This window comes from Arachis duranensis, chromosome 3 (assembly GCF_000817695.3).
Source record: "Arachis duranensis cultivar V14167 chromosome 3, aradu.V14167.gnm2.J7QH, whole genome shotgun sequence".
Classification (NCBI taxonomy): domain Eukaryota; kingdom Viridiplantae; phylum Streptophyta; class Magnoliopsida; order Fabales; family Fabaceae; genus Arachis; species Arachis duranensis.
The window spans coordinates 26,404,584-26,476,672 of record NC_029774.3 but is presented as its reverse complement, the minus strand read 5'-3'; the positions used below and the strand labels follow the sequence as shown (position 1 = coordinate 26,476,672).

At 37.4% G+C, this 72,089-nt stretch overlaps 1 protein-coding gene across 1 annotated transcript; it reads right to left on the bottom strand.

The window, feature by feature from the left end:
- Nucleotides 1–48,058: 48,058 nt before the first annotated feature.
- Nucleotides 48,059–51,888, bottom strand: LOC107478287 (organic cation/carnitine transporter 4-like). Its single transcript, XM_016098422.3, has 2 exons — nucleotides 51,444–51,888; nucleotides 48,059–49,230 (listed from the first exon to the last, which is right to left on the bottom strand). Exons 1-2 carry the CDS (start codon nucleotides 51,886–51,888, stop codon nucleotides 48,059–48,061), a joined length of 1,617 nt encoding a protein of 538 aa, XP_015953908.1.
- Between the last annotated feature and the right edge of the window lie 20,201 nt (nucleotides 51,889–72,089).

Here is a 72,089-nt window from a genome sequence, read left to right as displayed (position 1 = left end):
AGGGTAACTGTCGGCTCTCTTGCCAGGCCTTGGATGAGAGATCGGTTTCCCGCTCCTGGCTTGGTACTTGCCAGCTTCGACAAAAGGTCTGCTCGCGTGTTCCTCTCTCTCGGGACGTGCTACACTAAGACTTCCTCAAATTGCTCGATTAGATCCTTAACTTTCTCCAGATATTTCTGTAGCAAAGAGTCTCTGGCCTGATATGCTCCATTTATTTACGAAGTCATGACTTGCGAGTCACTACACACTTCGAGTCTTGTGGCTCCGACTTCCTTAGCCAAGACCAACCCGCCTAAGAGGGCTTCGTATTCCGCTTGATTATTTGACACTAGGAACTCAAACTTAATCGATTGCTCGTAAACGACCCCAGTGGGGCTTTCCAAGATTATCCCGGCTCCGCCGAACGTCTGGTTGGAGGCTCCATCTACGTGAAGCTTCCACCGTGTGCTTGGTGTCTCGGTTGGGTCCCCCGTCATTTCCACCAAGAAGTCGGCCATGGCTTGCGCTTTGATCGCGTGCCTGGGCTCGTATTGCAAGTTATACTGGGATAGTTCGACCGCCCAGGTCATCATTCTTCCCGCTAAGTCTGGCTTCTGGAGGACCTGGCAAATTGCCTGGTCCGTCCTAACAACCACTTTATGGCTTTGGAAGTATAGTCGTAATCTACGGGAAGAGGTTAAAAGTGCGAGCGCTAACTTTTCCAGTTTGCTATACCTAAGTTCTGCTGCTTGCAATGCTTTGCTCACAAAGTAAATTGGTTATTGGGCCTTTCCTTCCTCCCGTACCATGACCGCCACCATTGCTTCATCCGTTATGGCCAGATACAAGTATAACGGTTCACCATTTTTGGGCTTACCGAGGACAGGGGGTGAGGCCAGTATTTTCTTAAAGTGTTCAAAAGCCTCTTCACACGCCGGGGTCCACTTGAAAGCTACCCCTTTCTTCATCAAATTGAAGAATGGTAACGCCTTAGCAGCCGACGCCCCGAGGAAACGGGACATCGCTGTGAGCTTTCCTGCCAACCTCTGAACATCCTTGACACACCCTGGGCTCTTCATCTGGAGTATTGCTTCGCACTTTTTCGGGTTAGCCTCTACCCCCCTTTGGGTTATCATAAACCCTAAGAATTTCCCTGCTTCCATGCCGAAAGCACATTTGAGTGGGTTGAGCCTCATTCTGTGTCGTCGAAGCGAGGCAAACACGTTATCTAGGTCGCTGGTGAGGTCGTCGAGCCAGGTGGTCTTTACCAGGATATCGTCTATATATACCTCCACTGTTTTGCCTATGAGGTCGCTAAAGATCTTGTTCATCAACCTTTGGTAGGTGGCCCCCGCGTTTTTCAGCCCGAATGGCATTACCCTGTAACAGTATGTTCCCCCTGGCGTTATGAACACCGTTTTTTCCTCGTCTGGACGGTGCATCGGTATTTGATGGTAGCTAGAGTAAGCGTCCATGAAGCTCAGATACCGATATCCCGCCGCCGCGTCGACGAGCGCATCTATGTTGGGTAGGGGGTAAGAGTCCTTGGGGCATGCTTTGTTAAGGTCGGAGTAATCCGCACACATTCTCCATTTTCCATTGCGTTTTCTAACTAGGACTACGTTCGACAGCCAGGTCGAGTAGTCGAGCTCTCGTATGAACCCTGCTTCAAAGAGGCTGGCTGTCTGCCTGGCCACCTCCTCTACTCTTTCTTGCGACATTTTTCTTCTCCTTTGGGCTACTGGTTTGACCTCTGCCTTGACGGGCAAGCGATGAGACATGATCTGGGAGTATATCCCGAGCATGTCGGCTGGAGTACAGGCAAAGAGATCGCCGTTAGCTCTGATCATTTCCATTAAAGGTTCTTTCAATTGGTGCGGAAGATTTCTGTTGATGAAGGTGAACTTCTCCTTGGAGTCGCCAACCCTGAACTTCTCTAAGTCTCCTTTTAGCTCAGGTCTAGGCTTGTCCTCGACCCTGACGTCCAGGTCGGCGAGGAAGACTCCCGACGCCTCTTTGGATTTCTTTCTCAAGGAGAGACTGGCGTTGTCGCAAGCGACTGCCGTTTCCAAGTCCACCTTATAGCTCCCGCAGATCCGTTATCCGTGATGAACTTTATTACCAACATCTTTGTGCTGATCACTGCCCCAAGTTCATTGATGGTCTTTCTCCCAAGGATGATGTTGTAGGCTATCGAGTCTCGGAGAACCACGAACTTTGCTATTACCGACCTTTTCCCTTGTCCCGACCCTACAGACACAGGTAGGGAGATTATTCCATCAGGCTTGATGAAGTGGTCACCCAAGCCTACTACACCATGGTAGTGAGTCTTTAAATTGGCATCTCGGAGGCCTAGGGCATCGAACACCTTGCGGAACATAATATTCGAGTCAGCGCTAGTGTCCACGAGAATCCTCTTGACCAAGCCAGTTTCCACCCTGGCCGTGATTATTGGAGGGTTTCCTGTTATCTCATCAAACCATTGGTCATCCGGATCGAATGATATGGGTGGGGTCCTCTTAGAATTTGGCGTGGGGCTAGATGACGACACCGCTAGGACTTTGGCGTCGGCTCATGGCATTGCTTTACCGCGCGGCTTTTGTCCTCTCCATCTCGGTCTCGTTTACGTCTCCTTGGCTCCCTGATAAGGTGGGAGAACTCGGCTAGCTTTCCGTCCCGGATTGCCTGCTCTAGCATGTCCTTCAGATCGAAGCAATCCTGCGACTTATGTCCATAGCCCTTATAATAATCACAATAGAGGCTCTTGTTCCCCCCGGTTCGGTCCTTCAGAGGTCGGGGCTTCGACAAGATTCCCTTCTCGGCTATCTGCTGATAAACTTCTACAATGGGAACGGTGAGAGAGGTGTAATTGGTGAACTTTTCGACTCGAGTAAATGGTCTGGATGTCTTGCCTGGACCGCTGTCTCTGGTGCGCTCCTTCTGCCTTTCTCTGACACCGTGCTGCCGAGGTTGATGGTAAGAGGGTTGCCACTTGTTGGCAGCCACGACTTGATTGACTTCTTCATCGTTGATATATTCCTTGGCTACGCTTTGGATCTCCTGCATCGTCCAAACCGGCTTCGTGGTGAGATGCTTCCTGAAATCCTCATTCAAAAGTCCATTCGTCAAACACAAACTGGCCACCAAGTCGGTTAGGCCGTCGATCTCCAAACACTCATCATTGAACCGGTCCAAGTATTTTCTGGTCGGCTCGCCGGGCCTTTGTGTCACCCCGAGTAAGTTGATCGGGTGTTTTGCCTTCGCGATTCGGGTAGTGAATTGGGCCAAGAAGGCGCGGTTGATGTCCAAGAACCTAGCGATAGAACCTTGCGGGAGGCTATTAAACCACCGTATTACGGGTCCTACCAGGGTGACCGGGAAAGCGCGACACTTGACCTCGTCGCCAACCCCCCTCCAAATTCATTCTGGCCTCGAAGGCCGTTAGATGCTCCTGTGGGTCTTGAGTTCCATCGTACCTCATGTCTGTTGGCTTATCAAAGTGCTTTGGTAGCCGAACCTCGAGGATGGAATGGTGGAAAGGGGTTGCTCCCATGATCACAGGTCATCGCGTTCTTCTCGTTCTTTCTCCGTCGTCTTCCCGATCTCGCCCAGCGGCGTGAGTCCCTCTAGGTAAAGGAAAGTCAAGCAAGTTGGAAAGCTATTTCTAGTCACAAGTCCTAGTCCTCTCTCTTGGGAAGAACTAGTGTCAATGATTAGAGGGTGATCCAATAAATAACCCAATTATAATCTCTCTCTTGAGTGGTTCAACTCAAGGGTTCCTTTCAATCATCTCCCAATCAAGTTATGGAACTACTCACTCATCATAATTATAAACTTCACAGAATTAATGGAGAAAATAAAAGAAGACATGATGAATAATAATGAAAGGATTAATTGAAAATAAAAATAGTCTATATTAATAACTCATGCCAATAATCCAATGTCAACTCTAGGGGAATTAGGAATATGGCATAATAAATGAAAAGTAAATAACAGAATATAATGACTAGTACCGGAGGTAGACTCTTCTCAAAAGCTAAAGCCAAAATCTTCAAAATCCTAACTATGAATGTTCAAGTGAGTAAAACCTAGGGGAGGAGCAATTTCAGATCTAGAAATTAAAAATTATCTGGAATGAATGTTGTTCTATTTCTGCATGTTTCCTGGCTATAATCTGTGTTTCTGGGACGAAAACTGGGTTGAAATTTGGCCCAGAAACTCTGCCAGCGACTTCTGAAATTCTACAGATCACGCACGTCACGCGGCCGTGTCATCCACGCGTTCACGTCACTCGGCATTTCTCGTACCACACATACGCGTCGTCCACGCATTCGCGTCATTCATGCAGCTTCCAATCCGCGTGGTTGCGTCAGGCACGCGAGCGCGTCACTGTTATTTCTTCTATCTCGCGCGGTCGCGTCAGCCATGCGACCGCGTGACTTCTCGCTGGTTATCTCCTCAATTCTTTGTGTTCCTTCCATTTTTGCATGCTTCCTTTCAAATCTCCACTTCATTCTTGCCCTATAAAGCCTGAAACACTTAACATACAGATCACGGCATCGAATGGAATAAAGGAGAATTAAAATAGCTAATTAAAAATCTCTAGGAAGTAAGTTTTCAATCATGTAATAATTTTAGGAAGGAAATATAAATGCATGCTAATTATATGAATAAGTGGGTAAAGATCATGATAAAACCACACAATTAAACACATTGTAAACCATAAAATAGTGGTTTATCAACCTCCCCACACTTAAACATTAGCATGTCCTCATGCTTAGTTGGAGGAGATAAAATAAATGAGTAGGAACATGTAAAAACTCATGCAATGCAATGCAACCTATATATGTGAATGCAACTATATGATTCTTGTCCACTTGATCAAGAGTAAATAAGCTCTTCAAAACAATTACAAATCAAGTTTCACTAATTCAATTCTCATACCGTAAGAACAGATAAAAATGCAAGAAGATAGCCCATGAAAGCAGGGAACATAGAATTTTAAGCATTGAACCCTCACTGATGATGTATGTATACTCTAGTCTCTCTAGTGTATAGGGTAATCACTTTATCCTTCTTTAATCATGCTCCCTAATTTTTGTTATTCTCCTAACCAATCAACAACATTTAATATACTAATGCAATATCATGAGGTCTTTTCAAGGTTGTAATGGGGCCAAGGTAAAGGTAAGGATACATATATGGTTAAGTGAGCTTATAAATTGAATCTTTAATTAACCTAAACTTTAATATAACCTATATATATTTTATATAACTTTGGAGTTCGTACCTAGCTACCCAGAATTCTCTTTCACATTCCATACTCATGTATCAACTTTTTATTTTAATTTTATCATACATGCATTGATCTTTGGATTCTTAACTCAGCATTGGGGTAATTTTTTGTCCCTTTATTTATTTATTGAAAAAATATTTTTTTTAACATAAACATAAAAATAAACATAGCTTATCAATGCACATAGATTTTTTATTCTTATAGTTTCACATGAGTAGGTGTCCAAATTCCCATTATATTATCATGACACACTCCCTTGTTATCCTTTGTCCCCACAATTTCCCATACTTAATTAGCACTCACAAATCTATCTTAAGCTAACCAAAGATTCAAATTGGGATATATAATTGTTTTTCCGTTTAAGGCAAGTAATGTGGCAAATTACAGAACAAATGGGATTTAAAGGCTCAAAGTGGCTAACAAAGATAATTGAAAGGGTAGGCTTAATTTGGATAAGTGAGCTAAGCAATTAATGGCCTCAATCATATGCAGCATATAAATATATTAAACATTGGACATATAGGATGGAGCAAAATATAGATTACAATTATAGAGAAGTAAACACACAAGAATAAAACAATTATGGTTAAATAATGTAACCATGTATAAAGGCTCAAATTTCACAGGTTGTGTATTCTTTAGCTCAAAAATCATGTTCCAAATACAACTTCAAGCAAATTTAACATAAAAGTTTTGATTAAAATTAGTGAAATTTTTGTTCCAAAAATAGAGTCTTAGAAGAAACTTATTGTGTTTTTTTTTTCTCAATCAAGTAGAACATGCATACAACTAATCTATTACTATGCAATTTATCCTATTCTACAAAAGAAAAACTAACTAAATATCCTAATTTATTGGTGTTTAGGGAAGAGAAATTACCTCCAGAAGTCAGGTACTGACCGACCTCCCCACACTTTAAGGATTTGCACCGTCCTCGGTGCCATCTATCAGTAACAATGGTGGGCTGGTGACAGTATCTCCACAGTCGGGGCCGTCATGGCTCCCTGTGCTGGTGAAGGAAGTGGAGTCCGGAGTGCCTGTGTCCTCGTCAGGTCTGTGGTTGCCTGTGAGTAGCTCCTTGAGGTATTTGAAATGGCAGTGGTTGCAGCGCTCTCGGAGCTTGGCTTTCTTTTCTTGTTGGTCCAACCGCTTCAGTATTTGATGCAACAGCTGACTAGTAGATGGTGGAGGAACTGCAGCATCCTCTGTGGACTAGCTGGTAGTGGCAGGTGGTGGCCTGAGATATCTCCCGTTAGGGACGTACTGATCATCCCGTGGAAGTATGGCTTTGGTGTCTCCAGCTCTGTAGGGGACTCCGGCTGCTGAGACAAGATCAAAGACCAATGCGGGGAAAGGTAGGTTGCCCGCGATTTGCGCGTGTTCCATAGCATTCCGAATATGTCTCGGTAAATTTAGAGGCCGGTCTGTGAGGATGCACCATAGTAGAACGGCCATGTCTGCGGTGAAGGAGGATTCACGAGTGCTCAGGAAGACGTAATGGGACATAATCTGTGCCCATCGTGAGCCTCTAAGGTAAGTGCAGAAACCGAGATTCCCTTAGGACGGGAACGATGGTATCCGAAGATCCATTTGCTGCCAAGTTGAGCGATAACTCTCAGAACAGCGTCCCAGTCAAAGTTGTACGCCTGGCGCTTAATTGCGGCTTTCAGAAAAGCGTCCAATCCTTCCAGAGCAGGGAGAAGATCTAAGGCTCTCTGAATGGCTTCTTCTGTAATGGGGACTTGCTTCTGACGTATATAAACAGACTGCAGGGTTGGCAGGTGAAAGTTGGAGTAGAACCCAACTACCCAAGAAAGATTGACCTGTCGTGGCTGTCTCTGTAGGAATCCCCAATGTCTTTGTGCAATTTTCGGCTCAACAAAGTCGGCAATACGAGGTGGAAGGATAAGAAGGTGTTCATTGTTGTAATTACGAGCTGCCAGAATAGGGAACATCTGCTCACAGTAGCGATTTGGAAATCATGCAGTGTCCTTTGCTGTGAAGGCTCTTTCCTTTTCATCAATCTTTATAATCCTTTTAATTCTTTTTGTTGAGGGCTTGACTGCAGTTGAAGAAGGCTCTGCCACTAATGTTTTTTTCGTTCCTTTCCTTGCTGTTGATTTGGGAGTAGCTTTCTCTTTGCCTTTCTTGGTGGCCATCCTGAAAGGGAGTGAAGAAAAACATTAGCATTCAAGGGTTATAGCAAGGAAGAGAATAGGAAAGGTGGTAATCAATGCACAGGTATGGATAATGATGTGAACACATGGTCATGACTACATGTGGCAAATCAACAATGGAAATATAGCAAGTGCATAGGAGGAAAATTGAATGCAAGGTGTTTATTGGCATGCCGGCAAAGGGCATGAGTAGCATAGATCAAGCATTCAATGTCCAAATTAGATTACCAAGTTTCTCAAGTTAATAATATGTTTGTAAAAACAATTATATTCAAATAATAAAGTAGAAAAGGGGTTTTGTAAAAGCAGGCAGTTAGAGTAGTGGATTTAAAAGAAATCTAAGAATAGTGCAAAATGACATATGGGCGTTTTCACAAACACATAGCATGCATGTTAAATAAGGTATGGAAAATATTAATTGGAACATGCAAGTATCCCTATAAAAATAATATATAATGGTTTAAACAAATCCCAAACAATCCATAGGCAATATGTAAAAATAATGACCCAAATAAAATTCTAACACCAATAGGAGGAATAGGAAAAGAGAAAGAAAACATAGTTAAAGAAAGTAGAAGAGAAAGAAAAAGAAAACATGAGAAGAAAAAGAAGAAAGAAAAAGTAAGGAGGAAAGAAGAGAGAAGAAAAACCTTGATAATGGTGGTGGGAGATGGGGGGTGAAAGAGAGAAAGAGGGGGGTAAGATGGAAAAGGGGGAATGAGAAATAAGATTAGGGGGAAAGAAAAGATAAACAGTCTGGCAGATTTGAACGAGCTGGGCAGCGCAAACGACGCGGTCGCGTGGAAAGCCCTTAAGTGAGGTGACGCGGACGCGTCGGTCACGCGGACGCGTGACGTGATTTGTGCTAGTGGCGCGAGGGCAGCTTCACGCTCGCACAACTCTCTGTGTAATTTATGTGTTGCCAAAATATAGGGTGGCGCGGTCACGTGGGTGACGCGATCGCGTGGATGACCATCTTGAGAAAATGGTGCGGACGTGTGGGGCATGCGTTCGCGTGAAAGGGCCTGTGCGATTAGCACAAGTGCAGCCCAGCTCCGGCACAACATTCGGCCATTCACCCTTGTTACGTCGAATTGCAGGGCCACGCGTTCACGCGGGTGACGCGGATGCGTGGTGAGGCCAAATTGCAAATGACGCGGTTGCGTCATCCACGCGGTCGCGTGGATCAAATTGTGCCTAAGGCACGCCTCCAGCCACAGTCCGGCGCAATTCTCTATTCAATCTTTTTATTTCCAATGCCCAAACGACGCAGACGCGTCGGTGACGCTGGCGCGTCGCGTTCTTTTTCTCGCTCTTTTTTTTATGCAAATGAAGTATGCAGATGAGGTGCAAGATATAGGCAGTAGTATGAAGAAGAGTTATAGAAGAGGGAAGATGAGGAGAAGAAGGGGAACGATCATACCGTGGTGGGTTGTCTCCCACCTAGCACTTTGCTTTAACGTCCTTAAGTTGGACGCTTCAGGAGCTCAGTTTTCAGTTGCGAGTGGATCCTCCAAGAGGAAGATATCTAACTCCTTGTTTTTCGTCACCTTCTCACCATGGTAGAGCTTCAAACGATGTCCATTAACCTTGATGAGTTCAGAGCTTGAAGGGTGACTTAGGTGAAAAACTCCATAGGGCTCAGCCTTCTCAACTCTATATGGACCTTCCCACCTTGATCGCAGCTTGCCTGGCATGAGCCTCAGTCTGGAGTTGTAAAGGAGGACTAAATCTCCAGGTTGGAACTCTTTCCTCTTGATGTGTTGATCATGTACAGCTTTCATTTTCTCCTTGGACAGCCTTGAGTTCTCATAAGCTTCTAGGCAAAGGCTCTCCAATTCTTGCAGTTGCAACTTCCTTTCAGCTCCGGCCTTCTCAAATCCCATGTTGCATTCCTTTACTGCCCAAAAAGCTTTGTGCTCCACTTCAACTGGAAGATGACAGGCCTTTTCATAGACTAAGCGAAAAGGACTCATCCCAATGGGTGTCTTGTACGCTGTTCTGTATGCCCAGAGTGCATCTTGCAGCCTGGTGCTCCAGTTTCTTCTATGAGGTTTGACTATCTTCTGCAATATGCGCTTTATCTCTCTGTTAGACACCTCAGCTTGCCCATTAGTCTGAGGATGATAGGCAGTTGCTACTTTATGAATGATCCCATGCTTCTTCAGTAATCCTGTTAGTCTCCTGTTACAAAAATGGGTGCCTTGATCGCTCACGATTGCTCGTGGTGATCCAAAGCGACAAATAATGTGGTTTTTAACAAAGGAAACAACAATGTTAACATCATCAGTACGGGTAGAAATTGCTTCCACCCATTTAGAGACATAATCTACAGCTAACAGTATATAAAGGTGGCCATTAGAATTTGGAAATGGACCCATGAAGTCAATGCCCAAACATAAAAAATTTCACAGAAAAGCATAATTTGCTGAGGCATTTCATCCCTCTGGGATATATTACCAAACCTTTAGCATGGGGGACAAGATTTACAAAATTCAGCAGCGTCTTTGAAAAGAGTGGGTCACCAGAATCCACAGTCTAAGATTTTTCTAGTTGTTCTTTGAGGGCCAAAATGTCCTCCACTCTCAGATGAGTGACAGGCTCTAAAATGGACTGGAATTCTGATTGAGGCACACACCTTCTAATTATCTGGTCAGCGCCACATTTCCATAAATATGGGTCATCCCATATATAATATTTAGACTCGCTTTTCAGCTTGTCTCTTTGGTGCTTAGTAAAATGTGGAGGAAAAGTGCGGCTAACTAGATAATTAGCGACAGGTACATACTAAGGGACTACTTCAGATACTGCTTGTAGGTTATCAAATGGAAAATTATCAGCTATAGGAGTGGAGTCATCTTTAATGTGCTCAAGGCAACTCAAGTGGTCTGCCACTAGATTCTGGTTACCACTCCTATCCTTTATTTCTAAATCAAATTCTTGTAGTAGTAGTATCCAACGTATAAGACTTGGTTTGGATTCCTTTTTAGCTAATAAATACTAGAGCTGCGTGGTCAGAATACACTACTACCTTAGCACCAAGTAAATAGGCTCGAAATTTATCCAGAGCAAAAATAATAGCAAGAATAATCTCTTTTTCAGTAGTAATGTAGTTAGACTGAGCAGTGTCTAAAGTCTTAGATGCATAAGCAATGACAAAAGGATCTTTACCTTCACGTTGAGCCAGCGCTGCTCCTACTGCATGGTTGGAAGCATCGCACATGATTTCGAACGGCTGGCTCCAGTCAGGTCCTCTTATAATTGGAGCTTGAGTCAGGGCGGTCTTCAGCTTATCAAACGCTTGTTTGCAATTCTCACTGAACTCGAACTCGATATCTTTCTGCAGTAACCTGGATAGGGGAAGTGCTACCTTACTAAAGTCCTTAATGAATCTCCTGTAAAAACCTGCATGTCCAAGGAACGAGCGGACTTCCCTCACAGAGGAGGGGTAAGGCAAACTAGAAATAACATCCACCTTTGCTGGATCTACAGAAATGTCAGTATTAGACACAACATGTCCTAGTACAATACCTTGTTTAACCAAAAATGATATTTTTCAAAATTTAATACAAGGTTTGTACTAACAAATCTATCTAATACTCTAGATAGACTATCCAAGAAAAGGCTAAAAGAATCACCATAAACGCTAAAATCATCCATAAAAACCTCCATACAGTCCTCAAGAAGGTCAGAGAAAAGACTTATCATGCACCTTTGGAAAGTAGCTGGTGCATTGCACAAGTCAAAGGGCATTCTCTTATAGGCATAAGTCCCAAACAGACATGTAAAGGTAGTCTTTTCTTGATCTTCAGGAGCTATATGAATCTGGAAATAGCCTATGTAACCATCTAAAAAGCAATAATATGATTTACCTGACAGGCGATCCAGTATTTGATCAATGAATGGAAGAGGATAGTGATCCTTACGAGTGGCTTGGTTGAGACGCTTGTAATCAATGCAGACCCTCTAGGCGTTCTGTACTCTGGTTGCTATGAGCTCTCCATGCTCATTCTTCACTGTAGTGACTCCAGACTTCTTGGGCACCACTTGGACTGGGCTCACCCATTCACTGTCTGAGATGGGGTAGATAATATCTGCCTCTACTAGTCTGGTCACTTCCTTCTTGACAACCTCTAAGATAGTGGGGTTCAGTCTTCTTTGGGGTTGACGAACGGGTCGTGCTCCTTCCTCTAAAAATATTTTGTGCTCACAAACTTGAGGGGCGATGCCTACTATGTCTGCCAAACTCCACCCAATTTCTTTCTTGTGCCTCCTCAGCACACTAAGTAACTGCTCTTCCTGTTCAGAAGTGAAGTCCCGTGCAATGATAACTGGAAACTGATGCTTGTCCTCGAGGTAAACATATTTGAGGTGTGGAGGGAGGGGTTTCAATTCTAACTTCTGTTCATGGTCAGGCTCTGGATTGTCTGGAGCTGGTGGCAGTGGTAGAGTACTTTCATTGTCCTCAGAATTCCCCACACTCGGACCTTGTCCTATGTACTTCTTTTCAAACTCTTCCTGGTGAACTTCAGCTATGGTCTCATCTATGATGTCACACTGGAAGATAGAATGATCTTCTGGAGGATGCTTCATGACTCCATTCAGATTGAAGCTTACTACTCGGCCGTCTATTTCAAAAGAGTATGTTCCTGCAAAAGCATCTAATTTGAACTTCGAGGTCTTCAAGAAAGGTCTTCCGAGTAGGATTGATGATGGATTCTCCGAGTCATTTTGGGGCATCTCCAGGATGTAAAAATCAATGGGAAAAGTGAGACCTTTGATACCCACTAATACATCTTCAGCAACTCCAGTCACTGTAATAATGCTTTTGTCTGCTAACACAAAACGAGCTGCCGACCTTTTTAAGGGAGGGAGCCTCAAAACATCATATACAGATAAAGGCATTATACTAACACATGCTCCTAAGTCACACATGCAGTCAGAAAATATCACACCTCCAATGGTACAGTTAACCATGCATGGACTTGGGTCACTACATTTTTCAAGTATATTTTCTATTAAAGCAGATATAGAACTACCTAAAGGAATAGTTTCTAATTCATTAATCTTGTCTCTATGTATGCATAAATCCTTTAGAAACTTTGCGTATTTAGGTACCTGTTGAATAACATCAAAAAGGGGAACAGTTACCTCAACCTTTTTGAATATTTCTACCATTTTGGGATCAGGTTCCAACTGCTTTCTGGGCTTCCTTGCAAGTTGTGGAAATGGAATAGGAATGGCGTTTTCTATAGTGTCTGCGCCCTTTGGTGCTTCTTCCTGTGATCTAGCATCTTCTTCCTCAGCCATGTCCTGTATACCCTTTTCTTCCTTAATATCTTCTAATTCCACTACCTCTTCAGCTGAGGTGTGTTCAAGTGGGTTTGGCTCTTCCTGATTCCTCTCTTGTAATGTGGTTCCAAACCTTAGGGTGATGGCATTAATGCCACCCTTTAGATTGGGTAATGGTTGAGAGGGGAGTCCACCAGAGCTTGAGGGCTGGTTGTTGGAGTTGTTCATTGATCCAGTCTGTGAGACAAGGGCTTGCAAAGTAGAAGTCAGACCATTCAGAGTGGCAGTAAAGTTGTTTTCCATGGCCTGTTGTCTCCGATCAATAGATTGTAGTAACTCATCATTAGGATATGAAGAGGGATAAGTGATCTGAGAGGTCTGCTGAGATGCTTAAGGCTGTCTTAGATGAGGTGCTCTGTAGGCCTGATTCTGATTCTGCTGCCTGAAGTTGTTATTGTTATTCCACCTCTGATTTCCATTGTTATCTCTGCCTCCTCTGTTATGATTATCCCTCCAACCCTGGTTAGAATTATCTCTCCAACCTTGGTTAGAGTTATCCTGCCATCCATGGTTATAGTTGCCACCTTGATTGTACCCTTGATTGGGGCGGTCATAGAAGTTATGAGTGGCTGCTACAGTGTGGTCTTCCGGTTGAAGTTGCAGACACTCATCAGTGTAGTGACTGTAATCTGAACAGATTCCACATACTCTTTGTGGAACCAACTGCTGGCTGTGCTGTGGTGGAGAAGGCTGAACTTGCTGACGCTGTTGTTGATTTAGCTGCATCTGCTTCAGCAAGTTAGTCATTTCACATAAGCTCTGAGCTATAGCGGCAGTCTCTTTGCTAGCGAATACCTCTGCAACAGCTCTTGACCGACTTTGCTTCTGCCTGTGATTCCTGGTAGATTCGGCTAAGTCGCTGATCAATTGCCATGTTTCTTTCGTAGTCTTGTACTTTTTCATAGACCCATTGCTAGCACCTTCCAATGTGGTCCTATCTTGAGATTTCATACCCTGTGTAAAGTAGCCGAGCAATACTATCTTGTCAATCATATGGTGTGGACATGCTTCTAGAAGATTATTGAAGCGTTCCAAGTATTCATAGAGAGTTTTAGATTCATCCTGAACGATCATGGACATGTCTTTCCTCAGTTTATCGGCAACTTCAGCTGGAAAGAATTTCTCCAGAAATTCTCTTCTAAGTATATTCCAGTTGGAAATAATTGTTCTGGGTTGAGTGTAGTTCCACTCTCTTGCCTCTCCCTCAAGAGAAAATGGGAAGGCTTTCAACAGAATGGAGATTTCATCAATGCCATCACGCTTAACAGCAAAACAGGTAGTCTGAAAATCCCTAAGGTGCTTGATAGGCTCTTGAGCAGGTAAGCCATGAAACTTGGGCATCAAGTTGAGTAGTGAAGACTTTATTTCGAAATCCACAGCCACTGCTGGGTGGTGTGCCTGAAACGGTTGGAGTGTAAAATCAGGGGCTCCTTCCTCCTGGATAGTGACTCTCCTGGTGCTGCCATATCACCTGCACGTAAATCAACTGGATTACTAGAGAGGGAGCTTGCTTCTTCCTTAAATGATGTTTCACGTTCGTCCTCAGAGAGGACTCACCGACGCCGAGCTTGCCTTATACGTGAAAGAGTTCTTTCAATCTCAGGGTCAAATGCTGGCAAGCTTGGATCAGGAAGTGAACGCGTCAATTAACGAAAGAAACGTGCAACTTATAGTGACAAAATAAAAAGAAAAATTGCAATTAAATAAAAACCAATCAATAAATTAGCACACTATTGCAACTCCTCGGCAACAGTGCCAAAAATTGACGTGGCGGAAATTGGCGAGTTAAGAATTTATTAATAGAAATACGTTGCAAGTACAGTCCTTAACCAGCCGAAAATTTGCTTATCAATTTAAAAAAAAAGTTGTCACAATATTGAAATTAAAATACTGGGAGTATGAATCCCAGGTCGTCTCCCAACGAGTTGTAGAGAAATGTGCTATTTTATTAATCAGATGTTTTCAAAAAATGGTTGAGTTGATAAACAGGAAATTAAATTAGAGAATTTAATTAATCTTAAATAAAAGCCTTAACTGGGAGTAGATTAGTTGGGAGCCCTATTCTTGTTGAAGTACTCTCAAGATTAATTAATAATTGGAAGTTGCTTTGCTTAGTTATCCCTTACTAGGTAAAGGAAAGTCAAGCAAGTTGGAAAGCTGTTTCTAGTCACAAGTCCTAGTCGTCTCTCTTGGGAAGGACTAGTGTCAATGATTAGAGGGTGATCCAACAAATAACCCAATTATAATCTCTCTCTTGAGTGGTTCAACTCAAGGGTTCCTTTCAATCATCTCCCAATCAAGTTATGGAACTATTCACCCATCATAATTATAAACTTCACAGAATTAATGGAGAAAATAAAAGAAGACATGATGAATAATAATGAAAGGGATTAATTGAAAATAAAAATAGTCTATATTAATAACTCATGCCAATAATCCAATGTCAACTCTAGGGGAATTAGGAATATGGAATAATAAATGAAAAGTAAATAACAGAATATAATGACTAGTACCGGAAGTAGACTCTTCTCAAAAGCTAAAGCCAAAATCTTCAAAATCCTAACTATGAATGTTCAAGTGAGTAAAACCTAGGGGAGGAGCAATTTCAGATCTAGAAACTACAAATTATCTAGAATGAATGTTGTTCTATTTTTGCATGTTCCCTGGCTCTAATCTGTGTTTCTGGGCCAAAAACTGGGTGAAATTCAGCCCAGAAACTCTGCCAGCGACTTCTGAAATTCTGCAGATCGCGCACGCACATGGCTGCGTCATCTACGCGTTCGCGTCACTCAGTGTTTCTCGTACCACGTGTACGCGTCGTCCACGCATTCGCGTCATTCATGCAGCTTCCAATCCGCACGGTTGCCTCAGGCACGCGAGCGCGTCACTGTTATTTCTTCTATCTCGTGCGGTCGCATCAGCCATGCGACCGCGTGACTTCTTGCTGGTTATCTCCTCAATTCTTTGTGTTCCTTCCATTTTTGCATGCTTCCTTTCAAATCTCCACTTCATTCTTGCCCTATAAAGCCTGAAACACTTAACATACAGATCACGGCATCGAATGGAATAAAGGAGAATTAAAATACCTAACTAAAAGTCTCTAGGAAGTAAGTTTTCAATCATGTGATAATTTTTGGAAGGAAATATAAATGCATGCTAATTATATGAATAAGTGGGTAAAGATCATGATAAAACCACACAATTAAACACATTGTAAACCATAAAATAGTGGTTTATCAGTCATGCCGTCTTCTCGGGTGTTCTTGGTCTTTCTGACTACTTTCAGATCCCGATCTTGGGGTGGGAGTGTGCTGGGAGCGGCTTCTGTGAGAGGTTCTTCCCCGACTCTCGGGAGACGGGGAATAGTTGGGATCAAAAGTTTGTTGATGGTGCTCCTGATCTGCTAGCTGGCGCTCCAGGTTCTGCACCCTATGGCGCAGTTCCTGCATTATCCTAGCGCTAGCACGGCCAGTTCCCCCGAAGGGGCATCTTTCTTGGGCTCGTGAAGGTGGCTCGGGTCGTCGAGGAGGGGATCTCGTGCGTCCCCGGGAGGAAGCCACGGAGGATGCCCCCCTCGGATTGGCCCTGTCGCCCGGATCCACAGCACTTGCTACGACGTCCATTTACGTTCGGTCTCCACAAACGGCGCCAATGTTTGGTTTGTCAGGTACCGGACGGTTCGGAGGGGTCTTCGGGTTGATGGGTAGGAGTATGGCCTGGTTCCGGGTTGCGGGGCCAGATATGGAGTAGCCGACGTCCCAATTTCTTCTCGTAGAGAGGGGCTGTTACCTGCAAAGACACTCCGACGCTCTAGTCAGTCGTGATGCAGGCGAGAAATGGGGGTAGAGTGATATGTGTGACGTACCTTGGGGGAGGGGTAGGACCCTCCCCTTATATACCCTGTCAGAAGTGGGTCCCGCAAGGGTAGATCCACCTTCTTCGAAGCTTCCCCATACAGCTGTAATAGAGAGCCGTTAAGGACGCGTGTCCGGGTTGGTGGTTAAGCGTCTCGCACCCGACCGTTCGGGTCGGGTGGCCTACGAGTCGGGTCAGCCCGCGTGGTGTTTGGGCCAGGCCGTAACAAATTTTATATATATTAATATTCTTATTTAAAATTTATAATTATTTATTATATGATTTTGATGTATGACATAAATAAAAAAAATCATAATTAATAGATATACAATATATAAAATTAATATTTTTTAATATATAAGTTATAATTTATTGATATATAATTATAGATTATGTTCCTACTATTTAAGCCAGTTCGTGAGCTCGAGTCGGCTCAGGAGCATTCGGTGAGCCAAACTTGAGCTTAAAAAATAGGCTTGATTGTTAATAAGTTGAGGCATGAGCCATGCTTAATTTTTGTGAGCCAAGCTTGAGCTTGGTCTAACTCAACTCAGCTCGACTCACTTCCATCCCTACATACAGCATCCATTAGTAGCTCATGACAACACGTGGCTGACACCCTCACATTAGGCGTTGATAATATTTTAATAATACAATATAAGAGTATTACATATAAATGAAATACAAAATGATAACCCAATCTTGCATCCCTAAAAACCAAAGAAGATGATATATGCATATATATGGTATTGTTTCATTGGTGTTGTGTGTTACTACATCTTCACATTGTAATGCCCTAACCGGGTAACCATTTGGTCAACCAGTCTAGCGATGACCGTAATAGCCGCATCTGTATTGTGCGTCCGCATCTGTATTGTGCGTTAGTCTCTTTGATCTCTTTGAACCACAGGATTCCCATTATCCTCACGCAGAACCCTATGGTACATCACCAAAATTGGTGGATCAAGAACTTTTCAAGTTGTGTCAACTTGTTAAATGGGTTTGACAAATTGAAAAATAAAAGAAAAAAATTGTTGAATCTAAGTTCATAAAAAGTACTTAATAATATTATATTTAATAAAACAACATAAATACTTTGAGGTATTTGTTATATTAAAAATATTATTTTCGGTAAGTTGTTATTGTTTTTAATGAAATACAATACTCTGTCGAAGCATAAATATATTTGATGAAAATAAACTCGTTGACGATTTGGATTTTGACAAATAAAAAGGAAGGTAAGTTATTTGGACTTCCATTGGTCAAGTTTTAAGTGCAAAAAACTATTACCATGTGCTTTACATGGTCAGCACATACACAACAATCGAAAGAAATTGGAAGCGATTACGTGCTCTTATATTGAAGATACAAATGTTCAAGAATGTCTACCAGAACATTTGATTCAACAAATAATTAGATAGATATATTTAGTTTAGAAGAAAATAACTTCTATTGGGATGTAATTATAATTTTTAGTTTCTAGAATTACTTATAAATAGAATTCTACTCTGAATTTTTGGATGTCCTACCACTAACGCATATTTAGATGTCCCACCAGTAATTCATGGATTGAATTGTGTCTGTAAATTCTCAGTATTTATTTGCATCTGATCCACAAATTGTGAATATTCAATTTGCAAAATAATCGGATTGGATAAGATTCGATCCACACACTTAAAAAGATCGAATCACAAATATCTTGTCTATATTTGCAGAACGATCCACAGATTCGTAAATTTACACATTAATAATTAAATAAATAAATAATAAATATGTGTGTGTTAATTTCAGTGTTTAAGTGAATCCTAATTTCACCCATTATTATTGTCGGCACTATCCTTCTCTCACCCACACATACACATCAATCACTCCACTCGGCCACTCCTTCTTCTCTAACCACTACCGTAGACTACTCGTTAGAGATTGCTCAACACTCTCCCTCATGTTTGTCATGTTCTCGTTGCCTTCCTCCTCTCTTTGCCCCACTGGTTCTACAGTTTGGATGTTGTCACCATGGTTCTGTCACCATTCATGTGCCTCGCCATCCTTCGTTCTAGGTTTCTCATCACCTCGTCAACATCAACCCAAGATAAATTGATAAAGGGCATAAAAAGCCAATCCATAGAACATACTATCAGTAATGAAAAGGAAAAGAAAATCCAATTAGCTAATAGCAGAAAGATTTAAATGTATTACGCATAACTAAAAGCCCTAAAGAGTAAAACATGATCTTATCTTTGGAAAAAAAAGAACAAAATAAGATAGTGCATATAAAAACATGTAAAAGGGAAATAATTAATCATCATTTTGGTTCATGCATTCAATTTTCTAAGAATTTCATTGGTCAATAATAAACCACTATTTCATGATTTATCTTGTGCTCAATTGAGTGGTTGTCATCAAGTCTTCACCTACTTATTCATATGATTTGCATGTATTTGCAATTCATTCCTAAAAATATTCTACGATTAATAACTTGCTTCCTAAAGACCTTTTAGTTATATATTTTTATCTTCTTTCGTACCATTCGATGCCGTGATCTGTGTATTTAGTGTTTCAGGCTTCATAGGGCAGGAATAGCGTAAGGAATGAAGAGGAAGCGTGCAAAAGTCGAAGGAATACAAGGAATTGAGGAGATGACCAGCGAGAAGTCACGCGGTCGCCTGGCTCACGCGACCGCGCGAAATGGAAGAAATCACAGTGATGCGCTCGAGTGCCTGACGCGACCGCGCAGATTGGAAGCTACGCGAACGACGTGAATGCGTGGACGACGTGAACGCGTGGTACGAGAAACGCTGAGTGACGCGAACGCGTAAACGACGCGGCCGCGTGACGTGCGCGATGTGCAGAATTACAAAAGTCACTGACAGAGATTCTGGGCCGTATTTCAACCCAGTTCTCGGCCCAGAAAACACAGATTAGAGGCTGAGAGTGGAGCAGAATCAGATCATTCAATCATTACTCACAATTTTATGTTTTAGATGTAGCTCTTAGAGAGAAAGGTTCTCTCCTCTCTCTTAGGATTTAGGATTAGGATTTCTATTAGGATTAGGATTTATCTCATCTTCATATCAGGTTCAATATTCCTTTTACTTTGTATTTCTCTTTTTCTTTCAGATACTTTGATGCTTGTATTACTTATGTTGCCTATTTGGCTTATGCACCATTCATGTTAGGATTTTCTTAAATAATATAAATTGAGGTATTTCAGACTCATGATTATTTTTCCCTATTTTTTTTATTTAGATTATTTACTATTGGCTTTGGTTGATTAATTGGTGACTTTGGAGTTATCAAACTCATTGTGATTGATAATTGTTATTTTCGCTAATCGAATCGCATTCCAATAACTCTAGTTTTTCCTTAGGAGTTGACTAGGACCTGAGGATCAAACTGATTAGTCCACTTGACCTTCCTTTATTTAGCAAAGGTTAACTAAGTGGGAGCAAAAATATGATTCTCATCACCATTGATAAGGATAACTAGGATAGGACTTCCAGTTTTCATACCTTGCCAAGAGATTTTCTTAGTTATTAATTTATTAATTCCTACAATATATTTCTCTTGTTCAAAACCTTTTTAAACCCCAAAAACATTGTTTTCCATAACCAATAATAAGAACACTTCCCTGCAATTCCTTAAGAAGACGACCCGAGGTTTGAATACTTCGGTCATCAATTTATTTAGGGTTTGTTACTTGTGACAACCAAAACTTTTGTAAGAAAGGACTTTGGTTGGTTTAGAAGCTATACTTGCAACGGAAATTTATTCTGAATTCTAGACCACGCAAAAGTTCCTCTCTTCAAAATGGCGCTGTTGCTGGGGAATTGCAAACGTGTTCCTTATTATTGGTTATTGTAAATATTTTTCTTTTACTTGTTTATTTGTTTTTTCCCTTCCCCCTTTATTTCTGATAACTACTATGAATTCTCGCCCATCTCGCTTTGAGTTTGGTTCTACTTTTGTGCAAGGAATGGAAGCTATAACAGGACTATGCATCAAGGTCTAAGCAATCAAAGATGCATGGAGCCAAGAGGATCTGATCACCCTATTAGGCAACAACACCCTCCTAGATACCATGGACGGAGACCATTCTACAATGCATACCCAACTGATAGATTTGGTGGACCCCCTTGTAGCTATCAACAAGCCCCACCCTATGCTCAGAGACCATCCTTTCAACACAACCTCAACCCACCATACTCACAAGCTTCTTCTCGCCATTCGCCACCATATGATCCTTATTCACCCCAACGCCAATCCAATTACTCCCAAGAACCACCACTCCCCTATGCACCATGTCCATATCCATCAAGCCAAGAATCACAGGTTCGCTTCGAAGAATCAGTAGACTAATTTAATGCAACCCTTCATCAACTGGAGCAAGCAATAAATCAATTATCTTCCAGACGTTCGGACACTCAAGGAACTCCTATGGCTTCATGTGGAGAATCTAATGAAGAACGTAGTGTGAAGAAAACACTAGAAGCTCCAGTGGACAGCATAGAGCATAACTTCGTACTGGAACAAGTAAAGGACGCTGTCATTGTAGAAGAAGAATAGCTGGTCGAGGATTTAGGAGATGCTGAACCTCCGCAGGAATCCAGAGTTGTGGAGAATTCCGTCGACGACGTTACAATTAATGCTAATAAGGATAGTGCACAACCCCCCAAGGCAGGTATCTTATGAGGAATTGGACGAAATGACCCAAGACTCAAGTTTTCTTGATGATGATAGTCACCACTCAAGTTCTCCTAATAATGAACTTGCATCTGCAAGTGAATCTTTGAGATAGAAGAATCTTCCCCAAGTGAATATGAAAATGACACAGAGGTAGACTTTTCTCAACCTTCCAGTTATGACTCAAGTAATGAGGAAGATATCGAAGACTTTGATCAAGACATGGTTGAAATTGAGGAAATTTGTAAGGAAGTGGAGGAATTCACTGAAGACCACAAGGGAGTAGAGCTTGCAGAACCACTGGACACACTGATCCCAAGGCCATTACCACCCAACACAAACTTCAAGTGGGTAAAATCCTTAACTTTCATCTTTACTTTTCTACTTGAATATGGTTTACTTGAAATAGATGGCCAGCTTAGAGCTTTTTGCGGCTTTAAGAGCAAACGGGAAATGACTCGTACTCAGAGCTGGTATGCAAGATTCACTGAGGTTTCACACTTCAATTTGAGGTGCAAGGATTGGTGTAGAGCTCAATTGAATGGATCTAGGAAGTTGTTTGGCCGTTTTAGTGAGAATTCAGATTGCTTGCTACCCAGATGGAATCATGATGATCAACAAGAAGAAGGGTGCAAAAGCAAGGTTTGGGATCCCGGAATTCAATCTAGAAATCAATACTCTTCGAGCCTTGTCACTTGCTTTAGCTTATTTGAAGGCTTTCTGTGCCTAGTTTGGTATCCCGGAGGCTGTGAAAATTCCAAACACTGGTGGAGATTCTTGGATGGGTACAAGCACAAGCCGCCATAACAAGAAGCTCACCAGGATGTCCAACTTAAGGACTTTAACTGAAAGTGCTAGGTGGGAGACAACCCACCATGGTATGATCGTTCCTTTTTCAGTTTTGATTTTAGTCTGTTGTTGAATTTTGATTGAACCTAAAATTTTTGCATGACATTCATTGTATTTTGCATTCTGCATACTGCATCAAAAAAAATCGCACGCGACGCGACCGCGTCGATGACGTGTCCGCGTCATATGTGCGTTGGGAAGAAAAAAATATGAACAGAGAGTCACGTGAAAGCGCGGCTGGAGGCGTGCCTTTGGCACAAATTAGTCTACGCGACCGCGTCGATGACGCGTCTGCGTCATGTGGGAAAAATGCCTCCCACGCGTCCGCGTCACCCATGCGAACGCGTGCCTCAAAATCGACGTAAAAAGGGTGTATGGCCGAAAGTTGAGTTAGAATTGGGCTGGACTCGTGCTAGAAGCACAAGCCCTGCCACGCGTACGCGTGCCCCACGCGTCCGCACCGTTTTCAAATTTAGGCCATCCACGCGATCACGTCAACCACGCGATCGCGTCACCCAAAGATTTGGCAATATGAATTTCAAACAGAGAGTTGTGCGACCGCGAGGCTGCACTCGCGCTAATGGCACAAATCGATCCACGCAACCACGTGGATGACGCGTCTGCATCATTTCATAGAAGCGCTATCCGCACGAACGCGTCGCTCACGCGTCCGCGTCATAAGCGATGCACAGCTTATCCAAATCAGCCAAATATCTTATCTTTTTCTTCCCCATATTTAAATCTTTTCTTTCCCTCTTATTTCTTTCTTCCTCCTTTCTTACTTTCTTTTTCTTTTTTCATTGGTGTTAAAATTCTCTTCTTCAACTATTGCATCTTTTCTTGAATTATTCTGGTGCTTCATGACTTGTTTTATTCTGATTGGGTATTATTTTTAAGTCAATGCTAATTTTTATAATACTGATATTCCTTTTGCATTGATATGCACTTACACTTTCTTGCATTACCCACACTTTCTTCCCCATTGTTGCAACTTTTGCACTTTTGATATGCCATTTGCTTCCACTATTTTCTCACTTGCATGTTGTAGCTACCATGTAATTGAGACCTTTATTATTTGGCATTAACCAACCCATATTTTATTTATTTTCTTATCTTTATTTTTGGGTTACTTTCCTTCCTTTTTCTCTTCTTTCAGGATGGCCACCATGAAGAGAGAGAAAAAACTTCTTAATGGGGAGACAGGCAAGTCACTCTAAACAATCTATAGAGAAAGGCATCAGTTGGAGCAACCCCCATCCACTTGCACATCTTATTATGCACCGAGGACGGTGCAATCTTTAAGTGTGGGGAGGTCGATACCGACTTCCAGGGGTTAGTTATCCTCTTCTCAACACCAATGTTTAAATTCTCTTTGTTAAATTAGTTGTTGCATTTGCATGTTTGATTACATATTTTCTTGATTTTGTGCATATTTTACCACTTGGTTGAAGTAACATTTTCTTTTTCAAGAAATTTTTATAGCATTTCACTAATTTGAATAAAACTTTTTGAAAAACTTGTATGAAGAAATATTATTTTGGAACATGGTTTAGAGCTCGAACACACAAAACTAGTGAGATTTTGAGCCTACTTGATTGGTTGCATTTTACCAACCAATATTTTATTTCTGGTGTGTGTTTTTCTCTCTAAAATTGTGATCTTTGTCTTGCTTAATTCTATATTCCATTATTTGATGTATGCATGCACTTATATGATTGAGGCCTTGTTTCACTGAGCTTACATACCCATATGGCCTTACCTTTCATTATCCTTTGCAAACTAATGTTGAGCCATTTTACCCCTTGTTCTTTACTTTAGCTCATCACTAACTCTAAGCAGAAAACAATAATGTCACTTAATTTGAATCCTTGATTAGCCTAGACTAGTGAGAGTGCTCATGAATTAAGGGTGGGAAAAGTGGGTTTGGAAACGTTTGGTTTGAGAATTAAGTATGTTAGACTTTGTGTGAAAATGTGAAAAATGTTATGAACATGTTTATGCATTCGATACCTTAATCATATGCATTGAAAAAAAAGGGTGAAAAAGAAAATAAAAAGGAACAAAAAAATAAAAAGGGGACAAAATATCCCAAAGTGAATGGTGAAATTAATGCATATGAGTTGTACTTAAATTTAGGATGCATGAATATATGATAAACATAGTTAATGGATAGTTAGATTTTGTATTGTGATTATATGGATTGTCTTAAGTTAGGTGGGAAAAGTTTATGTTAGTTAAGGATTCAGATTTTAGTCCACTTGGCCAAATACAATCCTACCTTGACCCTAACCCCATTACAACCCTTAAAAGACCTCTTGATTTGTGTATTAGTGCATTAAATTTTTGTTGATTGTTAGATGAAAAGCAAGCTATAGAAAACAAGATTAGTAGAGAATTGAGAGAATTGACCCTAGACACTTGAGAGTTAGAATGGTATACACTTCTAGTAAGGGTTTGATGCTCGATTCCTTGTTCCCTGCTTTCATGAGCTATTTTCTTCTAGCTAGTTATTTGTACTTTATTTTGTGATTTGAATTAGTGAAATCCAGTTCATATTTGTTCTTGAAATATTTATTTACCTTGACCAAGTAGGTAGAAACATTTTGCATTTAGTTGCATTCATATAGATAGGTTGCATTTCATACATCCTACCATTCTGTCTTCACTCCTTTATAGCTTCTCCTGAGCTTAGCATGAGGACATGCTAATGTTTAAGTGTGGGGAGATTGATAAACCAATATTTCATGATTTATCTTGTGCTCAATTGAGTGGTTTTCATCAAGTCTTCACCCACTTATTCATATGATTAGCATGTATTTACAATTCATTCCTAAAAATATTCTATGATTGATAACTTGCTTCCTAAAGACCTTTTAGTTGTATATTTTTATCTTCCTTCATACCATTCGATGCCGTGATCTGTGTGTTAAGTGTTTCAGCCTTCATAGGGCAGGAATAGCGTAAGGAATGAAGAGGAAGCGTGCAAAAGTGGAAGGAATACAAGGAATTGAGGAGATGACCAGCGAGAAGTCACACGGTCGCATGGCTCACGCGACCGTGCGAAATGGAAGAAATCACAGTGACGCGCTCGCATGCCTGACGCGACCACGTGGATTGGAAGCTGCGCAAACGATGCGAATGCGCGGACGACCCGAACGCGTGGTACGAGAAACACTGAGTGACGCGAACGCGTGAACGATGCGGCCGCGTGACGTACGTGAGGCAGAATTACAAAAGTCACTGACAGAGATTTTGGGCTGCATTTCAACCCAGTTCTCGGCCCAAAAAACATAGATTAGAGGCTGGGTGTGGAGCAGAATCAGATCATTCAATCATTACTCACAATTTTAGGTATTAGATGTAGCTCTTAGATAGAGAGGTTCTCTCCTCTCTCTTAGGATTTAGGATTAGGATTTCTATTAGGATTAGGATTTATCTCATCTTCATATCAGGTTCAATATTCCTTTTACTTTTGTATTTCTCTTTTTCTTTCAGATACTTTGATGCTTGTATTACTTATGTTGCCTATTTGGCTTATGCACCATTCATGTTAGGATTTTCTTAAATAATATAAATTGAGGTATTTCAGACTCATGATTGCTTTTTCCTATTTTTTTATTTAGATTATTTACTATTGGCTTTGGTTGATTAATTGGTGACTTTGGAGTTATCAAACTCATCGTGATTGATAATTGTTATTTTCGCTAATCGAATCGCATTCCAATAACTCTAGTTTTTCCTTCGGAGTTGACTAGGACCTGTGGATCAAACTAATTAGTCCACTTGACCTTCCTTTATTTAGCAAAGGTTAACTAAGTGGGAGCAAAAATATGATTCTCATCACCATAGATAAGGATAACTAGGATAGGACTTCCAGTTTTCATACCTTGCCAAGAGATTTTCTTAGTTATTAATTTATTAATTCCTACAATATATTTCTCTTGTTCAAAACCTTTTTAAACCCCAAAAACACTATTTTTCATAACCAATAATAAGAACACCTCCCTACAATTTCTTGAGAAGACGACCCGAGGTTTTAATACTTCGGTTATCAATTTATTTAGGGGTTTGTTACTTGTGACAACCAAAACGTTTGTGAGAAAGGACTTTTGTTGATTTAGAAGTTATACTTACAACGCGAATTTATTTTGAATTCTAGATCACGCAAAAGTTCCTCTCTTCAGTCAATCCACATCTACTAGACTCTTTTATATATGTACTACTTTTTACACAAATCAACTGAATTCAGATCAAACCCAACCACTACAAAAATATGTGTTTAATACCGTCGGATTTAACGACAAACGTTACCGATAGGTTTATGATAGATTTTTTGATAGTTACAAGTGAAGAGTCTTTGGAATAACTTATCATTGATAAACATAATTTGATGATTTATTTTGTATTGAAATGAGTGGATTTTTTAGCAACTTATCCTGCACTTATTCACTGAAATAGCATAGTTTTGTGAACTCCTCCTAAAATGTGCTTAAGATTAAAAACATGCTTTTAGGCCCTTAAATTACTAATTTAATTCACTTTAATCTCATTCGATACCTTGATGTGTTTGTTGAAGTGATTCAGGCTTAGAAGGCAAGGATGACTTGAACAAGTGAAGAAAAAGTATGCAAAGTGGAGAATTATGAAGAAATGAAGTTTTGGAGCATTTCAAGGTCATGCGTACACACACTTCATGCGTATTCATGAATATCAAGTTGTGCGTACGCATATTTTGGAAATTTGCGAATTCATGCGTACGCATGTCTACCAGCACATGATTTCACTTAAGTGAACATGTGGGTCACAATTTCAGGGCTTTGTTGGATTCAATCTAACTTATTTCTAAAGTATTTCAAGCCAAACTCAAGGAGGATGAAGGGGAGAGCAATCAGGATAGGCTTTTGTGATGTTTTAGATTAGATTTCTAGAGAGAAAAGCTCTCTCTTCTCTCTAGAATTTAGGGTTTTAGATTTAGTTTTCTCCCTAAATTTAGGTTTTGATCTTAATTTGATTTAGTTTTATTTACAATTTCTTGGTCTAGTATCTTAATTCTCTTTTTATTACTTGTTTATTTCTCTAGTTTGTTACTTTCATGTTTATGAACCCTTGTTAATTTTGATTCCATTTAATGTATTTTGGTGTTTTTATATTTATTGTTGCTTAATTGAGTTATTATTATTGTTTTTCTGTAATTGGTAGTTATAGATTTTATTATTCATGCAATTTACTTTTTTTTCTTTTATGCATGCCAAGTGTTTGATAAAATGCCTCTTTTAGTTTTAGAGTAGTTTTTCACACTCTTGACTTAGGATTGAGGACTTAGGTGACCTTGAGTCATTGATGTCTCATATTGATTGGTAATTTAGAGTTGTTAGTTGATTTTATTTTCACTAACGCTAGTCTTTTACTAAGCTAATTAATGAGTTGGTTAGGATTTGTGAATTAAGATCAATTATGTCTATTTGACTTATCCTTGATGTTAGGGTTGACTAAAGTGGGATTAACTCTTCACAATTACCATATTTGTGGTCAATGACTAGAATAGGAAACCTTGACTCTCAACCCTTGCTAAAACCCTTTTCATCGTTTGAATTTCCTTTACTTTATTAGTTAATTGTCATTTACTTTGTTGCCATTTAATTATAAGTCAATTGATATCACAACCCACTTTTCCCTCATAGCTAATGGTATGCATACCTCACTGCAATTGTTTTGAGAAACGAGCCGAGGTTTAATACTCTCGGTTTTTATTGGTTTGTCTTGTGACAAACAAATTAAACTTTGATCGAGGGTCATTTGTTGGTTTGGAACTATACTATCAACGAAGCAATTCTTTTTTAGAGAATTCTAGACCGACATTTGGCCCTTCCATCAAGTTTTTGGTAACGTTGCCGGGGAGTTGCAATTGTGTGCTTGTTATTGGCTATTGTGAATATGTTAATATGTAAATAGCTTGCTTTTTGGTTGTTTGCTTGTTTTTGTTAGTAGTTAGGAGTTGGTTTATTTTGTTTCTTGATATCTTTTATTTTTATTTTCTCTCTTTTCTATGAATTCTCACCATTTTAGCTTGGAGTTTGGTTATTACTATATTGTAGGAAATGGTAACTTCAATGCCGATTCACACTATAGGACAGAAAATTAATTGAGGGAGGAGCTGCATGCTTATGCACAACCTTCATGACAACAACCTCCTCCACTTTACTATGAGCACAATCCTCCGTATGGTACACACTAATTCAATAGATATGGTGATCCTCATTGTTATGAACCCTCACCACCATATGCCTATGAACCATACCCTCAATAGAGCCCTCAAGGCCTCAACCACAAAATTTTCAAGCCCCATTCTACCACCAAACACCTTCATATAATCCAATTCCATATCTACCATACCACAAACCCTATGTGCATCATGAACAACCATATGAGCCATATTTAGAATCACCACCCTTCCAACACCAATACTCTCAAACCCCTCTTGAACACATACTTCCATACACACCACCGCAATATTCTTACCAATATCAACTACCTTCTACATATGAAGATCTTCTCCCAATTAATGAGCCCTCTTTTTTCCAACAACCCCCAAAGGAGGAAGCACTCCAATTGTTCCTTCAAGAGCAAGAAGAGTATCAAAAGAGGCAAGAAAACATCATGGCTACCTTGGCTGAAGCTCTATCGCACTTAGTCTCAATACACTCTTCCAACAATTCAAAATCTTCTACAGATAAAAGTGAAGAACTAACTTTAATTGAAGCATGTGGAGTGGAAGAAAGCTTGGAACCTCAACGAAAAGAAGAAGAGTTAAAGCATAAGTTACAACAAGTCAAGGAAGTTAAGATCAAGGAATCGAAAGAAGTGGTTGAGGAGTTAGAAGAAGTTGAACAAGGAAACGAGCTTGAGAAAGCTTGTCTAGAGGTGGAGATCATACAAGAGGAGAAAAAGGGAGTAGAACTCACATTGCTTAAGCTTTATTATCTCACTTGAATATGATTTGCTTGAAATAGATAGTCAACTTAGGACTCTTTTTGGATTGGAGAGTAAGAGGGAGTTAGGTAGTGATTGGAAGCATAATGCAAGGCTCATTAAGGTTAAACCCCCAAGGTTCGGTTTCCATGGTTGGCGAAATGCCAAATTCAGTGGATCTAGGAGGATGTTTGGGTGCTTTAGTGAGAGTTCTAAATGCTTGCCACCCGGATGGAATCACATGAATCAACAAGAAAACGGGTGTACAAACAAGGTTTGGGATCCCGATATACATCATGTGGATCAATTTTGGGAGCTCGAAGCTTGGTTCAACTTTCATCAAAGCTTGGTGCATTTACTTGGAAATCTTGAAGATCATTGGAGGTCCAAGCATTGGTGGAGGATAAAGGATAAGTTCAAACACAAGCCTCCTTAACAAAGAGCTTACCAAAATGTCCAACTTAAGGTCCTTAAATAAAAGTGTTAGGTGGAAGATACCCCACCTTGGAAAAACCTTCCAAACTTCACCTCTTTTTATCATTCTTGTAAATATTTCCCTTAGTTGTTAGCTTGATTTGGTAGATTTTTATTTTGAATAGTTAAAATAGCTTTTAGAAGTTAAAAATCTTGTTAATTTTGGAGTTTAGTTTGTTTTAGAATGTAAATAGTTAGGTTAAGAAGTCTTGTTTGTGTGTAAGTTTTTCATGTTAAAAAAAAGAAGGCCATTCTGTAAATCCCGGATAGTTAATAGATAATCATCCAATAAATTAATTATTATTTAAAAATTAAGAAATTAAATTTTATAGTTTAATGGAGTAGAAATAATTAAAAGACAAATTTTGACACTAATTTTAAAGGTTTTGACCTAAAATTATGCCAAACGGGCCGAACCAGCTGGATCGGACCCATGGCATAGCATATAAAACACTAAAGCAAGCTCTTTTTCTTCTCATTTCAAGAAAACACGATGAGGAATGTAACACCCTACTACATAGAGCTTTACGCTTAAGTCGTAAAACAGAGGTGGTGTGGTATTACAACCCCTAAAATTAAAATATATCTAAAATAGTAGTTGTAGGAATTTAATAGTCGAGGAGCCTTGAAGAAAAGTTTAAACAAAATCATGAAAATTAAAAGCGCAACACTCATGTAACAGAAACTTGCGTACGAAGAAAAGTAAGGACATATACATATAGTAAGATCGGAGTGTCAAAGATACAGAATATCGAACTTCGGGCTCAACCTGCAAAGCTAAGGCCGGCCAAAGAATATCATATACATATATATACAACCCAGATAATCCAAAATACATAAAGTAAACTCCTAGTTCTCCAAAAAGCCTCTAAGAGGGACAAAAGTGAAACATATAAAAGGAGAAGTCTATACGTATATATACATATATATAACAACACCCAAAAGACAATATCTCAACTCCGCTTGCAATTAAAAAGTAATAGTTGTTGCATCAATTGATAAACTCAGAGAACTTGGAAATCCAGAGTATGGATAACATTTTGTTTGTTTATTTTTCATTAAAAGTTGAAATCAAGCTGATGAAATTTTTTATTATTTATAAATAAACTTTTTTACCTATTAGATGCATCTGTTAATTCAAAATTTTTTCTTCAATTTTTTGCTGCTGGTGGAAATTATTTGAATGATTTTGTACAAAAGAATATTTGGCATCAATCCATTTTAGTTCATGACTTTATTCTCCATATGCCAATGAAATGGAGTAATTTGTCACTATTGAGTTTTTAATGAGTTTCAAGTAGTTTTGAATGTGTATTTTCTGATAAGTTTCTAATGAAAAAGGAATGTAAAATGACTTATAAGAATTTCTATATAAATTGTGTATCTATCTTATTTCTGAGTTTTGTCAAATTGTGATATGTTTATCTTTATCTATTTTTTGTTTTTGAGAAAATTAGTAAAGCTAATTTTAGAAAATAAATAAATAAATAATAATTAAATAAAATGAAAGGTAATAAACAATCCTAGTTTATAACCTTAGAATTTTAACGGTTGAAAAAGAGAAGAATTATCTAATTAATGAATGGTTCATATTGAAGAGAGTCAGCTATAAATTGAGTTTTTCTTTAATTCATTTCAATCAAGTCATCCAGATAGAATAACATAATATTTCTTTGAGTATTTTTCTCCTATATATGTAGAGAGAAGTGTGTTCTCCTTTTGTCAAGAGAGAGTGTTATTGTAGTCTCCTTGTGATAGAGAGAGGTTGTAATTCTCAAAGAAAGTTATTCAATTATTTTCATATTTTATACAAATTTCTAATTTTTTATCTCTATATTTTGCTATGTCATTTGTCTGGTGCCTAACAGTGGTATCAGAGCCAAAGGTTACTGATTAATATATTTTTTTTTCGTTGTGAGTTACCATCTAAAAAAATGGCAGTAAAGTGTGAAATTCTAAAATTTAGTGGGAGTAATTTTTTCGTATGGAAATTGAAAATAAAAGCCATTATGAGAAAAGGCAATTGCGTGACAGCAATTGAAGGTAGACCCACCGGAATTACCAATAAAAAATGAAAAGAGATGGACAACAATATTGTTTCAAACTTACACTTGGCACTAGCTGACTCAGTTTTATCAAGTGTAGCAGAGAAAAAGACAGCAAAAGAAATTTGGGATGCTCTCTCCAAATTATATGAAGTCAAGTCACTTCACAACAAGATATTCTTGAAGAGAAGACTTTATACTCTTCGAATGAGTGAGTCCACATCGGCAACAGATCATATCAACAATCTAAATACGTTATTTTCCCAACTCTCATCATTAGAATATACCATAGCAGAAAATGAACATGCAGAGCTCTTACTTCAAATTCTAGCAGATTCATATGATCAGCTTATCATTAACTTAACTAATTATGTTTTGACTGATTATCTTTCTTTTGATGGCATGGCTGCTGCGGTTCTCGAAGAAAAATCTAGGCATAAGAATAAGGAAGATAGATTAGAGAACTCAAAACAAGCAGAGGCTTTGTTGATGACAAGAGGGAGATCAATGGAGTGTGGTTCCAGTGGGAGTCAAAGTAGACCAAAGTCTCAAAGTAAAAAGCATGTCAAATGATACAATTGTGGTAAGAGAGGGCACTTCAAGAAAGATTGTTGGAATAAGAAGAGTATAGAGAAGGTTCCAGAAGGATCAAGTTCTCAAGGATGTGTTGCGAGCACCTCTGATGATGGAAAAATCCTGTATGGCGAAGCAACAATTGGTTCTAAAGGCAGCAAACAGCTCACTGATGTTTGAATTGTTGATTCAGAAGCAACATGGCACATGACTCCTCATCGTGATTGGTTTTGTACATATGAACCTGTCTTGGAAGGATAGGTGTTTATGGGAAACGATCATGCCTTAGAAATTGTTGGAATGGGTACTGTAAAAATAAAAATATTTGATGGTTTTATTCGTTCACTTCAAGGGGTAAAACACGTGAAAGGTTTGAAGAAGAATTTGTTGTCGATTAGGTAATTGGATGAACTTGGTTGCAAGACCCATATTGAAGGTGGAATCTTGAAAGTTGTTAAAGGAGCTCTTGTGGTAATAAAAGCAGAAATGATTACAGCAAATCTTTACATGCTTGTGCGAGATACTTTGCAAGAGGCAGAGGCATCAGTTGCTTCAGCAAGCCAAGAAGAAATGACGATGATATGGCATTGCAAATTGGGCCACATGTCAGAATGAGGCTTGAAGATTCTTGTAGAACGTAATCTCATTCCCGGGCTCAAATCGGTAAACTTACCGTTTTGTAAGCACTACGTTACAAGCAGGCAACATAGATTGAAGTTTGGTAGTTCAACTGCTTGGAGAAAACACATATTGGAGTTGATTCATTCTGATGTGTGGAAATCATCGGAGATGTCCCTAGGAGGAGCAAAATATCTTGTATCACTTATTGATGATTACTTTAGGAGGCTATCGGTGTACCCGATCAAGAAGAAGTCAGACATGTTTGCGATGTTTAAAGAGTTCAAAGCAAAGTTAAAACTTGAATCCGAAAAGAAGGTCAAGTGTTTAAGGACAGATAATGGGGGAGAATATGTTGACGGTGATTTTCTAACATTTTGCAACCAAGCAGGTATTTAACGGCAATTCACAATTGCATATACACCTCAGCAAAATGGTGTAGCAGAGCGAATGAATAGGACTCTCCTAGAAAGAGCACCAGCTATGTTGCAAACTGCAGGTTTAGCCAAGTTTTTTTGGGCAGAAGCTGCTAAACCACCTGTTATGTGATAAATCGATCACCATCAACTTTGATGGTTATCAGTGGCTAAGAGAAGGGGGGTTGAATCTTAGCCCCTTTTTGCTGAGAACACTTTCTGCTCTTTTAAGAAAGCTTTAGGAGATATTTCTACTTTTTGTCTCGTTACTGGTTAAGAGACATTTTCTTTTTGTCTCGTGACTGGTGAAGAGATATTTTTCAATTTTGTCTCCTATGCAACAGAAACAGTAATGGAGTAGAAGAGAAAGAGAGAATCATGCCAAGATGTATCCTGGTTCAGCTGCTATGTGCAATGCAGCCTACGTCCAGTCTTCATCACAATAGTGACGGAATTTCACTATAATCAAACCTGATTGTAGACACCAATTCTTCCCTAGGAACTACCCTTCCTATCCGGGACAAGTCCAGAATCTATCCCCAATCCTGAACTTGACTTAGTCACCTACCAAGCTTTCAACTGCTAAGTGCTAACCCAACTTACAAGGGAATTACCACAGAATCATGATACACAACACATAGATGTACAAAGGACCTCTAAGACACCTATGGCTTTTTCTTTAATTTTGTACACTCTGCCTTTTTCCTCTCACTGCCTTTTTCTTACAAACCTCACACTGTTTGCCTTTTTCACCATGAGACTCAAACAGACAAAACTAAAGAAAATACAAAATAGAACACATTGAAGGAGAAGAACTTATGTTAGCTTGGGTAGATATGAGAACTCTATGCTTTCTCTTCTTGTCTCAAGCCTTGGCCGTTCACCCTTATTATAGAAGGGGAAGCTTCCAAGGTTGAAACGGTTCAACCGAACCAACTTCTTCTTCTTCAACACCAAAACCGGTTCGGACAGTGAGAGGAGAGAGGGAAACCGAAAGAAAAACCAACATGCATGTACCTCTCTCTTATCCCGTCTCATCAAGCTTCATCAATCTGAGTCTTCCATCTTGACTTGGTCCCCAAAAAAGATTTCTGACCCTTGATGAACACTTGATCATTAACAGCTCCTTTTGTTTTCTTTTTGCTCATTCCTTCACGTAGCTACAGTATCTACCTTCTGTGATGGAGGAACAAAAAGTAGAAACGAGTTTCACTTCAGAGATCTTCTTCTCTGACCGAATTAGATTGCTACCATTTTTAGATATGGAGAGCCTGAAGCTTCTTCTCCACATCTTTTCTTTAGTGGCAGAAATCCTAGCCACACCATACTATAGATCTTCTTTTTGCAAGGGACATCATCACCTTGGCCACTTGCTTCTTCCTAGCTTCTCTACTTCTACCTCTGATAACTTCTTCCATTTTCTTTTCCTGATGGAAATGACAATCTAAAAACAAGAGAGAGAAGAGAAAAAGAAAACTTTGGAAGTAATGAGTGATATTAAAATCAATTAAAATCCATTACCCATCCCCTATGCATAGTAACGTGTGAGGCAATAAAAGCAATTAAATCAATTTTAACTTTCTCTTTCCTGTTACCAATACAATTAAACCAAGTTAAATGAATTTGAATTCCATTGAAGAGGGAAGTGGGTATCCGTGGAATGCATGCACCATTACTTTCTTTCTTCTTTCAATTTCGGACCAAGCCTTGTTGGTCTTGTAACAAATATTAATTGGGCTTGCTCAATAATTTCCTGGCCCAATCAACATATGAATAATTCAGCCATATGTCATATAGAATTTTTGTGCAAGGCTGAATATATTTTCTTAACATATTTGGGCTTTAAATTGCTTTATGCCCAATGACCAAAAATCTGCATGCAAAATAGAAATTATTAAATAAACAATATTGCAGTAAAAATCAAATTAATAATTTCTATTTAATAATGTTTGATCATCATAATAATTTGAAGTTTTTCAAACTCAACAAACTGCAATTGGGTTGAAGACACCAATGGAGATGTGGCCACCTAATTATTCTTCTTTACATATATTTAGTTGTCCTGTGTACGTGATGTACAATTCCCAGAAAAGAATAAAGCTAGACCCAAAGTCTAGAAAATGTATATTCTTGGGTCATGCTGATGGAGTTAAGGGGTATCGCCTGTGGGATCCCACTGCCCGCAAGGTAGTTGTCAGTAGAGATGTGATATTTGCAGAAGATGAATTGCAAAAAGAACAAGAAAATGACAGCACTGTTAAAGAGATAACCACTGTTCAAATAGATGAAAAATGCAGAGAAGGTGATCTTTCTGAAGCAGAACCACATCATGAAAAACAAGAAGCAGAGGCCAATGATATAAAAGTTCGTTGATCCACTCGACAAAGAACAACAGCATCATGGCACTCAAATTATGTTTTGACAAACCATGATGCATATTGTCTTTTGACAGAAGATGGAGAGCCAACAACTTTTATGGAGGCTATGCGCAATCCAGACGCTTCTATGTGGATGACAGCAATACAAGAAGAAATTGATGCATTACATAGGAACCATACCTAGAAACTTGTTGAACTTCCAGTAGGTTGAAAGCCATTGGTAACAAATGGGTTTACAAGATCAAACAAGATAGTAATGATCAGGTGGAACAATATCGTGCAAGATTGGTTATCAAGGGATATGCTCAGAAAGAAGGTGTCACTTCAAGAAAATATTTTCTCTAGTGGTGAGACTAACTACTATTAGAGTAGTTTTGGCTATGTGTGCTGTATTTGATTTACATCTAGAGAAATTAGATGTAAGGACAGCTTTTCTTCATGGAGAACTTGAAGAAGAGATATATATGCTCCAACCAGAAGGTTTTGAAGAACAAGGAAAAGAAAACTTGGTTTGCAGGTTAACTAAATCTCTGTATGGTCTAAAGCAGGCGCCAAGGTGTTAGTACAAGAGATTTGATTCTTTCATTATTAGCCTTGGATACAACAGACTTAGTTCAAATCATTGTACCTATTACAAGAGGTCTGGTGATAATGATTTCATCATTCTACTGTTGTATGTGGATGACATATTAGTGGTAGGTCCCAACAAAGATCAAATCTAATAATTGAAGGCACAGTTAGCTAGAGAGTTTGATATGAAAGACTTGAGACCAGCAAACAAGATTTTAGGGATTCAAATCCACCGAGACAAAAGGGATAGGAAGATTTGGCTATCGCAAAAGAATTATTTGAAGCAGATCTTACAACGCTTCAATATGCAAGAATGTAAGCCAATTTCAACCTCACTTCCTATGAATTTCAAATTATCCTCAAGTATGTGCCCTAGTAGTGAAGCAAAGAAGATGAAAATGTCTCGAGTACCGTATGCATCAGTGGTGGAAAGCCTTATGTATGCCATGATCTGTACAAGGCCAAATATTTCTCAAGCAGTTACAGTGGTAAGTCGATTTATGGCAGATCTGGGTAAAGAGCATTGGAATGCTGTTAAGAGGATCCTGAGATACATCAAAGTTACCTCGAATGTTGTATTATGTTTTGGAAGATCGAAATTCTTTGTCAATGGCTATGTCGATTCAGACTTTGCAGATGATCTTGATAAACGAAAATCTACTATAGGATATGTGTTCATACTTGCAAGAGGAGTTGTGAGCTGGCTATCTAAATTACAGACTGTTGTAGCTTTATCTACTACAAAAACTGAATATATAGCAACTACAGAAGCATGCAAGAAAGCTATTTGGATTCAAAAGTTGATGGAGAAACTCAGGTACAAACAACAGAAGATTTTTGTGTATTGTGACAGTTAAAGTGCGTTGCACATTGCAAAGAATCCTACCTTTCATTTAAGAACAAAATACATTGGAGTACAATATCACTTTGTTCGAGAAGTAGTAGAAGAAGGAAGTGTTGACATGCAGAAGATTCACACGAAAGATAACCTAGCAGATGCCATGACAAAACCAATCAACACAGAAAAGTTTGAATGGTGTAGATCCTCATATGGCCTATCGAATACATGAGCAACATGAATTTTGAATATTTATCAAAATTAGCTTTAAGCGAAAAATTGTGAAAATTAGTAAAGCTGATTTTAGAAAATAAATAAATAAATAAACAATTAAATAAAATGAAAGGTAATAAACAATCCTAGTTTATAACCTTAGAATTTTAATGGTTGAAAAAGAGAAGAATTATATACCTCTAATTGACGGATGGTTCATATTGAAGAGACTCACCTATAAATTGAGTTTTTCTTTAATTCATTTCAATCAAGACATCCAGATAGAATAACATAATATTTCTTTGAGTAATTTTTTCCTATATATGTAGAGAGAAGTGTGTTCTTCTTTTGTCAAGAGAGAGTGTTATTGTAGTCTCCTTGTAACAGAGAGAAGTTGTAATTCTCAAAAAAAATTATTCAATTATTTTTATATTTTATACAAATTTTTAATTTTTTATCTCTATATTTTGCTGTGTTATTTGTCTGGTACCTAACCGTTTTCCTTCTTAGTTGTCCATGTTTGATTTTGTTGAAGTGATGAGGAAAAGATGAGAAAATAAGAGAAACTTAAAAGTGAAAATTTTCTATAAAATGTGAATTATTTGATAAATTAAAAGGAGTATAGGTAACTATATTTGATATAATTGAACATACAACATCATCATAAAGGTTTGGTAAACCCGCATAGTAGCAATTCTAATTATGCATTTTATGAAAAATTTGTTGTTCATTTGTGGAAGAAATTATCATATATGTTGTTTCGGAATTCAATAGGATTATAGCTATAGATTTTATGGTATAAATATAATTTTTAAATTTGCTTTTATTAGATTGGAGGCTTTGGATGATGTCATTCAAATTGCCTCGGAATTTATATATGAGCTTAATAAAAACCAGAGTGTCTCTTTTGAATATAATAATTCAATAGAGCTACCCACCCATTCTTATTTCTCTAAATCCTATAAAAGCATCCAAATTTTAAAGATCGCTTGAGAGTTAAAAAGTTTGACCTCTTTGATTTATACATATATAAGATTTTACTAGTTACTCTCAAATACAATCACTACTTTATTACTTTTGCTAAAATTTTATGTTTGCTCATGTCCATTTTATTCTTTTTTAGTGAGAACAAAAATATTTATTAGTATATAATTTTGTTAAAGGGTTTAGGACACAGATCTAATTCTAATTATCTATCTCACCTGAGTCTTTCTCTCATTGCCTTTCGTAACCATTTTTTTTCTCTTCGAATTTCAGTTATATACAAAAAAATCATGTCATTGATTTTGCTGAGTTCAAAAGAATATTTATCTGACAAGTGCTCCATCAATGACTCCAAAGCTTTATATGAGTTCCAAACTCGAAGAGAACGAGTGATAAATTTTGAATCAATTTAGTTCTATTTCCAACCACCGTACATAATCAAATTGAATCGTGGATTAAAGTATTTTTTTGCAAATGAATGGTAGCACTCCTTTTTTGTTTCTATAAATTGACTGATTAGGTTTTTTTTTTTTTCTTTTTGGTTGTACAGCATAAATAAGGGCATAAAAGTGAAGGGGAAAAGTTTGAGAAACTCACCAAAAAAATAAGGAATATAAAAATTTCTCCCTTCTTTTGGGCATAATTTCTCTTATTCATCCAACAAATCTGAAGCCCTTTAATAAAAATGTAGCATGTATAGTTTCATGTCATTATGTGTTCCTACTTATGTACCATATATATTCTAGGAACCATTCAGATAAAAACGCATAAAACATCTTTTTTTAAATATGTTTTTTAGTAATTAAAATTTAGCATATATAATCGATTAAATTATGTTATTTTTATTAAAATTAGGCTAGACAAATTGACTTGACCGAAAAAATGGTGAATCAAATCTTGAACTAGTCTAAATTAATATTATTTTTTTATAAAAAATAACTACAATACCCTTATTATAAAGAATGATTAACATACTCTTATTTCTACAATAGAAAAATAAAGGACTAAAATTTAGGATTCTCAAAATTAATATATATAATAAAAGTATTTTAGTCATTATTATAATAGGATATTGTAGTAATTTTTTATAAAAAATAATATTAATTTAGACCAGTTCAAGATTTGATTCACCATTTTTTTCAGTTAAATCAATTTGTCTAGACTAATTTTGACAAAAATAACACGATTTAATCGACTATATATGTTAAATTTTAATTATTAAAAAATATCTTTAAAAAAAGACGTTTTAAGCGTCTTTATCTGAGTGACTCCCATATTCTAGAAGTGAGCTATTTTCTACGCCATAAATTTTGTAGAAGTATCCCATAATTGTGATATATTATTAGCACTTTTGTATCAAAGTGAATGTACTAATATTTCAATTTGTAAAATATGCATATTGTTTGACTTTATTATTATGTGTAAATAACTTATTGATCCAAAGTTATGAGTTTGATTTTATTTATACGAATACAGTTTTTTCGTTAAGCACAAAAGGAGAAAATAAATTGTGTTTGGTTACTAAGAAAGTAAGGTTTTGTATTTTTATGGAATTTTTTTTTTATTTGTACTTAATTGTTGGATTATTAAGTTGTATGAATTTTTTACTTTTAAGCTTCTATGTTAGTTAGTAAAGAAGAACTATCGTCACTAATTCACGTAAAACTACTTTATAAGTATCTACTCCATGTTTATCATGTTATCTCTTTTCAAGATTTTCGCACTTAATCTGTTAACATTTATAACAAATTTATCTAATAATTTATTAATTAATTTATCAAGTATTGTTCTTTCATACCACCCAATATTCATGCAATTCACTTATCGTCATTGTACCATGTCATATATATGCTCCCATGTCTTCGAATCTTTTTTTTTTTTAATTATCATAATTTTTTCCCTTTAAAATTTTGTTTTTTTATCTACCACAATAACCTAAACTATATTTTTTCTCTTGCCGTTCTCTTGACTAAAAGACATATAAGCCTAATCAAGTAGGAAAAAAGTTTCCAATAATAAAACAAATATTAATAAATAAAGATGATATATAATTTAAATTTAAAATAAATAAAAAATAATATATATAAGTAAAGAGAAGAAAACAAAAAAAAGAAAATATAAATAATTAAAATATATCATATCATATGGCATATGAGGTTGATTATATTTTACACATTAGGCATACATACTTTACAGTGACAAATTTAAAAAAAAATGTAGCACAAATTAATTAGTTAACTTTACTTGTGATGTAGTGATGTCCGAGATTTGAACAGTTGATCCACTAAGGAGATCTTCTTTAGTAATGTTAACTTGTTTATCGTGAAGCTTTACACAATTGTATCCTTGTTTATACCCAAAATCACAAAGTTTAAACAGACACAAATAAATATCTAATTAATGAAACACACAAAATAAAATTATATAAAATATAGGAATTGCAAATAAGACAATGTCTGAGCTCAAAGTAACAGAGTCTTCAAACATGAAGAGAGCAGACAAGGGATTAATAGTGATGGTAGTGGCATATTCCATAGGCACGCCTTTGTCTACCTATGCCATAGAATCTGTTCTTTCATAATGTATGTCTGTTATATTCCTGTCAAATCCAAAATAACATAAAATCAAAACCCTTTTTAAAACTAATATTATAACTGATAAGTAATGAAAGAAGAACAAAAGTAAATTTCACCAATTGTTCCATTCCCATTGAAATGCCACCAAAATTTCATCATAAAAATTAAACATTCCAGTAAAATTAAACTTTCTATTGACAACTAACACAACATCACCAAAAAATAAGCACCATTATGAGAAGATAAATTAAAAAAACAAAAAATAAAAATAATACGTAGCCTAGAACTTCGGTTAGCAAAGTATACCTCGTCAAACAAAATCAAATAATAACAAACCCACTCAATCTGGAAGAACTATACAAAACTTAGAATCTCAACTAACAAGATTAACATTATCAAGGATAACCTCGGCAAGAGTGGAGAATTCCAAAATATTCTCCAACCGACCAATTTAAGATGCCTATATAAACAAACGAGCAACCTCAGAGCAAGTCAGGTCACAGAACTCATTTTCAGTTATTTTCTTACTCTGATATATTCTTGCTTTCTTACTTGAGCGTCAGAATGCTTTTTGCAGGTGTTCCCGCCGCGGTGTTTTTCCTCAGCCGACATATAACTTTTCTGTCCGAGCATAATCGCAAGCAGGAGGAGTCACTATACCTCGGCCACAGACGGATGGAATATTTGGCGCCCACCGTGGGGCCCTGAATCAATAAAAAACAACCACAAGACAACATCAACAACTATAACAGTAAAAAAGCACTCAGAAAATTAACACAATAACAAGCTAGGTGTTTCTGAATCAAAATTACAGCTACTCTTATTCCAATTACCTATTTGCATTTCAATTAACTCAGTTCGAAACAAAACTAAAGTACATAAAGCAAAGAAAAAAATAGAACAAAAATCTAATCTCAAAAGTAAGGAAGTTGCAGAGAGAGCCACGATAACAACAACAACAACCACTACGACGATACTTCAACGATGTTGTTAAGGGATGATTGACGGAAGAAAGAGGGACTGAGTGAGATGGCAGGAGATAGCAACGATATCGGCACTACTTGTCAAGACGGTGGCGGCAATACTTCAAAGAATGACAAAGCTACTGGCGACGGAAATTCAACGACGTCATTAAGGGATGATGCATGAAAAAAAAGATCGAGTGAGAGGGCAGAAGATAGCGAGAACGTCGATGCTTCTTGTCACGATGGCGGTGATGCTTAGAAGGACCGAAACTACGTAATGAAGAAAAAATAGAGGAGTAAAAAATGCGCTTCAAATAACAAGAGAAGTGTTCTTTTGATATGGAAAAACAAAAATAAATTTAATTTTTAATATTTTAAGAAATTATACAATTATCCATTTTAAATAATAACTTAATTACAAAATAACTCTATTATAGTTAAAATATTAATTCTTATTGAATTAAAATAACTCAGGTTAAAAATAAACGTCCAGTTAAAAAATAACACATCATAAAAGATAATTTATATGTTATTTTAGAGAGGGTTAGATAAATTTTACCTTTTTATTATATATAAACTTTACCATTTTAATTTAAAAATTATTAACCCCACATTTTATCATTAGAAAAGTATAGGAAGACAATGAGAATACTAAACAATGTGAACAATGAATATACCGAATGTTTAATTCAATATGTATGTAGACGATTACCTTGATTATTCTCAATTAGATGGTTATTCCTTTTAATTCGATTTACTCATACACAGTTAACAATGGCTGGATGTTAAATTCACTAGGGGTGTGTGTGGTTGGAGGGAATACAAGTATATTCCCAGGAATTTTGAGATGGGAATATCTTATTCCCATATTTAGTTCAAGATTTAAAAAAATTATTCCTGAGTATATTTTATTTCAAGGAACTGAATTCCCACCAATTTAATTCCCATCTCTTCCCTAGTTATGGATTGGAATGTATATAATGAAACAAAAAGACTAAATTACCCCTGCTATTTAATACATATTTCAGCTTCTTTTTCATTTCTCTCTGAAGAAGGAAACGGCGAAACCCTAGCAGAGCTTTGTTTTTGTCCCCAAATCAGTGAGACTTCACCAACGCCACCGCCACCAGAGCTGCGCCGGCGCCACCATTACCCTAAACGGAAGACTGGTCTCCTTCTCTTCTTCGAGTTCATGTTCGCATTGCTTCTCTCTGCGAATTCTCTTTGAATTCTCTTCGAATTTCTCATTAAGGTTTGGATTTTTTTATGCTTTCTACATCATATTACACTAATTTTCTGCAATAGACTGCTAATTTGATTATTTATTTTCTATTTTGCTTGATTTCTTAGATGTTCTCTGTGATTATGTTGCATGCAAACATCGTGTTTGATGATTTGCCTCAAATAAAGAGTTTAAACTTGTTGTCACCGATTTTGATGATATAAAAATGGATTGAGAGAAACTTATCTATCTATCTTGAATTCTCGATCTGGTTTTCAATCCACTGAAAAATATTTCAATCTATTGAGAGAAACTTACAATTCTTTTTGGGTATTACTGGAAATTCAATATAAACGTTTTTCCTTTTTTATTGGATTAAACATGCTAAATTTAAAATATTCAAAAATGCATTGTTCTGATGTTTCAGTTTATTCTCAATATCTTCATTGCACAAATTCAAATAGTTACTGTTGTAGTTACTTCTTAGGCAGAACATATTTTCTTGTGTGAACTTTATTAATATGTATGTGAACTTTATACGAGTAAGTCCATGATCTTGTCACTGGATTCATTTTCTTGCTACTGTTTTATGTAAGTCCATGATCTCGTAGCTCATGGAAGAAATCCCCATGGTTAGGTAGCATTTGGTTGCTGTTCCAACACAAATAAGATACAGACGTTAGAGACCAAAAATTTAAAACCGTCACTGTCCTCATAATTATTAGATAGTTTATATACTTTCAAAATATAGGGACATACATAACATGTCTTAAGGATGATTTTTTAAGTCAATTTTTGAACCTAAAAAATACAGAAAAGCAAGAGACACATTTTAAGACGAATATGCAATGCATAAATATTTGTTATTTCTTTTGCTGGTATATAGAATATTAAAAAAAAAGAAAAAAGAAAAATAATAACATGATAATAGTTGTGTCTTATTCATTGATTGTTGTATGCAAGTTGATATAGTTTATTTGAAAAACAACAGTTGAATTTATTACTCATTTGTCAACATTATTTTCAATTTTCAGGAATATAGACACATATCTTTAAGAAGAATTTCTTTTTTTTATTCATCCAAACCTCAGCCTCATCAGTTTACCATTTTGGCCTGCAGCACTCCTACTTACCCCGGTTGCAGCATCAGTGATAGTGTTGAGAACTTCTTTAAAGACCTTTATCCTTCTATATACCTTTATCCTTCTTGGTGAGTACCGCGTTGAGATTTTAGTTTTTGTAAATTTATATTTTACTCTTCTTTAAGGAGTTCAAAATTTTGTGGCTTTGATTCTGTTCTACTTATTTGTTCACTCAAGATTTTTTAGTATTTTCTAAGAATCATAGTATGGATAACATAGACTCGTGTAATCAGTAATTTCAGGAAAATACAAAATTACTTATTACTCCTATATTCAGAGTACAATATTGAATAACTAATTAACAACTTTTTAATAATAATAGGTAGTAACCTCAAAGACAGTTGTAATCTAACTTTGAAGTTTACCATAATTGACTAAGTTATATAGGTTTACTAAAATTTCCCTTGCATTTATGCTTGTATAGAAATTATTGATTGAGATTTCATGTTTGGCCTAATTAATGCTTTCCCTCTATGAAATGTTTGTTAATTGCTGTTCTTTTCATACTTGTGTGATTCCTTGTTTTAAGATGATGAAAAATTGTCTTGTGTTATTTTCTGCTTCTATAGAAAATAGAAGAGAATACTCGACCTAATTCAAAGCAAACTAAGCGTCAATGGACGCCACACGAAGATGTAAAATTGGTTGAATGTTTGGTAGAGCTTGCAACTACTTCTTGAAAGTGTGACAATGGCACGTTTAAATCCAGTTATGGAAAATATTTGGAAAAAATGCTGCATGAAAAGATCCCTGAATATGATCTTAAGGTACAATTTTTTTACATAATACTTGTTTTCTTTGTTTATAATTTTGTATTTGTGTTATAATTGTATAGTTTACAAAATATTTATGCTTTTATATTGAGATGTTTTACTGCTGTCATTTATTTTTAAGATGATGATGGGATAGAGATGAAAGAACCAAAAAGAATTTAGTTTGAATATATAAAAATTGCAGTGTGAAAATTAAATAAAAAAAACTTTATATTCAACTTACATATAAACTTTACTTTATTCATAATAAGTTGGTTATTCAAAAACTGAATGATTATTAATGTTCCATACATTCATTATATTTAGTTATGCTTGGATGAATTGTGGTGTCATATACAGAGTAGTAATAATTCTAAATTATTTTGCTATGTTTAGGCTAATCCACACATTGAATCAAGGGTGAAATTGCTAAAAAGACAATATTTTGCAATAGTTGAGATGATGGACACGGCTGGGAGTGGATTTGGTTGGAACGACAAAGATAAAATGATTGTGGTGGAGCGACAAATTTTCAATGAATGGAAGAGTGTAAATTCTAAATAACTTTCTTAATACAAGTTTATTTATCTTAAACTTTTTAATATTAATTGCTTATTTATTTTCTTTTAATTTCAGTCCCATCCTAATGCTAATGGCCTCTATAATAAATCATTTCCAAATTTTGAGGAGTTGGGAATAGTATTTGGTAAAGATAGGGCTCAAGGAGGCAATGCAGAAAATATAACTCAAGCAGTTGCTACAATGGAGGCTGAGCGCGAAGCAACCTTGAGTGATCGGCAAGTGAATGAAAACATCCAAGTAAATTTGGAAGAGACTGAAATGGAATATGAAGTTGATTCTCAAGTACGTAAGCAATTGACTTTAAAATCATGTACATAAATTCACTTATTGTTGATCCTACTGCTGTGTATTCTTGGATTTTGGAGTGATTCTTCATTAGTTCATTTACTTTAATATGTGCCTATGACTAGCCTTAACTATTCCCATCATATTGAGCATTTAGATAGAAATACTGATCTTCATTTCTGTGGAATATAATAACAAAGAAAAAAAATATGAATGTAATCATGCAAACAGAATTAGAATCAGGGTAGTTAATATTCTATTAGGTTCTGTTTAGTTAGTTAATGTTGTTAGTCTTGCTGGCCAAGGCAAAGATAATGCTTGTATATACAAGTGTAGAGCATGTATAATCAGTTAGGCTACTTGTTCTTCATTTCTATCAATATTGAATAATCTTCTGATGTTCCTGCTGGTGTTGCTTTCAATTTTTAGGAGCCTCCAACTCCTGGTGTTCCTGTTGCTCTCGGTGCTTCTGCTGCTCCTAGTTCTTCTGCTGCTCCTAGTGCTTCATATATAGAAAGGAATAAAAGAAAAAGAGGGAGCAAAAGTGAGGAAGTGATTGACATAGTAATAGAATCAATGAGAGATATGAAAGGTGCTTATCAAGAACACACAGCCGTTTTAGTTGATATGGTTTCTTGTTTTAAGCATGAGAAAGAAGGAGTTGAGCGCAGAATGAAGCTAATGGCACTGTTGAGAGATGTTCCTGGTTTGAGCGGTGATGATAGAATGAAGGCTGGCCTTAGCATTCTAAGGGACAATAGTCTGATCGACATGGTGTTCCAACTTCAACCGGGGAAACTTTTGCCATTTTTAAAGAAATTGCTTTAAATATTGCTATTTTTTGAATTTTTATTGAATATTATAGTGACTTGATAGGAAGACATTTGTGCCAATTGTTGTTGTTGTTTTGTGAGGAATATAAGTAGCTAAAATCCTAGTTCCTGATGTCATTATATCAAGTTTTAAGATCTATGGAAAACTAGTTAAAGTTTCTCTTGAACTAGAATGTGTAGCAACTGGTGATGGCTTGATTCTAAGAAATATTTGTTGAAAATTGACGGTGGATTTTGGATTTTTGTTGCTTTGTGTATAATTGATCATAGATTTTGCATCTTTGGAAGTAATTACAATGTTAGGAGAATAGAGATGCCGCCATTCAGTTAGTTGAGGATCATCTGAGATGAACACTGCTCCTTTTACATTGTCATAGTCACTAATTTAATTATGATAAAATTGATTTTAATTAAACATTTGTTATTAAGGGTATTATAGTAAATTTATTAGTAGAGATAAAATTTAGAGTCGATAATAATTTAACTAAAGATATTTGTTATTAGGAATATTTTAGTAAATTTAAAAAAATTAGAATCAATAATAATTTAACTAAAAATATTTGATATTAGGAGTATTTTAGTAAATTTAAAAAAATTTAGAGTCAATAATAATTTTAACTAAACATATTTGTTATTAGGGGTATTTTAGTAAAAAATTTAGAGTTAATAATAATTTAACTAAACATATTTATTATTAGGGATATTTTAGTAAATTTAAAAAAATTAAAATCAATAATAATTTTAACTAAACATATTTGTTATTAGGGGTATTTCAGTAAATTTAAAAAAATTTAATTTTAGTAAATTTAAAAAAAATATAGAATCAATAATAATTTTAACTAAGATATTTGTTATTAGGGGTATTTTATTAAATTTAAAAAATATTTAACTTTTAGTCATTAATATTTTAATTTGAATGATTAAGGGTAATTTTGACATATTACATAATATGACCAAGATATTTAAATTCAACCAAACAAAAATTTAGTCATTCTTAAGATTATTACATAATATTCCAATGTATTAAATTTTACAACCAAATATGAGAATCATATATTTCAAGTAATCTCTTTCCTAGGAATATAATGTCCAATGAGATTACTTAGTAATAAAATTTAATCTTTGAACCACACATATCTTAAATGTACATATAATTATTCTAATGTTAAAATTTATCAAATAATTTAATATAAAATATCTTTTTAGTTTATTGAATTTTATAATTCATTATTCACGTTGTTTACAAAATAACTGAATCTCGTAAAATTGTTTTATCATTTTATCTATTTATCAAATCACTTACTTTTGACGACCTTGATCATTATTAACAACAGCTTAACATATCACTGAATCGGACAAGACTTTGTTGCTATTCTATTATTCTCGTTATATAACAACATGACAATTATAACATGTAAAAGAATCTCAAGCATGATCAGACACTTGTTGTGGCATCAGATTCATTCTCAGCAGCCTCCATTCCAGTTAACGTATCATAGAGCGGTTGGTTCAGAGTCTCTGGCAAGTAAAACGCAAACATTCCTCCACTCATCCCACAAACTGTGAACACCACAAATGGCCACCAGTCTCCCAAAATCACGACGACCGGTGCCAAAATGGCGCCCATCTGCGATGCTTGGGTGGTGCACCCAAGCGCCACATTCCTCACCACAGTGGGGAACAGTTCCGCCGTATAAATAAACAACAAGTTATAAGTCCCTGCCATTCCAAATATACCTAAAATACTACACACCATTCTAACACCTTTCCATGCCCCTTTGTTTCCTATTAGGGACCCTAGAAAGCAAAAGAACCCACTAAACCACAGGGTTAATATGGTCAATGGCTTCCTCCCTAACTTATCCAAAAACAAAGTTGTTAACATGAAAGCTGGCATCTCAGATATAGAGTTCAATATGACGTTAAGGTAAAGGTTGGTTCCAAGGTTCACTACGTTGAGGCTGAGGCCGTAGTACACCACGGAACACATGAAGTTTATAGCCACTGAAAGGAACAAGCGCGTGCGCGTTACTCGCGAGCGAATAATGTCCACTACACAACCCGATACTTCTTCTTTGTTCTTTATAGCCGGTGTCACCGCCGGCGAACACAAGTCCTCGTCGAGGGCCAGAATAACACCTGGCGGGAGGTGGTTGCCGTTGGTGGTCGCAATGGCGGACATGATCGCCATGGCCGCTTTGATTCTTCCCTTCACGAGGTACCATCTTGGTGACTCGGAGACGAAGGGAAGAACAAAGAGGATGTAGAGAAGAGATGGCAGGGTGGAGGCGATGTAGAGTTGGCGCCATTCTGGGAACAGGTAGGCGATGCCGGCGAGGAGGGCGATGCCGGAGGAGAAAAAGTAGAATGTGGACATGCCGGCCACGCCGCGCATTGTGGGCCCTATCGGTTCGGTGGCGAGGACAAAGGCGCAAAGGCCAACGCCGCCGGTGCTGAAGCCGGTGAGGAAACGGAGAGTGACGTAGGAGAGGTAGTTAGGAGCGAGTGATGTTAGCATTCCGGTGATGGTGTTTAGGATGCAAACCATAGTGAGGGAACCTTTTCTTCCAAGATTTGAATCTGAGAGGTGGCCAAATATTCCAGCGCCTGAAATTATATTGTCCAGAGATGTATAAATTAGTGAAGAATTCTTCGTGTACATAATTATGTGATGACTCACATAAAAAATAAAAATGATAATGAGATTTTTTCTTTTTTTTATTTATTCTGTATTCTTATATTTTTTGAACATGTATGTGAGTCATCACTAGTAATTATATTATTATAAATTAAAAATATTGCATGTAATATTATTCAGTTTGCAAAAAAAAAAATTAATCATCATGTACGAGAGTCATCACTCGTAATTATACTATTATAAATTCAAAAATATTGCATGTAATATTATTCAATTTGCAAAAACAAAAATTAACCATCATGTACCAAAGTCATCACTCGTAATTATATTATTACAAATTAAAAAATAATGCATGTAATATTATTCAATTTGCAAAAAAAAAACATTAATCATCATGTACGTGAGTCATCACTCGTGATTATACTATTATAAATTAAAAAATATTGCATGTAATATTATTCAATTCGCAAAAAAAAACTAATTATATATATGTATATATTATATTACTATAAAAAAAATTAATTGTTTGTATATTATATGTTAGATTATTTTTACTATAACAAGTTTAATTATTTTAGTAATTGATTATTTATTTAAAAAATTTTATGAATTTATATATATATAATAATTACTAGTTTAATGACTAATTTTTAGTATATAAAAATTTTGTTTTGCATATTATTAGAATTTTTATTCTTTAAATTAAGATAAGGTTTTTACTATGGATTGTAAACCATTTTCACTCCTATTTCTTAATTAAACTCATTTTTAGAGTTGAATTAAGGTTATTTTATTCTAATAAGATGGTTGTCATATTTTGCTAAGATGTATAAAAATAACTTGAGAACTTAATATTAGTTTTGGTGAACCAATGATGACCATATTATAATGAATAATTTATGATAAGTATAGTTGGAAGATCCCCACTTTTCTGTATTTTGTCAGTTTGTTGTTCTATGGATCGGACCGTCATTTATATTTTATAAATTAGAGCTCAAGATTAAGTAAACAAAAAATGAAATGTATGAAAACTTCTTTTGCAAAATAAAATTACTATATATTTATATAATTATATAAATCTTCACTCATTTTTTGTAATCTTATCTGCAAAATCTCATATACTTTGGCCTTTGTAATTTTAGTATAAAAAAGTATAGGTAACTAATAACATTTTTGAACAATGTGTGAATAATGTGAATTAATAGGGTTAAAAGAATAAATTTAATGAGTAGCATTAAATTAGAATATAGTGTACTTGTATTTGATTGATAGTTGTTTATGTTGTTCAAGATAATTATTGTTCCCCTAACACTCCTATTTTAGTATAGATTAAAGGTGTTAATTAGTACCTAACTAACGCGACATCCTGTGTTTATTTGAACAAAGATTCGGAGTCCATGCATTCTTTATTTTATCCAGAAATATAATGTGACCATTATACAGATTAATCTATCGACATAATTTTGATAAATATATGTCATCTTATATCCTATATTCCTATGTGATTGATATAATTAAAATTAAAATTCCAACATACAGTAATCTAGTTATCATTCACATACATTGATGCACTCTAACCACTCTCTGAGTAACCTACTGATGTTCAAAGGGTCTGGAGCTCTCAACCAAAGTACATTTTAGTGTCGTAATAATTATGATCATTTTCTGGTATGCAAATAACGATATCATTAATTAACACTTTTCCTAACCATTTCTTATTCACTACATATTTGTCTAAAACACATGGGAGAAGGAAAAAAAACGTTAAATGATATAAAATTTACAAACATGTTAAGTATACAATAAAAATAATATTTAAAATCAATTATTAAAATAGAATATATCTTAAATACAAAATACGGTAAATCGATAATGTTAAAAAATAAAAAATAATTTAAATTTATCTTATTTAACATCTATTAATTATTACAATAAATAATATACTAAATAAAATAAATTTTAATTTTTTTAATTAACTTATTTTAATTACTAAATATTTATGCACAATATAATATGTATTAAAAATGAATTAAATTATATATATTAGTTGATTTAATGTCTAAATAACATTTTAAATTCATGTTAAGAAATAATATTCTTTATGTGGTAAAATAATGCATGCTAATTTTAGACTTCACAGCAAGAAAACGGAAAATAAAATGAAATAAACAGAAAATCTCACCGATCATGCAGCCGCCAAAGAACACGGCCTGAACCAGTCCAACCTTATATTTGTTGCCACAAATCAAGCCCCACTCCGACACCGTCGACATACGCGGTCCTCCAACCCACTCCCATGTTCCCGGTTCCAAGTCGCACACGGTACTTGCGGCCGGATCGCATTTGGAACCGGGAACGCACCTCCATTCCGGCTCACGATCTGCAAAGATAATGACCATCGTGTGGAAGGCCTCGAGCGCCCACGCGAAGGTTGTGAAGACAAAGTGCCTCATCTGCCACCTTCCGAACTCGCCGCAATACATCTGAAGCATCTCGTCGAAGCAGAGCTTCTCTGGCGGTTTCATGCCTCCGTTGGCCGCGACACTGGAAGGTATTAGAGGAGATTGGAGCTCCGGCTCCGGTGCAGCCTTTTTTATTTCATCATGGGAAGACGTCGTTGCTGCCATTTCATAACTTACAGAGAAATTGGTTTAGGAATTAGTTGTGTTGAGTAATGTTAATTTCCGAGCTTCTCTTGAATATATATAGTGATGACTGATGATTATTGAAGCTTATATTATGTTGCGTTTGACAGAGACCGTAGTTATATATATTTTTCATCAGAACTTGGTGTGATTATTACTGATGATTAAGGTGAGAAGGACGCACGTATATACCGAGTGTATGTATGTGAAAAGTAGCCCAAAAGCGTATACCCATCTTTGTGAAGTATTAGATTTTATTAGATGTATGTAAACTAAAATATAATAAGAAAATATGTTTTTGAATTTATTAAAGTCAATTATTATAGAGTAAATTTCATATCATATTAAAAAGATATATTAAAATATTATTTTAATTATAAAATATAAAATATACAACAAATATATTTTATTTTATATTACTTAGCAGATAATTTGATAATTTTATAAAAAATTAGAATTATATCTAATGACCAATTTTGTTAAATATAGTATTATGTAATATAAATTTTTATTAAAATATTAGTAAAATAAATTTTTATAAAAATATTACAAATATAATTATATCAAAATTTTAAATTTTTTAGTTTTCTTTTGAATTAATTTATTTATATTTTAAAAAATAGAATAAAAAATAAATCAATAATATTATTATTTTTCGGTGAGTAAAAATATGCTAATACAAAAATAAAAAATCAAGGATGACAAAGGGTACGGTGTTCATGACTCAAATTGACCCAAAGATTAAATTTGGGTTTAACTGATTTGGATTAAATTTGGCCAATTTTATTGTGACTTGAATTAGATTTGAATGCTAAAAAATTAGTTTAAATAGACTATTTAATGGAGTTAAGATTAAAGTTTGGGTCACCCAACTTGATCTAGTTGACTCAAAAATTAAAAAAATGTATTATAATATTTTTTTATTAATCAATTCATGTAATAATCTTTTATATAAAAAATACTTTTTATATATTTTGCAAATATGATTAACACATCAACACCACGCGGATAACAAGTTCACAGTCTTGACACAAAATTATAAAACGGTTGATGAATATATAATAGCTACACTTCTATGAAATTTGGCATTATATATATTAAAGTTATTATTTAATTTGTATCCTTAATATTTTATTGTTATTAGTTATTTTGAGATTCTAAATTATTACCAAGTTAGTGATGTGTTGGCTGTTAATTTTGTTTTAATAGTCCTTTAAATTATTACTAAATTTAAAACGAAAAAGTTCTGTATACAAGCGATTAGGGCTTGTAAGTATTACAAGTCAATTAATCCCTAACTCTCCAAAACGCGCTGTAACTGCTACGTCCTTTACACGTGCTATATAAAGATTCCGCGTATATCTAACTATCAAATTTAAAAGATTTGTTTCCTTCTTTGTTCTCATTCTTTTCAAATTTGCTCGTTCTTCTTCTCGCGCGTCTTCCCCTGGTTTTTCGATCGTTCTTTTCCCCTCCTTTTTTACTGATTTGTTCTTCGTCATTGACGTTAGTTCCTCTCTCTGTAACTCCAGCTTCATTTTCTATTCGATTTTTTGTTTTCTGAAATCAAAGTTTGAACTCGTTTTGAAGATAATGGATGATTCAACCTCAGATTGTCAGCTAAATCAAGGCGAAGTGGATTATGAATTTGAATCTAACGAAGTTTCTGAGGTTTGATTTACATACGATTACTCTGAATTTTGTTGCAGTTATTTGTTTAGCATTGTGTAGCTGAATAATTTGTGAACATTGACTGTGAAACTAACGCGTGAATATAAATCTGTGGATTAAATGTAATGTTATTAGTTTTGGTTAATTATCTGCAATTTATAGCAGACGCTCGGGTGTAGATCAAAATTTTTTGGGTGTATTTTCGGGGGAAGTGTGGGTGTATTTACAGTTTATGGCTTTTTTTGTTATTTTAGTTGAGTTATTGTCATTTGGGTGTATTATATCAGACATGATTGGGTGTATTTTTTGTTTTTGACTTGGTGTATTCTACAGCCTCTCTCTGTTCTTGATTACCAGTTTCTTCCTATTTTAGTTGAGTTGTTGTCGTTCGGGTATATTAGATCAGATATGATTGGGTGTATTTTTTGTTTCTGACATGGTGTATTCTACAGCCTCTCTCTATTGTTGATGACCAGTTTGTTCCCAAGGTTGAAATGACCTTTACCACCCTTGAAGATGCTGGAAAATTTTACAGGAACTACGCCAAGGCTGCAGGGTTTTCTACAAGAGTTCGAAGCACAAATAGGAGGGGAAACAAGATTAAGAATCAATTGATTACATGTAGCAGAGAGGGAAAATGAAAATCTAAAATATCTCCGACCGAGAAGACGAATCCGACAGCTAGTTTAAACTGTCCTGCAAGAATTTATATACACTTATTGAAGGAGGTTGGTGCTTGGATCATTTCAAAGGTTGTGCTGGATCATTCACACCCCTGCTATCCAAGTAAAGCAGAGATTCTCAAACAGCATAGGCAACTAAACATGTCCATTCATCGTACAATAGAGAATAACGAGGAGGCTGGTATTAGACCAAGCAAAACTTACCAATCATTTGTTGCGGCTGCCGGGGGTCACCGCGAGTTAAATTTTATTGAAAAGGATATGAGGAATTACATTACGAGAGAAGTGCGTAATATTTCTGAACAAGAAGATGCAAATAAATTTGGAAAACATTTGTTAAGAATGAAAGAGAAGAATCAGAATTTCTTTTTCGAACTTGAACTCGAGGAGGATCAATCGATTAAGCTGGCTTTTTGGGCCGATGCAAGAAGTAGAGCTGCCTTTGAATATTTCGGAGATGTTATTTCATTTGACACCACCTACAATACAAACAGGTAACAAACTGTCCCTGTTTATGATGCTAAATTAATGTAATTTTATGAATCCACGGCAGAGGTGTATATTGGGAGTTTTTGGGTCTATACAAAATATTTGTTGGGTGTACCTAATAATTTTCCATTCTACACTATGGTAATTTGTTTCAGGTATAATTTGGTTTGTGGTTTCTTTGTCGGGGTGAATCACCACGATCAGTCAACACTTCTTGGATGCTCTTTGATGAAAAATGAAGAAATTGAATCATTCAAATGGTTATTTCAATGTTGGCTTCGTTGCATGGGAGGAAATGCTCTAAAAGGGTTTTTCACCGATCAATGCGCATTAATGAAAAGGGCTTTAGAGGCCTGTATGCCAACAACAATTCACCGTTGGTGTATTTGGCACATTATGAAGAAAATTTCAAGCAAATTAAACGTGTACAAGGGACATGCAGAAATTGAACAAGAAATGAGCCAAGTTGTTTGGAACTCTCATAGTAAAGACTCATTTGATATAAATTGGAATAATTTTCTGCTGAGTTTTGGTCTTGTGGACAACAAGTGGCTTTCAGGTAATGCTTGTTTAAAATCTGCAGCAGAGGTCTAATTTTAATTTCTTTCGGGTGTATTTATAGTCTATTTTTGGGTGTATTATGTAGATCTCTATGAAGACCGTCATATATGGGTTCCAATCTATCTGGATCACCACTTCTGGGTAGGGATGAGAAGTACACAAAGGAGCGAGAGCATGCATTCATTTTTTAACAAGTTTATTACCCGGAACAGCTCGCTTATTCAATTTGTCAAACAATACGATAATTGCCTCGGAAGCAGGGAGCAAGCAGAGAGAGAATCAGATGCTGCAGATTTTCATACGGTCATATTGTGTGCAACCAAATCCTCCATTGAAGCTCAGTTTCAAGATATGTACACTCATCAAAAGTTTAGGGAAATCCAAGCACAATTCAGAGGAAAGGCGAATTGCATCACTAGAATAACGAATTCTGCTCTAGGCTATTCAGTATACGAAATTGGAGAACAAGTTTCCAGCTCAATATTCAACAAGTTTGTGGTTACTTACGACTAAGTAGCAGCCGAGGTAAAATGTCAATGCTTATTATTCGAGTCAAGAGGGATATTGTACCATCACGCACTAAGCGTGTTAAGCTTTGAACAAGTAAGCCAGGTGTCACATAGATATATACTAGAACGATGGAGCAAGAAGGTAAAGAGGCGACACACACACACATCAAGAGCAGCCACGATGAGCCACTGTTGGAGCCAAGAAGCAAGAGGTTTGACAAATTGGTTTTTTGTTCGCAAAATATTTGTGAATTTGCATCAGAATCGGAGGAGTTGACTACAATTCTGCACCGTGCGTACGATACCATCATGGTTGAGATGGAAGAATTGAAAGCCAAAAGAAAGGGGACATCTTCTTTATCTCACAAAGATGCCAACTTGGAATCCGTTAACGAGCTTCAAAGCCCTCCAAGGATTCAAACAAGAGGACGTCCAAAAAATAGGCTAGGTTCAAAGTTGGACAAACAGATTAAAAATGCCTCAAAGAAGAAGAAAACGAAGGCTTTAAACGAGGTAAAAGTGATGTTTTTTAAATATGTGGTAATTGAGTTTAATTTTGTCGTTAATAGTTTAGCTAATATGTGAGTTTGTTATATTCAGTTAAACCTCTTTGATGTTGGATCAGTGGTGCATTCAAATTTTAGCCAATATCAAGGACGTGTTATGAATTATCAGTTCAGGGTACCAGCAGCAGCGGATAACTCTTTGTGTGTATAGTTACAGAATATGGGTGTAAAAGTGCTGTTTATGTTATAAAATATTGTTTGTTTGTTTTTTACTACGGTTTAAGGGTTTTAGGATTTAGGGTTTAGGGTTTTAGGGTTTAGGGTTTAGGGTTTTGGGTTTTGGGTTTTGGTTTTTAGGGTTTAGGGTTTATGGTTTACGGTTTTAGGGTTTAGGGTTTAGGGTTTTGGTTTTTAGGATTTAGGAGTTAGGGTTTAGGGTTTATGGTTTAGGGTTTTAGGGTTTAGTGTTTTATGGTTTTTAGGGTTTTTAGGATTTTGGGTTTAGGGTTTATGAGGATAGAAATTTGGGTGTATATTAAGCAATATTTGGTGTATATTAAACTTTTCTTGGGTGTAAAATTTTATAATTTGTGTTTATATTTAGTTTGATATTTTCCTTCATATTTTACCACCTGTAATACAGAGCTTTTGAATACAGTACAGACAGTTTAACAGCACAGACAGTTTAACTATTGAAAAAAATTTCATTGAATAGAAGTTGTTTATAATTGGCAAATTTTTACACCATGTGTTCAATTTACAAACTAGCTAACAGTTATATTACTTAGTTTCTATATCATTAGAATCTATCTGACAAAATGGACTCAATAATACTGAGGATGGCTTGGACAGTCTTATTGCATTACTCCCTCTAATTGCTTCAGCTCTGTCTTTATTGATTTCACTGAATAGTATCCGGGAAGTATATTCTACTCTATAGTGGTCCACCTCGTCCTATAATTAAAAAGAATATTCTGTTTAAACAACAATATTAATTCAGTAAAGTAATACAGAGTTATATAGTTTTAAAGACAGTTTACCCATGTCCAATTCTCCCACTCATACTTTGCCCTTTTAATGTTTTCGGGCTCAATTAACTCAAGTCACTTCATAACGTAAATAGCACAGTCATAGCTGAAAACGAAAAAAAATTACAAATGACATTTAGGAAAGTTTAATGTTCAGAGTCACAAATTTATACCTTATCTTTTGGCCTGAGATGTTAACATATGGTGGTTTAATTTCCTTCTCCTTCTCCTTTCTCTTCAGAGGTGCCCCGCCAGCATATACTCTCATTCTTGAAATTACATATCCCTTAAAAAACAAAACAAATCAGTAATACACCCGAAGGAAATACACCCAAAGGAGAACATACTTACACCCAAAGCAAAACATATATACACCTTATATTGAATTGAAATACACCCAACTATTAAAATAAAGAACACAGAGCCAAGTTACAATGAATTTATTAAGCTCCTTTCTTTCATCGGCTGGACATTTCGTGTGATATGGGTCGAGTATATAAAATCTCTGCTTTCTTGTATCAATCAGCCATAACCACCAATGGTTTGAGTGGCAAACAGGTGCAAAAATCTGAAGCATGGCCATATTTCAACAGTGTTTTATTTTATTTGGCATATAAGTAAAGAATGGTACTAACAAATTTTACAAATAAAAACTTACATATGGATGTGATGTTAATTTTTTTGCATCTATGAAAGGAATAAACATTGGGTAGTCTTTCACCCTGAATTCTTTATTAGTTTTAGGTGATATGAATTCCCCCTTTGGATGCTTCGCAATGGCCATGTTCTACAACAATTGTGAAACAACAAATGAAATACTGAAAATACACCCAACTGAATACTTTAAATAAACCCAAATGAATACACAACTTACACCCAATTGAACATAAAAAATACACCCAAATGAATACAAAAACAGACACAGTTAATCAAAGAAAATACACCCTAATGAATACAGAAAATACACCCAAAATTCGTAGAAGTAACACTTACCACAATATCAGGGGGGAGACAGTATACTTCTTCTTGAAACCTTTTATCATTTTGCTGGTTGAGGATGAGGCACATGGCAGATACAATCTAGAAAAATATGCCGAAATCAATTTACATTAATAAACATTGCAGTTAACTTTGGTGTAAAAACGTTAATGTTATACTAATATTACCTCAACTTCTATATAACTTTCTACTTTGAGTGATGCAAGGTGCATTCTTGTCAAAATGTATTTATCTTGGGCAATCAGAGCGCACACATTGTCATACTCATTAGTGCTGCCATCTGCGTATTTCTTCATCGTGTCTCCCAGATGTAGCACTTCTCTTTCATCTCAGTCGTATTCTGATTTATTCTCGCAGGAGTTTCAAACTTCCCAGAACTTTCTCCGCCACTCCCCTTTTGAATTTGTGGACTTTTACTTTCTGCTTTCACCCCACTGCTTGCTATTTTTTCCACCAAATCCCCTAATTGTTCTAGCAGTTTTGGGATGTCTGTAGTTTTTTCCCTCCCTCCTTCTTGCGTTGACGCCCCCTCCTGCGTTGCTGCTTCTTCTTGGCTTGAATCAATCAAGCCAAGGCTGAATGATGGCAACGGATCTGCTTTAGGAACATACAATGCTGTCCGTGCCATCATCATCAGCGCAGCAACGTCTTCTGGGGCTGGATTACTGTGTGATCATGTATAACGTATTATAAGAATAAGAATATACAGATGATAACCAAACATTGATTTTACTTTGATGAACTTACATTTTAGATGGAGTTGGGGGAAGCGTGGGTGTGCTTTCTTCAAGTTGTTGGGGGGTTCAGGAGTGCTGCACGGTACATAAAATTAATTATGATGTAAAAAAACTAGTCTTGGATCAATCGTGAAAATATACACCCCAACAGGAACAATATACACCCAAACTATAACCAAATATACACCCAACATTATTTATTACCTTTTTGTAGTTCCTTCAATTTGTAGCAGAGGGGTTGGTTTATTTTCTGTCTCAGGTGTTTGTTTATTTTCTGGCATAGAGGTTGTTTGGGACAGTGGTAGACAAACTTGAATCGGAACTCTAAACAAGAAGAAAATAAAAGGTTAAGAATGCCTTTGAAAATAAAAATGTTATAAGGTTGAAATATTTTTGAAAAACTCACATTGCAAGCCCTTCAGATTGTGTCTCTTCCCTCACAACCATCATATTCTCTTCAAACAGACTCAACCTAAAATACACCCCAAGAAAGTCAAAAAATACACCCGAATAATTCAAAAGAAAGACATGATTTGTTTTTTGAGAACTTACATACTTGCAGTTTTTGCTTTTTTTCCTGCCTTTTTTTCTCGAACAAAACAATAAAGGGCTTTTTTCTAAAAAAAATATGTACAGAATTAGAAGTAGAAGGTAATAAAAGAGTAAAAGCAACGGTTATTTGAAAGAGAAATTACATGCTCTCTTCCGGTTTGTTTACGCTACTTTGTTTTGTATGTCCTTGAGAGGAAGGATCGTCACTTCCCAATTTACGTCCGATATTCTAAACACAATAGAGTACATGTTATTCACAAAAAATACCATACTGTTAAATCATGATAACAGGATTTTATCAAAGCTTCTTACGTTTCAGATAAGACATAGTGACCTTCCGTCGATCGCAGGTCGGCTTCCTTCTCCCTGTGAAACAAGAAACAATTATTAGCAAAAAAAAAACACCCTAAAATCTGAAATATACACCCCAACAAGACATACCCCTGTGCAGAAGATTTTTCATTGTTTTCCCTTAAGAATTCATCTAATTCTTGAGTTTCAATTTCAGATCTGACAGTACATGCATAAAAGAACATGTTAACAAATATAATTTTGATGATAGACGGTAATATAGCTTAGAAAGTACTGTACCCATGATAGGATTAAGCTTGCTTAGGAGATGAATCCTCCACAATGACCTTTTTCTTTTTGGATTGTTTCCTGGGTGGGGGAGGAAACAAGTATGAATCAGAAATACAAAATTAATCTGATCACAGAACACTATCCAAAGAAGTGCTTACTTTTTTGGTGTTCTCTGAGTCTTTTTCTTTGTTTTTTGCTTCTCCACTGGTGATGATTCTTCGCTTCTATAAGTTAATCAGAGACACTTTGTTAATACATGAAATCTTGATAATAAACCCAAATGAAAGGAGTACTAATTTCAGAACATTACTCATCAGTTGATTCAGATTCTGAATTAGAATCCTCCTGGATCTTCTTTCTTTTTTTGGACTCCATTCTGGAAGGCAAACAATCATTATTTAAAAACATAATAAAAGGGATAAAATACACCCAAATGAATGCACAAGATACACCCAAATGAATGAACAAAGTATACGCAACTCGATAAACAAAATACACCCAACTTGATAAACAAAATACACCCAAGTATGTTACTTACTTTTTGGCTTTTCAGTTGGGTTATTTTTTTGTTGAATCCTCTGAGTTTTCCTCAGTCTCAGACTCAGAGGTAGAATGGTCACTTTCAGTTGTTTCAGTCTCAGATGATGATGTTGAACTTGCCTTTCTTTTTTTTTGTTTCTTCTTTTTTTTCTTTTTTCTTTATCTCTTTTATTTTTTTCTTTGTGTCGGCCATCTTTACAATCCCCTGAAACATTAGAAATTTTAGTTAGCAGCATTCAGGTAAATAAAATACATCTAAGATATTTTGTTCACTTACCATATGATCCTCCATTTCTGCACTCATTCTTTCAACCAATTGCTCCTTAGTCCAGTTGGCAATCTAGGGTTCTTGAGGTCTTTCTGCCCTCTTCTTGTCTTATTTTTTTGATAAATGAAAGTAAATTATCATCAGGGCAAAGAGGCAGCCATCTATTATCTTTTTCTTTTTCATATTGTAATCTGTTATGCCCTTGATGATAAAACTCAAAACATATCCTCCCCAGTTTCGCTCTATTATTGTGTCCATCGCGAAAATTGGTGCCAGGTGCACAGGTGAAATTTTGTTTATTGTCGTTGGTAACAGGAACTCCATTTGTATATAGAGGATAAAAATCCTCTTGAACATTAGGCGATCCTGTTCATTATCAATGGCAATAGCCATCATCTCATCTGTCAGATTTTTGAGGGTCTTACCCTGGAATCTTATAAAAATTTCTTTGTCATCTTCAGAAAAATTCTTATAATTGACTTTTTGAGGAAATAGATCTACTATAAAAAGGAAAACAACATAGTATGAAAATCAGTTCAAATACACCCAAGAATCAATTGAAATACACCTGAATATGGCTCATATACACCTATGTTTGTAGCGAGTTACCTGACGCATTGATGCCAAGCGCAGCCCCTATTTTTTTGTGTTACTTTAAACGAACCGTAGCCCGTTTCGAGTCTGTTTTTCCTAATTTAAAGGAGTTAGCCAACTCCCTTAATATTTGGTGATGCACCCTTAGTGGCGGGATGTGCATCAGGCCACCAAATTCCAAATCCCTAACAATTATTTTCTTCTCCTCGCTCATATTTCTGAATTTCTCATTTAACAAATGGGTTGCACACTTAAGGTCTTTAGTTTGATGTAAACAAAGCAAAATTATAGTCAGATATATTTCTATTACATAAAACTGATTTCATCTAAGACATATATTTGTTCTTATATTTTTTGCAGCTTGGTTTCTGCTTGGCATTTTTTCTGAAATGAAAAATACACCCATAGATATCAGTAAGATACACCCATAGATGTGAGTCAGATACACCCATAGATATCAGTCAGATATCACTCAAACATGCATTAATATACAAGGTCAAGCAACATTACAAGGTCAAGCAATATACACCCATGGACAAGTAAATATTAGAACAGTTGCAACTATTGACTATATTATAGTATATCAGTTCATAAATATACACCCAACAAATTATGTCATATACACCCAACAAATTACTCCATATACACCCACCAAATTACGCAATATACTCCCAAAAATCAGTTACCAGAAGAACTAGAACAACAACAACAGTAACACCTAGAACAACTTAGAAGAACAATATAACCTAGAACCAAGAATAATAGTAAAACCTAGAACAAGTAGAATATTAAAAATGTAAAATGAGACCTAGAACAAGAAGAACAGTAAAACCTAGAAGAACGTAGAAGAACAGTATAACCTAGTTCTTTGATTTCGAAATGTGAAAAATATACAAGATGAGTAAAATAGTAACGTAACGTACCTTGAGTATTATAACTTCGTCTTTTGATGGAGAGTTCTATGTTGTGTTGATGGAGAGTTCTAATCTTTGCGACGAGTTCTATCTCTGCAATTTGCAATGTTGCTTGAAAATGAACGATTTGTGTTTTCTTCGAAGGGCTTGGAGAAGTGGAAGAGTGCGCCATTAAGGAGCGCTTTTCACGAAGTGCAACCGTTGAGTGGCGCGTATGTATTTTACGCTCCATTTAAAGTGAGTAACTGCGCATGTGAATGAAATCTGGGTTGGAAACTTGTAAAACTTGTAGGGCCTTTTTACTTGTATATGTAAAAGGCCCGAATTTAAAATTAGTGGTGATTATGTTTTAATTTTTGTTTGGTTATTACTTATTAAATATTTTTTATGTGAATGTTACAATTTTATCTAGATTTGATTTTTATCGTGTTTAGATTCGATGTTATTGTGACTTTAAAATAATGAGATTTTATTGAATTTAAGATAGTAAGTTAAGGAACTTAAAAATAAATTTAATTAATATTTAAAATTAGATCGAGACTAAGACAAATCTAATTGTGGACTCATATAAATTGAAATTAATGAGATTTAATTTCTGTTGATCCAATCATAACGATTTAACAATAAGATTGAAATAATTTATATCATATAGTTATAATTAAAATGTTATTTATACGGGTAATTCATGTTATTAAACCAATTTTCATCCAATATTACACAAATCGCTCAAAATAAATAACTTTATGTGGATCACTCAATGCAGATTTTTATATAAATCGAAATAGATAGGTTAGATTTACGTTTGTACATAAATCAAAACAGACATGTTCGAATTATATGTGTACCTAGTAAATCTAATGAGGCTGTTTCGATTTATATGTAGATGCAACCTTACCTAGTAAATTTAATTTGACCGTTTCGATTTATGCATGCAAGGTATGTGTAGTAAATCTACACCCACTGTTTCGATTTATTTTAAATCATGTTGTTTTAATTTATTCAGGAGCTAAACGATATAAATCATATATTTACCTAAGCCAATAGAATTGTTCATACCCTGACCCAATAGTAAAGGTCCAGGTCCAAACAAAAGGCCTAATCCCACGGATTGAGTCTCACCCGGCACCGACCTTCGTCTTATGAAGTCGGCACTCACCACAACCTGTTCTAAAGAAGTCGGGAACGAGGGTTAGCTGGCAGATAAGCACTCATTCAGATGAGTAACTGCCCCTAAAATCTCTCTAACCACTTCCAGTATCCATTTCTTAACCTCCCCAAGATAAAGGGACGGTTAACACCCTAAAAAAGTAGCACTACTCCAACGGTGGTTATTGGTTCACCACTATAAATACACTGACATTCCTCAAGTATCTCTAAGTCCCAATACTCTCTAAACCTGCTTAACCCCATACTGACTTAGGCATCGGAGTGTCTTTGCAAGTACCACCCCCCATTCTTTCACATACACAACTCGGAGGCGGTTTCCAGACGTAAACCAAGTCGTAGACCACACTCCTCCAACGCTTGGGCCTCACAAACAAGCCCAACCACCGTCCGATTCTAGGTAAGCCCTGGAACATTGGCGCCATTACCGGGGACCCGAGAGATCAACCAGTGATGGCGGACAGATCCCCCGAAGAGGGTCATGTGGAATCAGATTCTGAACAAGAGAATCTGGACACCTGAAACAATGACGCAGACTTGACCATTCACCAGGAAACCAACGATCAGCACAGAGAAAGTACATCCAGAGTCAAAAATCCGAAGGCGAATTCTTCAGAAGGGCGCGACTCGGAGAAAGATGGACCATCCCATGCAACTGAACTCATGGGATTAGTCCACGTCCACCAAAGTCGCTTGGAACAGTTAAAACAGAAACATGAGCGACAAAGGGAGACTGAGAAGAACCTAAAAGAGGAGATGGAACGACAAAAAGAGTTAGAAAGAAAACTCTTAAAGTTGGAATCCTCCCTCAAAGGCCGGAACTCCCGCGACGAACGAGAAGAGCCGCCCATAGGAGGGGAGGATCCTTTCAGCAAGGACATCATGAGGGCAAAAGTTCCGAGGAACTTCAAAAGCCCCGATATGGACCTCTATGACAGAACCACGGATCCAAAGCATCACTTAAGCAATTTCAAAAGTCGGATGTACCTGGCTGATGCTTCCGACGCTACGCGATGCAAAGCTTTCCCGACTACCCTATCGAAAGCAGAAATGAAGTGGTTTGACAGCCTCCCTCCGAGGTCGGTCACCAGTTTTGAAGACCTCTCAAGGAAGTTTTTGATGAGGTTCTCTATCCAGAAAGACAAAGTGAAACATGCGCCAAGCCTCCTGGGAATAAAACAGGAGGTCGGAGAATCCTTACGAGCCTATATGGAAAGGTTCAACAAAGCATGTTTAGAGATCCAAGACCTGCCCACCGAGGCAGTCATAATGGGGTTAGTCAATGGGCTTAGAGAAAGTCCCTTCTCACAGTCCATATCCAAAAGACACCCCATCTCTTTAAGTGATGTACAGGAAAGAGCTGAAAGGTACATCAACATGGAGGAGAATGCTAAGCTGAGAGATCCGAGTTGGCGACCCGGACACCTTCCCTCAACAAAAGAGAGGGAGAGGGAGCCCAGGAAAAAGGAAGAACTCGGCCTCGATAGACCAAAGAAATATCACTCTTATACTCATCTAAAGGTTTCTATAGTGGATGTATACAGAGAAATTTGCAATACCGAAAGGCTGCCACCTCCCAGACCCATTAAAAATAAAAAAGGGGGGAGCCGCAGCGACTACTGCGAGTACCATAAAATATATGGTCACTCCACAAATGACTGTTACGACCTTAAAAATGTGATAGAAAAGCTGGCTAGAGAAGGTCAGCTTGACAGATATCTCATAGAAAGGTCGGACAGTCATGGGAAGAGAAAGCGAGACGATATGGATAGAAGAGACCCACCACCGCAGACTCCAGAGAGACATATCCATATGATCTCAGGAGGGTTCGCGGGAGGGGGACTCACCAAATCCTCTCGTAAAAGGCATCTCAAGAGAGTCTACCAGGAGGAGAATCATCCGACCTCCCTACCATTTCATTCACAAAAGAAGATGGGCAAGGAATAATCCCTAGACACGATGATCCAGTGGTAACAACTATGATCCTAGCAAATGCCCATCTCCACAGAACCCTAGTAGACCAAGGAAGCTCAGCGGACATCCTTTTTAAGCCCGCTTTTGACAAACTAGGGTTGGAGGAGAAAAAATTAAGAGCTTACCCTGACACTTTATACGGATTAGGCGACACGCCAATAAAGTCACTGGGATTTTTGCCCCTCCACACCACTTTTGGAAAAGGGGAAAAATCAAAAACTCTGAGTGTAGACTTCATAGTCATCGATGTAGGGTCAGCATATAATGCTTTAATCGGCAGAGCTACCCTTAATCGACTTGGAGCGGTGGTATCCACTCCCCACCTTTGTATGAAATTCCCGACCCCAGCGGGGATAGCAACGGTAAGGGGATATCAGAAATTGGCAAGGAAATACTACAATGAAAGCCTAAACTTGAGAGGAAAAGGCAGAGAGATTCACACAATAGAACTCGGTGGTGCAAGGGCTAGAGAAGAGCTGCGACCACAGCCGGGAGGAAAAACCGAGGAGATACAGGTAGGCGAAGAGGAAGGAAAAAATACTCACATAGGAGCCAACCTAAGGGAAACCCTAAAACAAGGGTTGACTAAGCTCCTAAGAGACAACTCCGATCTCTTTGCCTGGAAGGCCTCCGACATGCCCGGGATAGACCCCGAGCTCATGTCCCACAAACTCTCGGTCTACCCGGGGTCCCGACCCATGCAACAAAGAAGGCGCAAGCTCGGCCCAAAACGAGCCCTAGTAGTAGAAGAACAAGTACAGGCGTTCCTAGAAGCCGGCTTCATCAGAGAAGTCAAGTACCCAACATGGCTAGCCAATGTAGTGCTAGTCAAAATACAAAATGGCAAATAGAGAATGTGTGTCGACTATACCGACTTAAATAAGGCCTGTCCTAAGGGCCCTTATCCACTACCAAGTATTGATACCCTAGTAGACTCCAGCTCGGGGTATCAATACTTGTCATTCATGGACGCCTACTCGGGGTATAACCAAATCCCGATGTATGAGCCAGACCAGGAAAAGACATCCTTCATGACGCCCAGAGTAAATTTTTGCTATGTGGTCATGCCATTTGGATTAAAAAATGCAGGGGCCACATACCAAAGGCTGATGAACAAAGTGTTTGCTCCCCACCTTGGGAGCCTAATGGAAGTATACGTCGACAACATGCTATTGAAAACCAAGAAAGAAGTCGACCTCTTGTTAGACCTCTCGCGAGTCTTTGACACCATAAGGTTACACGGGATGAGACTAAATCCCGCAAAGTGTGCCTTCGCGGTAGAGGCGGGAAAATTTCTAGGGTTCATGCTGACACAAAGAGGGATTGAAGCCAATCCCGATAAATGTAGAGCTATCCTGGAGATGAAAATCCTGACCTGTTTAAGAGAGGTCCAGCAGCTAAATGGCCGACTCGCAGCCCTCTCCAGATTCTTGGCAGGATCAGCACTAAAATCCTGATCAACATTGAGATCCCTACTACTTTTTTCCCTACTAAGGAAAGGATGCCAGTTCGAACGGACTCCTGAATGCGAAGAAGCTTTTCAGGAGTTCAAAAGATTCTTGAGCCAACCTCCGATTCTGACCCGACCTGTAGCTGGAGAAGACCTCGTCCTATATTTATCTGTAGCAGACAAGGCTGTCGCGTCAGCCCTGATAAGAGAAGACGAGGTCGGCCAGCATCCAGTGTATTTCATCAGCAAAGTTCTACAAGAACCCAAGCTAAGATACCACAAACTAGAGAAGTTTGCCTACTCCTTAGTAGTAGCCTCACGAAGGCTACGGCCTTACTTTCAAGCTCATACAGTAAGAGTCTGCACGAACCAACCCATGAAGCAAATCCTCCAAAAAACGGATGTCGCAGGGAGAATGGTTCAATGGGCAATAGAGCTCTCCGAGTTCGACTTGAGGTATGAAACTCGGACGGCGATTAAAGCCCAGTGCCTCACCGACTTCATCGCAGAATACGCAGGAGATCAAGAGGAAAAGCCAACTACATGGGAACTCTATGTAGATGGATCCTCAAATAAAACAGGAAGTGGTGCAGGCATAATATTGGTGGATGAAAGAGGAACCCAAATAGAGGTTTCCCTCAAATTTGAATTCCCAGCTTCAAATAATCAGGCCGAGTATGAAGCCCTGATTGCTGGATTGAAGCTGGCAGAGGAAGTCGGTGCTACAAAGGTGATGATATACAGCGACTCACAAGTGGTGGCCTCCCAGATAAGTGGAGAGTATCAGGCAAAGGACCTAAATATGAAGAGGTACTTGGAAAAAACTCTGGAACACCTTGGACGCTTTGCGGAAATTGAGGTCAAACACATAACTCGGGATCTGAATAGCAGAGCAGACGCGCTATCCAAGCTAGCAAGTACCAAGCCAGGAGGGAATAACAGAAGTCTGATCCAGGAAACTCTCCAGGAACCCTCCGTGGTAAAAATAGAAGACAAACAAGAGGTCCTTGAGGTAGCCGGTTTAAACCTCGGATGGATGAACCCCTTGGTCGAATACATGAAATTCGACATCCTTCCCAAAGAGGAAAAAGAGGCCAAGAAAATTCAGAGGGAAGCACAACATTACACTTTAGTGAGAAATATTCTCTACAAAAGGGGGATATCAACGCCATTGTTAAAGTGCGTACCGACCTCAAGAACCACCGAGGTGTTAGAGGAAGTTCACAGTGGGATCTGCGAAAATCATCTTGGAGCAAGGTCACTAGCCAGGAAAGTGATCCGAGCTGGATTCTACTGGCCGACCTTGTAGAAAGATGCCACAGAATTTGTGAAAAAGTGTCAACCATGTCAGATGCATGCAAATTTCCATGTGGCTCCCCCGGAAGAGCTCATCAGTATCACTTCTCCATGGCTCTTTGCAAAATAGGGAATGGATTTGTTAGGTCCTTTTCCCCAAGCGTCAGGACAAGTCAAATACCTGATCGTGGGAATAGATTACTTCACAAAGTGGATAGAAGCAGAACCATTGACCAACATCACCGCTCAAAGAAGTCGGAGGTTCCTCTACAAAAATATCATCACAAGATATGGGATACCTTATTCCATTACTACAGATAATGGAACCCAGTTCACCGACTCTACCTTTAGAAGCCTAGTAGCCAGTATGAAAATCAAACACCAGTTCACCTCGGTAGAACATCCGCAGGCCAATGGACAAGCCGAGGCAGCCAACAAAGTCATACTGGTAGAACTGAAGAAAAGATTACAAGATGCAAAAGGAGCCTGGGCTGAGGAGCTCCCACAAGTTCTATGGGCTTACAGGACAATCCCCCAATCCGCCACTGGAGAAACACCCTTCTGACTAGTCTATGGCGTAGAAGCCATGATACCAATAGAAATCAATGAACAAAGCCCAAGGGTGACTCTCCATGACGAGATCGGGAACATACAGGGGCACAAAGAGGAGCTCGACCTGCTCCCCGAAGTCCGAGAAGAAGCCCAGATAAGAGAAGCAGTGTTGAAACAAAGGATGACTACAAGGTACAACAAAAAAGTCATTCGAAGAACATTCGCCCCGAATGACTTGGTCTTGATCAGAAAAGACATTGGAGTCAACAAATCAGGGGAAGGAAAACTCGCTGCTAATTGGAAGGGACCATACGAAGTCAATGAGGTCTTAGGAAAAGGTTATTATAAAGTGACCGACCTGAACGGCACCGAGTTACCGAGGTCATGGCATGCTTGTAATATGAAAAGGTACTACAGTTAAAAACGAACTCTACTTCCTGATGTACTCTTTTCCCAACTTCATGATTTTTTCCCAAAGTCAAAGGATTTTTCCTGGAGAAGGGTTTTTAACGAGGCATCATGGTAGAGGCTAAGGGAAACAGGTTGTCAAAAACCCTTAGTAGCAATAAGGTACCCCCCAATAAATAAAGATCTTTTTTCATTTTATCTCTTATAAATTCCTTCTTGTTTTCTCTTTCTTTCTACGAAACGCGCCAACTTAAGCTCGACAAAACGTAAAAATCCCATGAACCGACCTAGATGGTCGTCAGGATAAAATGACGAGGTACAATTCGGTGTAAAGAGGTTATAGAAGTTGATCGTGATAAACTCGGAAACATACCGACTCATAATTCGAAATGAGAAACCGAGTAAAACAAAAATGAATTACAAAAGTAGCCTAAGTCATAAGAGCTCAATAAAACAAAGTTGAGTACAAGGAATAACCAAAAAGAGATCAAAAAACCTAGGAGAAAAGCTTAAAAGCTGTCCTAAAGAAAACCTTGAAAACAAAAAGGCTTAAAAAGACAGACAAGCTAAGGGTTTTCAGAAAAGATCAAGGGAACTTCCAAAAATCAAAACCAGAAAAGTACGCACGCATAAGGTAACTTAAACCCTTATCCAAAAAAGGGTATTTTTTGTTAACTTAAAACCCTTATTAAAAAATGGTATTATAAAATGTTTTGTTTACAGCCTTAAAAGGCCAAAAAGAAAAATGTTCAGTAAACCACCAACAAACAGACAAATAAAAGAGTTTAAAAAAGGGGGGACCCACAGGCCGGGCCCCCATATAGCCAACAAAATCATTTTTTCAGAGGAGTAGACGGATCACCACCGGAAGGAGTAGTAGGAGCAGCATCAGGACCAGGGAGAGAAGCATCCATAGGAGATGAAGAGGAAGTCGGAGGAACTACGGAAGAGCTCGGAACGTCCTTTGGGCGAGGAGGGGACTCAATGATCCTCTGCCCCTGAGTCTTCAATTCTGACTCGGAAACGATCACGGGAGCAGGGGGATCCACTATGGCACCGTCGATAACGACTTTTTTCAGGATCCAAAGGAGAAAGATCCAAGTCAGGAGCAATGACTCCGACTTGCTCCTTAAAAATCCTCCAAACCTCCTTGGCCCTGTCAGCAATCGAGTCCTCCAACTCGGCATATGCATTCCGAGAATTCAGCAGATCCTTCCTCACAGACACAAGATCTTCAAATAAACTTTGATAACTCTCCTGTGCTGTTTTCCTCAAGCCCACCTCCATGTTGCATTAGGCTTTCAACTTACTCTCCTTCTCCCGGAGGCTATCTCTCTCCTTCCTCAGCTTAGCGACTTCCTCCTTCAACTTCCTCTCATGCTCTTAATATATAAGAAGCCTTCCTTCCAGCTCTTCAACCTTCGAGGTTAAACCCAAAGAGCTAAGAGGAGTCTTCTCAAAAATATCTAAGAGTTTACCACAAACACCCGCCGTCCTGAGACTCTCCTCAGCTAGAGTGGTAAGGTGGTTCCGAACAGAAACATCATCCATACTTATACGAGCATGGGGGTAGATATACTTTCGGACGAATGCAAGAGCATCCGCTTTAACCTCACCTTCAAAAGAAAAGCCAGACTCTAAAGTCTTGCGCTTCTTCTTCTCTGGCTCAGGAGGAGGTCAGGCGGAGAGGAGCGGCCGAGATGAAGCTGAAGAAGAAATCACAATGGGCTGAGAAGGAGTCCCCGTGTTCCGGAGAGGAGGAGGAGGAGGAGAGATAATCGCCTTGGTGCCACCAGTCCTGGCTCGAGACCTTGCCTTGGCCTCCTGGACTCTCTGGTAAGATCTCTGAGCGTTCTTCTTCGCCATCTCTGCAAAAATAAGTAGTAACTAAAAGTCAAGCAAGTCGGTACAAGAAATCACGAGTCGGAAGCAAATTAGAAAAACAAAAGCTACCTAGTTGCGTCTGGATAAAAGTCGGAGACCCCTGGAGGAATTTCTTAGTGTCCAGATACGGGGCCCTCCCCCACACTTCTCAGAAGAACCCCACAACGGCCGCCTCTACTTCGTCTAGGCCCTCCCCCTACAGCTTGAACTTTGAAAAAATAATTTTTAAAGTCATGGAAGGATTCGTCAAAGAGGGTGAAAACTCTCCGACCTTGTATGGCCCGGAAAGACACCCACTGTTGCTTATTATTTAGCCCACTAAAGGGTTTGGTCATATGAAAAAGATAAAAAAAATCTTCAGAGAGGTCGGGAACTCCAAAGCCTGGCTGATAAATTGATAAATTTTCAAAAAACCCCAAGAGTTAGGGTGAAGCTGAGTAGGGGCAACTCGGCAGTGACGCAACACAGACATCTCAAAATTGAAAAAGGAAGAAAAACACCCAAACGGGTGATCATACACTCATACATAAAGAAAAAATGAGGGGCCGCTTCATTGGCCCTCCTAAAGCAAACCCGGTCTTCTGGGCCCGGGACTACCAACTCATACTTCTGCTCATCCACCTCAGAAGTACAAATTTTGTGGCGAGTACGAAGGTGGGTGATAAATTCAGTATCGACCGAAGGTTCCTCCCCTAAGACTGTAACATCAACCCACTGGGAAAGGATATCTACGGAAGACATTTCTTTTCTTAAAAGGTGACAAAAACCTACAAGGGAAAAAGAAAAGAAAAATAAAAAAAGAACAGTCTCTAAAGGGAGGGA

Coding starts and splice junctions, on each gene's coding strand:
- LOC107478287 (XM_016098422.3), bottom strand. CDS start 51,888: ATGGCAGCAACGACGTCTTCCCATGATGAAATAAAAAAGGCTGCACCG. Junction 49,231..51,443: donor CTTTGGCGGCTGCATGATCG/GTGAGATTTTCT, acceptor ATATAATTTCAG/GCGCTGGAATATTTGGCCAC.